This window comes from Periplaneta americana, chromosome 7 (assembly GCF_040183065.1).
Source record: "Periplaneta americana isolate PAMFEO1 chromosome 7, P.americana_PAMFEO1_priV1, whole genome shotgun sequence".
Classification (NCBI taxonomy): Eukaryota; Metazoa; Arthropoda; class Insecta; order Blattodea; family Blattidae; genus Periplaneta; species Periplaneta americana.
The window spans coordinates 115172817-115244905 of NC_091123.1; the positions used below are offsets into that span (position 1 = coordinate 115172817).

General features: G+C 35.2%; 4 non-coding genes across 4 annotated transcripts; 3 read left to right on the forward strand and 1 right to left on the reverse strand.

Moving 5' to 3' along the window:
• Positions 1-14345: 14345 nt before the first annotated feature.
• On the reverse strand, positions 14346-14417 carry TRNAS-GGA (transfer RNA serine (anticodon GGA)). Its single transcript has one exon. It is a non-coding gene; the product is annotated as a tRNA-Ser (tRNA).
• A 26-nt stretch (positions 14418-14443) lies between these two features.
• On the forward strand, positions 14444-14515 carry TRNAS-GGA (transfer RNA serine (anticodon GGA)). Its single transcript has one exon. It is a non-coding gene; the product is annotated as a tRNA-Ser (tRNA).
• A 310-nt stretch (positions 14516-14825) lies between these two features.
• Positions 14826-14897, forward strand: TRNAS-GGA (transfer RNA serine (anticodon GGA)). Its single transcript has one exon. It is a non-coding gene; the product is annotated as a tRNA-Ser (tRNA).
• A 45610-nt stretch (positions 14898-60507) lies between these two features.
• Positions 60508-60583, forward strand: TRNAC-GCA (transfer RNA cysteine (anticodon GCA)). The gene has a single exon. It is a non-coding gene; the product is annotated as a tRNA-Cys (tRNA).
• Positions 60584-72089: the final 11506 nt, after the last annotated feature.

Sequence of the window (72089 nt, forward strand, 5' to 3'; positions counted from 1 at the left end):
TGTTATACAAAGGAACTTCACACAAGCATATAGAGACTAGTGACAGTTGTATCAAAGCCTTGAGCATTAGATTAATAATTAATGAAGTCGATAAAATAATTATCGTAACAGGAATATACAAAATCAGTAATACTACAGACGTAATAAATATATCAAGAGCACCAAGCACTATTTCTTTTGCACTCCGTGGCTTAAAAGCATAATATTGAAATTTGATATTTGTTCTTTAATGTTAATCCCTGACACTTTTACCAGCTACTAAACACATCCTTTAAATTATAAAAATGTGTAAATAAATCCTATGGGACTGTTTGTTTACAATTATCATATTTTTTAATTATAAAATGCACAAAAAATAAAAGAAAAATGTTTAAACATATAATAATAATAATAATAATAGTAATAATAATAATAATAATAATACAGTAGAACCTCTATTTAGACCTATCCGTGGTAATGAAGGGAATTGACTGAACGGTTAATCGAAAAAATCGGATAATCTGTACCATAAACGATTTTCATAAATTAAGTGCATAATACTTAGGCCTACTGTTTCGTACTTTTCTCCTTGATGTTGTGTTTAACGTGCTAGTTACTAGACCAGAAGTTCACTAATTTATTCAAGTCCGGTTGTCAATGACGGTTTTTAAGGGCCAAAGCCTTGTGATGGTTGTCTGAGGAAAGGTAGGCGTAGAGATCTCGTGTTGCGGATTTACATACTCGTAATTTATACAGGCCTAAACGTTACCCTTGTATTTTTATTAAATCGCACACAGTTGTAATGTTAATCTCTTATTCTAATTCGACATGAGATACAGTTTCTGCTTTCGCAAATCTCCCAATTATTTGCGCTTTTTTTTTCGATACTTAGCATAACACATTTTATTTTGACAGCGGTGGAAAACATTTTACACATATAGTTTGGCCACTCCAACAGTAGGACAAGGACTGAATGATACTCGGGTTTTGCAATGTGTGAAAGTTCTTGGGGTCATTTTATAAAGCAGGCAGTGACTGTTTTACAAATTGGGAAAAACATCCTTCCCACAAATAAATGTATACTTACTTACAAATGGCTTTTAAGGAACCCGCAGGTTCATTGCCGCCCTCACATAAGCCCGCCATCCTGTGCAAGATTAATCCAGTCTCTATCATCATATCCCACCTCCCTCAAATCTATTTTAATATTATCCTCCCATCTACGTCTCGGCCTCCCCATAGATCTTAGAAGTAACTGTATAGGATTTCGTATTTTGTTTTGCAGAAAAAAAGGAGAGAATGACAGTCGGATAATCCTCCGATCGGTTGATAGGGTGACGGATAATGGGGGTTCTACTGTGGTTTATTTATTTAATCTAGCAGAGCTAAGGCCAGCAGGCCTTCTCTACCGCCCAGCCAGATTTTACTTATAGTTATCTCAGAAACCACTATTCAAATGAGATTCTGCATTTTATATGTTATTGGCATCATCTTATTTGATACAGCCTGTGAAGCCTTTTGTTACTCTTTAATCAGATTAAATATAACAAATATTCTAATTTACATATCAATTTTTATGCTAATTTTCTCGTTCAGTATATTTTTAATTCAGTAATTTTTCAAAATATTGTAACAAGTCTTCATCGGCTGTATAGAGCTCCATAAATTCTAAACGCATGCAGAAATTCATCAGTCTATTTTTTAATGGTTTCAGAGATAATGATATTTATGTATGTTGATTTTTGTGCACTTCATAATTAAAAAAATCTGGCAATCGTGAACACACCAGAGTATTCATTCCCAAATTTTAATATTCATAAAGATCTGTTTAGTAAATGGAAAACGTTTTGGTGGTCTATCTTTAATAGAAGTGGGGATATTACATTTAAAAAATGATACACTTTCAGGCACAGAGCACAATAGAATTACTACTGGTACCTAGTGCCCTTATGTTGTGATTAAGAAATACACAAATCTATATTGCCACGGTCTATTTTGACCGGTGAACTATTGTAATATGTACCGACATATAGGCTAACTGAGAAGCTTTGTTTCTTACAATAGTAATTTATTTACTTATTTTAATTACTTTTATTAATATATATATATATATATATATATATATATATATATATATGCTGTACAACAGCCAGAATCCAATTAAAGTTCAGCACAATATAAAACAGTATAATAGACAAGAATACAATAAGACGAAATATTAAAATGATTATAAAAACAATGGAATATAAATGATAACGAGAGTAAATAAATAAATTCAATACTAACAAAATACATAATTAGATTAATGAGAACAAACTGACATACAATATCAATAAAATAAATACTATACATTAAATGGATATAAATTATTTTCATGCAAATTGGCTATCTTTATGCATCTGCAGACAGGAGAAAGAGATTTTGAATTTCTAGTATACAAAATTTGTAGGAATTCGAAGACTATATTATTTAAGGAGGATTCACAATCAATTTCATCCTTTAAGACCTTACAAAAATAAATAATCAAGATCTTGACGTCTACCATATAGACTACAAACTAAAAATATTTGTAGTTACTCTCATAATTATTATAAACACAGGAATTGGGTAAAAATCTAAAAATACATAAGGAAATAAATTTTCTTTGAATATTTTTCAATTTAACAGAGTCGGTGGAAGTTATGGAATTCCATACAACAGATGCATATTCAAGTTTAGATCTAACCAATATATAGTATAAATTTAATAGAGACATAAGACTAGAAAAAGAATAATCAAGACCTAATTAGACCGAGCATTCTCATTGAATGGTTATAAATACTATATATTTGAACATGATCATGAAAATACAATTTAGAATCAAGTAGGATACCAAGATCTCTAAGGCAATCTTTCCTAAAAATTACGACATTATTAAGAGAATAATTATATATTTTAAGGAAGTAGTTTTACGTGAAAAGGAAATTATAAAACTTTCGGATTCATTATTTTTCATTCAGTTTCCATCAGAACATAGTGCAATTGAATTAATATCATTTTGAAGAATGTAAGAATCAGCAAAGCTATTAATTTTTCCAAAGATTTTAGGTCATCGGCAAATAATAGGCAGCTAGAACTTATTATTTTACTTAAATCATCACTAAATAATATAAATAGGAGAGGCCCCAACGTAGATTTTTGGGGAACTTCACATAAACTGTTATAAGGTAACGAGAGGGAATTACCTAGTCGAACACAAGCTTGTATATCTGTTAAATAATTTTCAAACGAATATACATAGTTAGTGGAGAGACCAAAATTATTTAATTTATTTAATAATATTTTATGAGGAATCACATCAAATGCTTTACTGAAGTCAAAATAAATTGAGTCACATTGACCTTGAGTTTCAACTACTGGCATACCAAAATCAAGGTAGGATACTAAATTTGTAATGGTAAATTTTCCTTTAGAAAATCCATGTTGGACTGAATTGATTTCATTTGTAACATAAAATGAAATGTGTTTATGAATAACTTTTTCGAAAATCTTTGAGAAATTGTTTAAAATAGAAATGGATCCATAATTACTAGCAACATTTTTATTACCAATCTTAAAAACAGGAATAATGGGTTGCTTCTTTCCAAAATGAAGAATGTATTCCTGTTTTAAACTCAAGTTAAATATAAATGTTAAAACATGTATAAGAATATTATAGCGGCCTTTAATTATAAAATTAGGAATGCCGTCAACGCCTTTGGATTTATTAGGCTTGAGCTTTTGAATGGCATTATTAACATCTTCAATTGTAATTTTTGGTATAGGTAAGAAGTCAGTAACATAGTCATTTATAAAGAAATTAGAGTTAAGCTTATTTTGAACAGATTTAAATTGACTAATAATAATAATAATAATAATAATAATAATAATAATAATAATAATAGCAGAAGCAGCAGCAGCAAGTCTAATAGTTACAGTATAAGGGAAATTCTATAGAGTATTCCTAAGGAATAATGAGTTTAAATGGATTGAAGACCCTGAAGATCGACCTTGTTAAACGCTGAGGTTGCAGCTCTTTGTTATACGTACACCAGTAATGGAACAGTTTCTTGTGGAAGTAGCAGAGCATGTCGTCAATATTTCTTCTAAATCACCTCTTTGTTCTCTGAAGTTATGCATTCTGCTCTCAGCTTAATAAACTTGCCTTTTATGTATGCCTTTGCACTCTTACAGCTTACAATTTAATGACCTTTAAGATAGATTATCCCTTGAAAGCTCAGCTGCTGAGTCATAGAATGTGTACTATTTCTGGATTACTGTGCATTACGCCAGTATGATGTAGAACAAACAATTGGCCATCCTTATCTTGAATAGAGACATTTAGGAAAGTAAAGTAGTGATAGATGTCTTTTTAGAAGGAAGTCTTTGGAGTGGGTGACGCCACTTTGTGTACATTGTGCATCTTACGTAACAGCTGTAGTAATACATCAAACGAAGGACTTCATATCTGCTTAAGCTCGTAGATAAATCAGTACATTTTAAAGCTATGGAACACACACGTTCCATAACACAGAGTAGCCTGACAGCGGTGGAAAAATATCTAAGAACTTGAAACAATATTTTTTGCAGCTGTCTAACACAATATACGATTCAAAAACTACGTTGTCATAATACAATTTTACTTATGATATAAATAACCCAGAAAATTGATTAGAAGTATTGTGTAACTTTTTCACCTATAGTTTTCAGTTTGTTAGAGTTGTGAAATAACTCCATGTACAGTACACAGGGAAGTCATTTATAAATTTAAAATCGAACTAGCGGTTTGTATTTTTGAATGAGGAGGCTGAAGGTATCGCCGTTAGGCGGCAGTATTATCTAGGTTTCAAGATAATCGACGTATGCACAAGCGAAACAAAAAAGTATCAGTTGTAAGATGGCGACGATAGACGATGAAAGGGAGGCAAGGGGCAATGGAAAAGAGTCGAGGAACGATGGAAGAGAGTCAAGGGACAATGGAAGAGTTTAGGGACAATTAAAGAATGGTGGGGGGTGATGGAAGAAAGGCGAGAACGATGATTGAGAGGCGAGGGACGGCGGAAGAGAGGTGACGGACGATGGAAAAGAGGAGAGAAACGATGGAACGAGGAGAGGGACGATGGAAGAGAGACGAGGAACGACGGAAGAGAGGTGAGAGACGACGAAAGAGAGGCGAGGACGACGGAAGAAAGGTGAGAGATGACGAAAGAAAGGCGAGGGACGACTGAAGAGAGACAAGGGATGACGGAAGAGAGGTGACGGACGATGGAAGAGAGGAGAGAAACGATGGAAACGAGGAGAGGGACGATGGAAGAGAGACGAGGAACGACGGAAGAAAGGCGAGAGACGACGAAAGAGAGGCGAGGGACGACGAAGAGAGACAAGGGATGACGGAAGAGAGGTGACGGACGATGGAAAAGAGGAGAGAGACGATGAAAAACAGGAGAGGAACGATGGAAGAGAGACGAGGAAGCGGAAGAAAGGTGAGAGACGACGAAAGAAAGGCTAGGGACGACGGAAGAGAGACAAGGGATGACGGAAGATAGGTGACGGACGATGGAAAAGAGGAGAGGGACGATGGAAGAAAGGCGAGAGACGGCTATTATAGGCGGTAGTTTTCTTAGTTGAATTATTTTTCCTGCTCCTTTATTAAGTTGTTTACTTTTTTATTTAAAGACGAAAGAGAGGCGAGGGACGACGGAAGAGAGGCGAGGGACGACGGAAGAGAGGCAAGGGACGACGAAAGAGAGGCGAGGGACAATGGAAGAGTTGAGGGATGATCAAAGAATGGCGAGGGATGATGGAAGAAAGGCGAGAGATGATGGTTGAGAGGCGAGGGACGACTGAAGAGAGGTGACGAACGATGGAAAAGAGGAGAGGAACGACGGAAGAAAGGCGAAGGACGGCGGAAGAGAGGCGAGGGACAATGGAAGAGTTGAGGGATGATCAAATAATGGCGAGGGATGATGGAAGAAAGGAGAAAGACGATGGTTGAGAGGCGAGGGACGACTGAAGAGAGGTGACGAACGATGTAAAAGAGGAGAGGGACGACGGAAGAAAGGCGAGGGACGACGGAAGAGAGGCGAGGTACAATGGAGGAGTTGAGGATGATCAAATAATGGCGAGGGATGATGGAAGAAAGGCGAGAGACGATGGTTGAGAGGCGAGGGACGACTGTAGAGAGGTGACGAACGATGGAAAGGAGAGGGATGACGGAAGAAAGGCGAGGGACGGCGGAAGAGAGGCGAGGGACAATGGAGGAGTTGAGGGATGATCAAAGAATGGCTAGGGATGATGGAAGAAAGGCGAGAGACGATGGTTGAGAGGCGAGGGACCACTGAAGAGAGGTGACGAACGATGGAAAGGAGGAGAGGGACGACGGAAGAAAGGCGAGGGACGGCGGAAGAGAGGCGAGGGACACTGGAGGAGTTGAGGTATGATCAAAGCATGGCTAGGGATGATGGAAGAAAGGCGAGAGACGATGGTTGAGAGGCGAGGGACGACTGAAGAGAGGTGACGAACGATGGAAAAGAGGAGAGAGACGACGGAAAAGAGGCAAGGGACGACGGAAGAGAGGCGAGGGACAATGGATGAGAGGAGAGGGACGATGGAAGACAGAAGAAGAAACGGTATAATTGAAGAGAAATTTGAAAAGTTAGAAGAATAAGGGTCCGGAAAGATTAGGAATAAGGGAAAAATAGATAAAAGAAGGAGACTATGGAGAGAAATGGAGAAGAATGAGAGGGTGGGAAGGGAAAGGGCAGTAGGAATTGGTGAAGAATGACGAGGAGGGATAAATGAGAGAAGCCTGCGTTGATTTATGTTCAGAGTAGCCCAATAATTAGCCTACACATAAATCTCGATTCTGTTGTGTTCTCTCCTCTGCTACTGTAGGGTCTGAATAAAATTGAAGATGAATCACAGTGAAATGAGGTAGAAATAGTTAATATTCGCATCACAGCCTTGCTAACGCGTAGCAGTGGAATGATGTACAACTGCTGGCAGACATAATGTGAGAACGTGAGTTGATGCTCATCTCCCACTGCACATAATGTCCCGCGTTCAAAGCCCGGCGTGACCTAGGACAATAGCATGGGAACAAGAGAGGCGTGCAAGCAGCCGGGCCGACCTTTCCCTTTCCTTGACAAGGTCGTGCTGTGAACTGGACCTGCTCGCCTGCCCCTAATTGTTTGCATAAAGTAACCTTCAGTCCACTGATTGCTGATTAAGTCACAGGAAAAGTTTGACTAACCTTTAATAATTGGTGTAACACTTCGATGCACCTAGTTTAGTATGAATTTTTATAACTGATCAAATGAAGGTTAAATACATTCTAATGCAATCTCTGTTATGAGTTTTAATTAACTGTAGGAACTCTTCCAACTGTTTACTTTGTGGAAATGTCAAAGTTTATTTTAGAATTGAGTAGAGAATTATGAATATAATCGAACCAGAATGCATTATAAAAATACAAATTAATAGCACTTGAATGAGTTGGAGAAATTAGGTATTGTGTTATTAGCTATGATCGTCGTCATCCTCAACGACAGAAACCACAACAGCAAAACCTAAAAATTGACCAACGTTTATCTGTTCACTTATCTTCAGTAAATTATGTCTCTTTTCTATCCATGTGACAACCTGATTCATACTAAAATTGTTTAATTATAGTACTTTTTTAACTTAGAATAAGTCTTTCCCCACACCGAAAATGAACTCCCTTTCCGAGATCCGTAGTGAAACGAAGAATGACAGGATTTTAAATCTTTTTTTAACAACACTATGAGCCCAGCCGAAAGCTAATGTTGTTGTTGTTATTATTATTATTATTATTATTATTATTATTATTATTATTATTATTTAGGCCAAGAACTAATGTAAGTTGTGTGACCACGCCCAATGACGCAATCTCACCCTACTACGGGCATGAGAACGCCAAAGTTGCGTAAAAAATTAGCGGACTGCCTCAGTAATATCTCAGCATCGAAAACAGCTACAGATCTTTTTACTAAACGTTTGATTTGTATTTGCGAGTTCTGCATTATTAAAGTGATAGACCTCATTGACACGTATGATACATTTTTGTACCATCGTGTTTTTTGTATTTACAGCTATTGTTGTTAGGCCTTGAAAGTTAGAATTCCCACACAGAAATTTGTTGCTAGGGAAACCATTCTTCATAAGCATAAAACTATACTGAAATAGACTCATACAGTGCACTTATTGTTACTTAGTTACCATTACAGTGCAGTTTTGTGAAGGCTTTGGAATAATATTTCTCTAAATTTTCAATTCAAAATATATTGTATTTGCAGTAATTTTAAAAATATGATCCTGCAAAAAATGTTGTACAATACATGTTTGTGAAGTGCATTACACAATTTCAGAAATTGAAAAAGTTCCTCTGCTCGTTTTTTTTTAACTTTTCCTCGATTTCGTAAAAAACACTTCCCAACCTTGTATCGTGATATAGGCTATTTGAGTGAATCATAGTGAAAAATTTGTTGTGAGCTGGACTATTTTCGGAATGTAGTTTCATGTGAAGTGAAAATATGTTCCATACTCTTCATTAATTCAAGAACTCCCTGGAAAATGGATGTAACAGCAGATTATTGAAATAGAATTGAGGCGTTCAGAGCTAAAGTGGATCAAGTCCCTGAGACGTAGTTTTGAGATAATAGGTCTTAAAGTTAACTTGCTCTAGTGGATTATCTAATTTCACTAGCAATAATTTTATTGCTCCATTCTCAAATTCTACATTTATAAAATATAAACAATTGTGATATTAATTGATGCAACGCTTTAGTGATTTGATCCACTATGGCTCAGAACTTCGTGAATAAATAATCTGAGCCAAAAGTAACTAATGTCACCTACCGGCGAATGCTTGGAATTAAACTTGATCCATTACTGCTTGGAAAAAATCCAACTTCAGATAATCGAAAAATGAATTAAATTCAATTTATGTAAATTTGTGACTTGATCCACTTTAACTCTGAACGCCTCGTATACTGTAGATGGGAATAGTATATTACGATACAAGGTTGGGAAGTGCTTTTTACAAAATCGAGCAAAGCGAATTCCAAAAATGAAATTTTGAGTTGCAGGCAGTTTCATAATCTCTATTTAATCCGCTATCAAACTGTCGTGTCTCTAAGTTCAAAGTCAAAGTCTCATACAACAGTTCTCACTTTTTATAATGCTTAACATTACGAGTACAAAGATTGTCATGTGTCAGTTACTATAGTCTTACTATTTGTAAATTATGCGAAAATATTTGCATCTGTTGTATGTAGTAATCGGCGTCACTACATGTTTATTAAATAATGAATTAATGTGTCTTTTACAGTTGTTTCTCATTTTCTTCCCAATTAAGACTAAGGTTTTCCATTCTGTGCATTGTTCAATGTTGTGTGTATCGTGACAAAACAATAAAGTGTCTTGCAGAACTTATCTTCCAAAGTAGAGGATTACTTATAAATCATTTTGGCTCCTGGAGAATGTTCTCTTAATACAATATGTCGAAGTAAGGATGATAAACTAAAGACAACTTCCAAGTGCTAACTTAAGAGACCAATGATGGAAATAATAAAGATTTGCTGTCACTTCAAAGCGATGATAATGAGGTATGGGATTATATTTTCAATAATTATGACATTACACAAAAATATTTTCGGAATATGTATGATAATACTTTCTTGTGTTAAATTCTAACGTACCTTGTTTACATGTTTCGACATATTTATGGGTCATCCTCAGAACTGGTCGTTGTTGGTTTTGGCGCTTCTTGTTTTGTTTCCTATGAGGGTGTGTTCGTGTGGTATAGTGTAGTGTCAAAAAGTGTGTGTGTTCTGGAATTGAGTTATGTGTTGAGAATTTCGTTGGGGTGTGTTTTCGTGTGTCTGTATATTCCATATTGTTCTAGTATGTTTAGTTTCTGGCTTTTTGGTTGGTTGGATATGTAGTATTTCAATGTCTGTGTTGATGTCTCAGTGGATGTGGTTAGCATTTGTGATGTGTTCTGCATATGTGGAGGTGTTTTGTAATTTTTTTATGGCTGTGATGTGTTCTTTGTAACATGCTTGAAATAATCTTCCTGTCTGTCCTATGTAGAAGTTGTTGCAGGTGTTACATTTGAGTTTGTATACGCTTGTGTGGTGGTATTTGTTTATTTGTGTTGTTTGTGTGTTGAGATGTTTTTGTAGAGTATTATTTGTTCTGTATGCGATGTTGTAATTTAATTTCTTGAATGAGGTTGCATTTCTGTGCGTGTTTTTGTTTTCATATGTTAGTGTGATGTATTTTTTATGTTCTTGTGTTTGTGTTGTATTCTTATGTTTTTTGTGATTATGTTTTGTCTTATGTATTATGTTGTCTATTATGTTAGGGTTGTATCCGTTTTCTTGTGCTATGTATTTGATTGTGTTTAGGTCTTCATTGTAATCCTGTAAGTTCATTGGTAGTCTGTGTACCATTGTTCGGAATGCAGCTTGTTTGTATTGTGTTGGGTGATTGGATGTGTTGTATATGTGTGTTGTTGTTCTTGTGGGTTTTCTGTATACTTTGAATGTGTGTTTGTTGTCTACTTTTGTTATTTTGTGTAATCAAGATGAGTAAAAATATTTTATTGTTGGACACACACAAAATGCTGGAAATTCTGTAATAGGTATATTCGTACATAGAAAAACAAATAAAGATAGTCTTAAAATCGATCCCGTATGCACCATCACTATGGTGCAAAGTGCAAAGAATGTGGAACAACATATAAAACAAAATTATTAAATTATAATGATTCCAAGATTTAAAACAATGTTCTGTGGAAATTGGAAGAAATTTCACTGTTTATTAAATCGAAGACTCATTCTCAGCACCACTTCTTTGTACATAAATTCTACTTTAAATAGAAGATTTATTAACATTAAAATGATTACGGTCCACACCTGTGGAGTAACGGTCAGCGCTTTGGCCGCGAAACCAGGTGGCCCGGGTTCGATTCCCGGTCGGGGCAAGTTACCTGGTTGAGGTTTTTTCCGGGGTTTTCCCTCAACCCAATACGAGCAAATGCTGGGTAACTTTCGGTGCTGGACCCCGGACTCATTTCACCGGCATTATCACCTTCATCTCATTCAGACGCTAAATAACCGAAGATGTTGATAAAGCGTCGTAAAATAACCTACTAAAAAAATGATTACGTGTTATTTTTATATAACTCTCAAAGTCCTAAATTTCTTTTTTTTAGCACCTAGAAATTCGTTCCCTAATTATAACCACTATTATCGTCCTATACCTTCAACGATTGAATCTTTTGTTTTGTTTTCCTGTCACTCTTATAATGATTACGAAATTTCTCTAGAGTTCTAAACACTTACACGTGATCAGTCTACATGCCCTTGTGGTTATCATGGCAAGACTACACAAGACAAACTCAGAATAAGGGATACACTTCCAGTTCCTATGCAATGGAGATAAATCTCCAATTCCATACCGGAAATCGAACTCATGCTTGCTTCTTTCGCAGCAGGATCAAGTTATACTCGAGTCATTGCGCAGAACGTGTGGCTTTCAGAGCTGAAGAATCTAGATGCTTGTAAGCGCATCTTCCCAGAATTTATTGAGGTCAAAAGGAAAATGTTAAGGATTGTATTCGAACGATTTATTAGTAAGAAAGGAAAGATGACTGAAGAAAATAATTCAGAAGATACGAAACCATGTCGCACGATGGGGAATAAGAAGGAAACAAACGACCGAGTGAAAGTGGTGTGTATGTGGGTGTGTGGGTGTGAAATAATTTTAAATAAATGTCAAATATTTTCCACGATGTTCGGTTTCTTAAAAGAGGAACATTACAACAGGAAGGTAATAGCATTCATCATGTCGTATAGTCTTTAATATGTTCTAAGCTGGAGTTTTCAATTTCTTGTTCAAATACATCTTGTAAGGGAAGCATCGGATAGCTATACATATCTACATTTCAACACGAGAGGAAATACTGTGCGAGACTAGTCGCATACTGATTCTCAACAAGTATCTAGGTCTGAAATAGTATTATACTTTTTTAATTTTCTTTTTCTTTTTCTCCTGTGATACCCTTATAGTGACTTGAAAATAGACTAGTAAGCTACCAAAGACAATGAAAAAAAAATTACAATACAGTAGAACATCGATTATCCGAATACCGATCAACCGAAACATCGGTTAACCGAAAGCGTTCCAGTCGGCAAATTTGAATTTCCGCGCTCGCCATGTAGAAGTTTCGCTAGCGCTGTTTGCGACATTTAGCGGCAAAAAAAAAAAAAAAAAAAAAAAAAAAAAAAAAAAAAAAAAAAAAAAACGAGTGTCAGCTCTGAAGCAAAAAAAAAACTGTAGGCCTACTTTAATGGCCGTTTTGAACTTGTCAAACTAGGCTAGTCAGTTTTGTGTGTTAGTTGTAAGACGTGTGATACAAAATATATACTGTATGTACAGTTTTGTGTTTAATATCAGTATTTCTTTGTTTCATACTGTTCCTATGACACGGTACAATTTGTTTTCGTAAATGATCGGTTTTCCGAAAAATCAGTTGCGGGCAGAATAGTGGTACTTAAGCATGAGGCCGCGGAGATAATAAGAAAATATATAGGCTATGATTTATTTGTTATAGGTAGGGAAAGGGATTTGGAGTATTATAAAGAATGGTGAAACGTAGTATAGATATTCGTAGATCAGTGACTGTCAAGCGAGCTGCGTCACAGAGCATGGACGAGTACAGTTCACTTCATACAAACTTACACACAACGTGCTGTAAACGTATTTCAGAATAAACATATGGAATAAAAACGTAAAATTTACACTGTCACACGTTAAAAGTGTTAAAATTGTTTAAAAAGGTATTTACCTTCGACAGACGGCCCGTTTCGACGCTATTTGTCGTCGTCTTCAGTGTCTCTTGAACCAAGTGGTTCAAGAGACACTGAAGACGACGACAAATAGCTTCGAAACGGGCCGTCTGTCGAAGGTAAATACCTTTTTAAACAATTTTAACACTTTTAACGTGTGACAGTGTAAATTTTACGTTTTTAACAAAGTGTTAACGAGAACTTTAATCAATGATATGGAATAGTTTAATGACATATAGTGGCCTACATACATAATCTGTATTTCACTTTGAACTATATGTGTTTTTCTTGGCAACGCACAAAACACCAATAAACAACATTACAAATATGCATAATTAAATATCAATATCTGCGTCCTCGCGTGTCAGGGGAAACATTGATGGCTGATAGACAGTTGTCTTCTGTATGGAACTCGACTCTGAATATGTGTGTTTTCCTGTCAGGAGCGTGCTAAATTAAAACCTTTATTTACAATATCATGAAATATGATAATATGTACACAACGTACACTACAGTATTTAGAATATATAATACTACAATATTTACAACATAGCCTAATAGAGTATCATTAAATGTTGAACAAAATGTAGAGCCAAACGAAATGGCATTTTCAATGAATGCTATGTTTTGGTGATGAAATAATTATTCCTGCTGTGCCTTGTTATAATAAATTGTAAATATCATTTTCAAATTTTCTAAACACAACTTTGCTCTTTTGCAGGAAATTTTTTAACATGGAAAAACTCCGCTCTACATCTGCAGAGACAATTTGAGAGTAAGAGTACTTGAAACAAAATACGTCAATTAAATTCACATGTTGAATGACGTCATTGGGACACGTGTTTGTTAGTGCATCTGAAATCCGACTGAGAATACTGTACCTATCATTTTTAATCAAAACTCTGTTCATTTTTTCACCAACACGTTTTCCTACTTCACCTTCTACTGCACTCAGTTTATTTACAATAGTACTCATAATATTTATTTGCTTAACTAGTTCTACTCCTGACTGTACTAATCGAATAATGGCATCCGGTAAATATAAAAAATTTGACTTAATATCCATGATTTATTTTTTTATTATTCTATCATTTAGCATTCCTGGCATATTTGAATCGCAGTCGAAAGACTGGACCACCTTCTTCACAGATTGGAGGTGATGTGCGTAATAATAATTATTGCAAGCTTCTAACCATGACCCCCATCTCTTAAGAACTGGACATGGGGGAAGCGATAATTTAGGGAATTGTTTCCTGAATTTTGATACTCGATCTTAGCTTTTACAAATATATTCTTTCAATTTTGTATTGTTAGTTGGTTTCACTTTCGGCATTGTACATGCACTTCACTACGCTGAACTGCAAACCTGCATGTTGAATATTTATTTTGATGTACCGAAGTACATATGATATTTCCATGCAGATATTCTGCTTTCTCAGATGATGAGAGAGAGATGGAACGGAGAAAAATTCTCTCCGGCGCCGGGATTTGAACCCGGGTTTTCAGCTCTCCGTGCTGATGCTTTAACCACTAAGCCACGCCGGATACAATCCCGACACCGTTGAGAATCGTCCGGCGTGGCTTAGTGGTTAAAGCATCAGCACGGAGAGCTGAAAACCCGGGTTCAAATCCCGGCGCCGGAGAGAATTTTTCTCCGTTCCATCTCTCTCTCATCATCTGAGAAAGCAGAATATCTGCATGGAAATATCATATGTACTTCGGTACATCAAAATAAATATGATATGCGTAATAAATCACTTAGTGATTTAAAGACGGCGCCCATACCGTCGGACCCCGGCCAACCAGTCACTCATCTGAGTGCACCTCTACACATGTATGGACTTCGGTCCTGCGTGCATAGACATCTATGACGTAGTGCAGAGGGCGGCCACTAGAGGGAACCCAAGAGATGGAGCTTAATCTGAGACGATTCTCAACGGTGTCGGGATTGTATCCGGCGTGGCTTAGTGGTTAAAGCATCAGCACGGAGAGCTGAAAACCCGGGTTCAAATCCCGGCGCCGGAGAGAATTTTTCTCCGTTCCATCTCTCTCTCATCATCTGCATGTTGAAGTTCTTATGCGACAACTGTCCCGTTCACCTGTTGTTGACGTGCAGAGATCTGCGAGTATGTCATGGAGCGGAGGACTTGGTATAGGCTAAAGGGTTGTAAACAAATGACTGTGTAGATGCCAATACTAGCTTTTACTACTCCAAATTCCGTTCCCTAGTTATAGGTTATACTATTATGAAAATTGTGAAATTCACAAATTTACGATGTTGACTGTATAGAAGAATAAAACAATATTATATTATGACTCAAATAACTATACTTTTTTTTTTCATATTTAGAAAATGGGTCTGAGAGGCGCAACCCGTGCACTTACGTATTCATGACCCGTTCACTGGCGGGTTAATAATAGTAATATGAATAATAACACTAATAATAATAGTAATAATAATAATAATAATAATAATAATAATAATAATAGGCTAACAAGAATGACAAATGTTATTAGTGAAAATAAACATGGATCGTAAGTGGAACGTTTAAGTGACGTACTCTAGTAGATGTTGCAACGCTGTTTCCTTAGTCGCATGTCGAGTTGTATAAAAACAACCACTGTTTCGGAAGCTTAGTCACTTGTTGCATCCCTTCTGGTTTTTCTCCGAGCGAACGTATAATAATAGTACGTGAGCCGGGGGCGTTCTGTTGCCAAACTACGCAGACGTTCAGCCTAATTTTCTAATGAACCATGCACTTAATACTCTGAGTAAGGCTCTGACTGGTATGTACATTTATTATTTATCAAGCAGTGCATCTCACTTGACGATATTGTGTCAAAGGAAGAACAATAATTGTTCGTGTGCATCTGAAGTCAGATTAGTATAACATGTAGCTAGTCAGCGATATATGCAATGGAGGGGGAAAGGAACTGGCCATACTACACCATTATCTCCTGGCTTAATTGCCTCATGAATTATGCCTTGTTGATGTCACTTGTGGAGTCCTGATCAGTCTTCAGACAGTTGACTGAAATATAAAATAAATAAATAATGCATAAATAAAAAGTCAATAACTAAATAAATAATGAATAAGTAAATAAAAATAACAAATAAATAAGTAAATAAATTAATAAATTCATACTCATTAATTTTCAAGAAGAACACATTGAAGAAATAAATCATAAACGAAAATAATATTTGCAACAAAATAAAAGGAAAGAAGTGTCGCTTAAAATGTATAACGAAAGAAAATGTGTCCTTCCGTGATAGCGATATTTAGTATTTATTTCATTAAATATTTTTGTCACAATTGGGGTTTCTTCTTAATCTTCTGATAAGATAGGAGCAATGCCCTAAATCAGCGTCTTGTCAAAATTGTTCCACTACGGAACGCCGTTTAACCAACAGTGCAGCCGCGGAAACTTGTAATACATTTTCTCTGTTTTGCTGTAATTATTATTATTATTATTATTATTATTATTATTATTATTATTATTATCATTATCATTATCATTATCATTATCATTATCATTATCATTATCATCATCATCAGTTACTAAGAAGTCAGTACTTATTGTAATAAGTTGACAAGCGGATGTATGTGAAAGTAAACAAAATAAATATGACGTCTGAGTTTATACTTACAATACCGTCATCTCCCATAACTATGGTCCTGGAATACAACTATGGTTCATTCAAACTTTGTACTCCATAACGTAGTACCTCGTTTATCTATTTTTTTTTGCTGTACTGTAGTTTGAAGTCAAGTCACTGCAGCTATCTACGAACGAGCTATGTTACTTCTACAATGTTCTTTGAATATTTGTATCGTGGACCATAGTTGTGTTCCAGGACCATAGTTATGGGAAATGACGGTAGAGTATGTTTATGTTACAGGTAGACAGAAAACAGAAGCAATCAGTCTTCTGTGTTTGCAGTATGTTTATGTTTGCTAAAGGTAGACGAAAAGAATCCAAGATACAATCTTTCAAAGTATAACCGTGCAATAATGCCTTTCGATTTTAGTTCAATGTTTTATAAAAATAAGGGCTTAAAAATACGTGTGACGAAAGTTGTTTATTTATTGCATAAAATCAGTATCTGATAAAAGACGTTTGAGTTTTCGTTTCATGAAAACCAAGTCGACCTTCAAATGAGCTCGATAATTTACACTAAATCAAAAATAACTAGGGGAATCCAATTCAATCGAAGAAGCGTTTGAAAACTGTACTGTCGCAAACGTGTTGTTTTCGAGATAAGCAGCTGGAAATTAAAATCAACACCCTGTAAATAATTTTAAGGTGGAAAATTGTATCGTCATTTCTGCCTCTGCATTTACTCTGTTTAGAATTTTGTATCTTGTGGACACATATGCCGAAAACCCAATGATGAAAGTTGTATATTATTAATATTACAGTATTTTCCGTTTCAGAAGTTCAATAATAATAATAATAATAATAATAATAATAATAATAATAATAATAATAATAATAATGATAATGATAATGATAATAATCCGTGATGCTACAGCTCACGAAGGGCCAAGACCGACCAGCCGGCTGCTGGCCTCACGGCCACATGTCGAACCAGAGGTGGACGATCATCCAACCAGAATGGAAGTATCGTGTGGTTAGTACGATGAGCCCCCCAGCCTTTATAGCTGGTTTGCGTAACCGGATTTCGGTACCTATCGTAGCTCCCCAAGTGCATCACGATGCTTTGTGGGCACTGGTCCCATACACTGGCCGAAATTTCATGAGAAAATTTCTTCCCCAGTGAGGACTCGAACCAGCGCGCATTCCGTAACGCGAGTCATAGGCAGGATGTCTTAGACCACGACGCCACGGGGCAGGACAATAATAATAATAATAATAATAATAATAATAATAATAATAATAATAATAATAATACCAACAATTATGTATGTTGTAATATTCGAATAGCCTGTAGTTAAATATGACAAAAATCAATTTTGATTACTTCTTCCACCGGATTCATTGTTAACGAATTCGAAGTTCAAACCCGACTTGTCCCTGAATAAGTGGACCCCAGGCAAATTTTACTGGTCATTTTTTTTTTCCATTTATAAAATTACGAGTAGCACAGTGGGCTTATATGGAGGAATTGGCAAATAGCTTCGTCCCACCCTCCACCAGAAGTCATCCATCAATCCATCCACAACGACTCCAACGTATTCCAGTATGATTTCCGCCAGAACAATTTTATGATTTATCCATTTCCTATAGGAACAAGAAATGTCTCTTCAATTTGACTGCTATGCATTGTCTTAGGCGTTAACCTTGCGCCATGCTTACTATATTGTCAAGAAGTACAATTGTGAACAACTCGTGAAAGCTCGTGGTTCTCAAGAATTCTAGTCGAGAGCGTTTGTACAGCCTTTGAAGATTTCTGTGATAGGAGTACACTACAGGTTCTTAGAATGCCACTGTCTGCCTTTGGATGTGCTTGGCAGAAGCATGCAGTGATGTAATGATAAGGGTTGCCGGAAGAAGAAGTGACAAGGCATGCAGGCGTTCAATGCAGTGGGAGAGACACTGTACTAGCTTACCCATTGTTTTTATTAATCCGGATCGCTTCATCTGATGTTGTTGAAAGAATAGCTTATGTAGTGAGTAATCGCGTATTTATTTCCAAAACGAAATAGCGAGGCATGATCGCGAAACTATCAAATTCTCTCTTGTTTCTTCGCCTAAGAATTACTTCATAGTCTGTTCTAAACCACCTGACTATTGTTTTCTGGGCTGTCTCATATAGACTGCCTCCTACTTTCAGGCCTATACATATAAAGAAAATTTATTCCTTGACAAAACGCAAGGAGATAACACGACGATAAAGTCAGGCAACATAGTTTACATTTCAATGTGCGCAGAAAACAAATAATCCTACCGATCAGGCTGGAGTTGGCTTAAGTCTAAGGCAGATTTGCGGTCATTAGCACAATGCACCCTCGGGCTAGCGTCTCTTACCTGCAGATATGACATTGCACTAACGTGCACCCGTGGCTGGTGGCGGGTATGCTATCTCCCTATCCCTTCTGCACGATGGAGCATACTTCGTTGCACTCCTTGCATTTTACCCATTTCAGGGAGTGCTAATGACCACTGGTCTAGTCCACACCTGTGGAGTAACGGTTAGCACGTCTAGCCGCCAAACGAGGTGGCCCGGGTTCGATTCCCGGTCGGGGCAAGTTACCTGGTTGAGGTTTTTCCCGGGGTTTTCCCTCAACTCTATATGAGCAAATGCTGGGTAACTTTCGGTGTTGGACCCCGGACTCATTTCACCGGAATTATCACCTTCATCTCATTCAGACGCTAAATAATCTAGATGTTGATAAAGCGTCGTAAAATAACCTACTAAAAAGAACCACTGGTCTAGGAAGTGTAATATAGCATTGTTTTATTCCTACCACTTTAGCGTATTTCAGATCATTCTTAAACTGTTAAATGACCTCTATCATGTTATGAGTTGCTGGTTGTGGAAGAATAACATCATGCGCGATGCAAGAACGGAAGTGCTGTGCTCTGTATATTGTCACATTATACTCTGCATTGTTTTATTTCTCAGAGCTCTTCGAATAGTGCCACAAATTCTTGGATATCCGTTCTGTTTAATATTGACTTCTTTTTGGCAATATGATACATAACTTCCAAGTACAATGGAAGCTCTTAAGTTCGACAGAAAACAAGTTCGACATCGTATGGTTCGACTGCTTACGTAGGAGAATTAGACACACCCCTATATGGGCACTAAGAAATAGGTTTGCCATTTGAATGGGAATTGGTTCTGTATCTTGTAGTGATACTTTTGTTAAAGGAAAACAGAATATTTTATTGATTAGGACATCCATATTTAATCACTGATTTTAAATTAATGAACTCTTCTTCCTCTATTTGAGAATTTTGCCGTTTGTGAGACGGAACTGTCGAAACCCGCTGTGGTACTAGAAGCGCATACACAAGTCTCGGGGTGGGCAGGAAATGCAAGTACAGTACTGTATTCGTTGATGGATAACCAATAAGAATTTGTATTAATTTCACCTGCCACACCCACTACCCTTATTGCACTGAACTTTCAATTCTGTTCAGTCGAACTTAGGAGAGTCCACTGTAGTTAAAATTTTTAACTTGTTCAATAGTTTATTAATAGTTTGTATCTTATGTGGTTTTTATCTCACATCGCCATTATTTTAGGCATTGTATCTGAAATTATTTATTTTTCCTGCTTTCTCAAGGTTATATGCAACTATTTGAAGCTCATTCTCGGAGTCGCAATATCCAGTCTGATCACCTGCAAATATAACTGTAAGCCTATAGGCCTATTATATTTTGTCATATAGACCTACCAATTTTTGGACAAACAACGAGGAACACCCACCACTGCGGACGGTGGATTTTATGCTGGCAAACACCAGAGAGATCATAATGAAAGGGAAATAGTTGAGAGTATTTTTGGAAAGAAGAGGAAAAGCAGGAGATCCTAGAGGAAAATCCTCAAAAACTTAGGTTTGTCCAAAACAAATACAACTTTTCCATCGATGAGATTTAAACTCGGTGCCATATGATGTTAAATGGACACGATTGAAATTGTCACGTCAAGGGGTCAGCATGATTGTGGGATATCACCCAACGAAACACAAGAAGCACATTATACTGCACCACGTTCCATGCGGGATTCTAATCCAGTATTATTCAATCTGCAAAGCAGCGTGCCGTAGAAATTTAGTTTTTTTCTTTCGTCACAACCTTTAGACATAAATCCTTACCACTTTCTGTTCTTTTGATATTGTGAGAAATAGTTTTTAGGATCATAGTACAATTATACCAATAATCCTGATTTATGGAGTATTGTGCTGCGAGTCCTTTTGTCGCAGAGTACGGTTCCTTATTTAAAAGCATTCCGTTGTCTGCAGGTCTGCTTTGTCATATCGGTTCTGCTTTGTTCAGAACGCAGACGAAGTGTTTTATGAGCCATTATCCCTAATCTTCAGCGGCTGTGTGTCACAACTTAAGCGTTGAAACGTCGCATTTAATGCACGTTAATAAGAAATTACTGAGCTAGGAAATACACTCAAGGACGTATGAATCTAGTACTTAGTTGTAGATATGGTATGTGTCATCCTTTATTCCCTGATGAATATTATGGCAACATTTATGTAATGTTTTATATACGGCTCGTAGAATGTTACATTACGTAATATTATAACAACAGTACCTTATATCTCATAATGACAGCAATCAGATCAAATTTTTATGAAATTTAAAATAATTTATATTATATTATATTATATTATATTATATTATATTATATTATATTATATTATATTATATTATATTATATTATACAGGATGCTTCAAAAACACGGGGCATAATTTCAGGTATGTATTTCCCACATGTAGACAATCAAAATAGTTCATTACAACATGTGTCCGGAAATGCTTTATTTCCGAGTTATGGCCTTCACAACATTGAAATTCACCGGAACGTTTTTCTTTCCGCAGGTCGTTGCCGTCAAAAGGAGACATTAAGAGGGCACTCTGACAGTTCATTCCGAGGCGAAGGTTACATTCAGTGTTGTGTAGGCGTTAGACTGTGCGACATGTATTCAAATCAAGAGCTGGCAGAGATACACTTCATGTACGGTAAGGCGGACGGCAATGCTGCGCTGGCTCGTCGTTTGTACCAGGAGAGGTACCCACAGCGACAATGTCCAGATCGGAAGACATTTGTACGTCTCCATTACCGTCTGTGCGAGTATGGAAAATTTAACTCTCCTGGTTTGGGAAGGGGACGACCAAGATCTACAACTCCAGAAGTACAAGAGGAGATTCTGGAGGCTGTGAACATGACTCCTTCTATCAGCACACGAATGGTAGCGTTGCAAGTCAATGTTCCTCATACAACTGTCTGGAGACTGTTGAAAGAGTATCAATTGTATCCTTATCATTTGCAACGTGTATAGGCCCTGTCACCAGCAGATTACCCTGCACGAGTTAGTTTCTGTCAGTGGTTCTTGCAGCAGTGTGGTGTAAATCCGAACTTTCCTGCCTTAGTATTATTTATAGATGAAGCACAGTTCACACGAGATGGCATAACAAATTTCCACAATCAGCGTGTATGGGCGTATAAAACCCACGTGCAACTGTTCCATCTCATGACACCATCAACTTGTGGGCCGGTATCATTGGTGATCGATTAGTTGGACCCCATGTACTTGTAAACAGACTTACGGGGCAGGCGTACACAAACTTCCTGGAAAACACCATACCTCATGTTTTAGAAGACACTCCACTGATCAATCGTCAACACATTCACTTATTGCATGATGGCGCTCCTGCACATAATAATAATAATAATAATAATAATAATAATAATAATAATAATAATAATAATAATGATTTATTTAACCTGGCAGAGTTAAGGCCATACGGCCTTCTCTAACACTCAACCAGGAGGTAGATAGATAGGTAGAGGTGGCCCAATTGCTTGGCCTCCACGCTCACCTGATCTGAACCCTCTCGATTTCTACTTTTGGGGCCATTTAAAATCATTGGTTTATTCGTCTCCGGTGCCTGATTTGGAATCCCTTCGGAATCGAATTGTGGCATGTTCTGAGGACATACGCAATACTCCTGGAGTTTGGGATCGTGTTCGCAGGTCAATGAGACATCGATGTGAGGTCTGTATTCAAGCAGGAGGTGGACATTTTGAACATCTTCTGTAATGACAACGACCTGCGGAAAGAAAAACGTTCCGGTGAATTTCAATGTTGTGAAGGCCATAACTCGGAAATGAAGCATTTCCGGACACATGTTGTAATGAACTATTTTGATTGTCTACATGTGGGAAATACATACCTGAAATTATGCCCCGTATTTTTTAAACACCCTGTATTATAGGGTGATCCATTTGAGTATGGATAAAATAAAAACACCGTAAAACATTTACTAGTGAATTTCATTCGTCGAAACTTTGTGCATACAACACTGAAAGATGGGAGATTGCTCAGACCTCAACATGACCCCCATTGCGCACTCTGCACAGCTCATAACTGTGATTCAATTCAGGACATGTCCGTTATAACATAAGAGGGGGTGATTTGTTGAAAAGCATGAGTAATTTTTACTCTCAGATCATGAATGTTTCTGGGTTTCTGTGAATAGACAATGTCTTTAACAAAACCCTACACGAAGAAGTCAGGAGGGGTTAGAACTGGGGAGTTCGGAGACCAAGCCAAGAGATAGCTGCTTCTCATACTGGATCTCCTGCATGTTGAATAATTTCAAGGGAAAAATTGTTCCGGGGCCGGGTATCGATCCCGGGACCTCTGGTTGAACGTACCAGCGCTCTTCCCAACTGAGCTACCCGGGAACTCCAACCGACACCGTCTCAACTTTTCCCTTTATATCCACACAACTCGCGTGGGCTGACGAAACGCCAGAGACCCACATCAAGTGCACACAATCTCTGTGTGACTTGGAATTGTGGTTTTCTGTTAACGTACACAGTGACGTATATATTATGCAAATCTAGTCTTTCAGGTAAGGCTCCCAGAACGCTGGTACGTTTCAACCAGAGGTCCCGGGATCGATACCCGGCCCCGGAACAATCTTTCCCTTGAAATAATTCAAATCTGCTTTACAGGGAGCCTTACCTGAAAGACTAGATTTGCTCCTGCGTGTTTTTTTTTAACACAGAACCTGTTCCTACAAATGTTCGATACCACAACATCATGGAATCATATTTATGTACATTACGCACACCATATTTACTCGAAATTCCCTTTGATCTCTTTTAATACTCTCAAATTTAGCATATATCAAAGAACACATCGTGCCCGCTGTTGATTTGTAGTAGCCATTTTAATCATCTATTCAGATTATGCATTGTTGATTGCCATATATGGAAATTCTAATCTTTTAATCATAATATAACCACAGTCTAGTATATACAGTCACGAAGCTTGAGTTGTGAGGGTGCTAGGAACAATAGACTGTGCAGGTATTATTTCGTATTGTCTGTAATTAGGCGATAGTAGTGGTTAGCAACTATCTATGGATGCATGTTTTCTACGTATTGAGCTTCGTGACTGTATATACTAGACTGTAATATAACCAGCAAGACATGTTTCCTACTATCAATGAAACATACTCCACGAAAGATGTGACATTGTAAGCAATATAATAACTGAATAAAGTGTAATTTTGTCAAAAATTTATCTTTTCAAAAACTTACCTCTGAATGGATTTTATGCCAAATGCTTTTTCTTGGTTATATTCATATTTTTTTTCTTTGATTTTCAATGTAAAAACGCAAGTAACAATCTCAAGACAATCTGCTGTTTATTTCATATGGGAGTAAAGTCGTAGCTATTTCAGGTCATTGCGGATTGTTGGCAAAAATATGACATTTTGGAGTGTATTAGATATCAGTAAATGCTGGACATCATTTTGACCAAGTTAAAACGTTAGCATAATAATTATGTTTAATCAATTACTTATTTATTGGCCATAAGTTCGTAATGAGTTTTATTGTTACTCGCTAAAGATCAAATATGTAAGTTATTTATTGTCCCACTTATTTTCAACAATAGAGACTGTTGTGGGGAATCCATTGTTGAGATGCTGAAAATGAGGCGAGTGCTATATCAGGGTTGTAGAATCGTATAAAACACATCCTATGTAAAATTATTTACCGAAAATCATTAGCTGTTTCAGAGTTTTATTCGTTGCTGGTTGCGGGAAATAAACTAACTCATCATGTCAGCGAGAAATGAAATGGCCTGCTATTCTTCGTTGGTACAGTAAAATCACAGTCTAGTATATATACAGTCACGAAGCTCAATACGTGGTAAATTTGCATCCATAGATAGTTGCTGACCACTAGGATCACTACTATCGCCTGATTGCAGAGATTGCAAAATAGTACCGTCACAGTCTATTGTTCCTAGCGCCCTCACAACTCAAGCTTCGTCACTGTATGTACTGTGGTAAAATGATGTACATACTTGGCAGCGCTTACGAATCTGATCGATTAAACGAAAGGAATATGAAATGAATTCTGATGTAGTTTAAAAACGCCTCTTTCTTAGTACTACCTAGGATAATTAGAGAATCACACATAAATATCTACACCGCATCGTCATTAATATCCGAAAAAGACTCGCACCACTTGATTTATAAAATTATCTAGTTTTATTCTTCGTAATCTTTTTATATATCTCTCTCTCTTTCTTTTCTTATCTTACTGAGTTTTCTCCCTTTCTTGCTGATTTCTTTTATATTCCTTTTGTTTCCCTTGTTTATTTACTTAGGGTTTGTTATGTATTTATTTTATTTTTTATTTACTTAACCCTCCTTATCTTCTTAATCCTTCATTAATTTGTGTTTCCTTCCTCTCTTAAATTCTTCATTATCGTTCATTTATGCATTTGTTTCTGGTCTATTTATCCATAACGAAAAGAAAATTAATTATAAACACGTGATTTCCATAGAATGAAATCTTGGCACAACTACTGATAGGTTAACTCATATTTTGACACACACAAAATGTTAAGTGACTACTTTTTAGCGGTAAAAATAGCATAGCCCCACAAAATGATCAGCTGTTATTACGCTGAGCTCCGCTTGGTGTTCGGACAAGCTGCAAGCAATAAATTGTCACTAAATGGCGGGCGGGGGCGTAGAGCTCTGCGATCTTTGCGCTTCTTGACTACACAATAGTGGGAATTTCATAACAGCGTATTAGCGGTGATTAAGCTGGGAACCGCACTACCGCTAATAAATCATGAGGGACGCGCAGGGCTGAGATTCATCTGCGGCTAGCGTGCTGCACGGACCTCGGTGAGTAGTGATTCGGCTCAATGTCTGCTGGTATCAGCGCGGCCTTTCACGCTGCTGCGATCGGAGTGATAGTGTCTGGGGCGTTGCGTACCTCGCCGTGAGCTGCATTTCTCATAGCACGGAGACATTCTCTGGCAAAGTGGTACAGTGACTGCTTAAATTAGTCATTTTCTTCTCTCGCTTTACTTTCCTCTTCTTTTTCTCCTTTTCCTTTTCTTCTCCTTTGTCCTTTCTCGTCTTCTCTTCTTTATATACCTATACCCCAGGGTGTAGCCGTAAATAAAATAGTACCACCGCGCTTCGCGAAAAGTTTAATAATAACAATAATAATAATAATAATAATAATAATAATAATAATAATAATACTTACAAATGGCTTTTAAGGAACCCGAAGGTTCATTGCCGCCCTCACATAAGCCCGCCATCGGTCTCTATCCTGTGCAAGATTAATCCAGTCTCTATCATCATATCCCACCTCCCTCATATCCATTTTAATATTATCCTCCCATCTACGTCTCGACCTCCCCAAAGGTCTTTTTCCCTCCGGTCTCCCAACTAACACTCTATATGCATTTTTGGATTCCCCCATACGTGCTACATGCCCTACCCATCTCAAACGTCTGGATTTAATGTTCCTAATTATGTCAGGTGAAGAATACAATGCGTGCAGTTCTGCGTTGTGTAACTTTCTCCATTCTCCTGTAACTTCATCCCGCTTACCCCCAAATATTTTCCTAAGCACCTTATTCTCAAACACCCTTAACCTATGTACCTCTCTCAGAGTGAGAGTCCAAGTTTCACAACCATACAGAACAACCGGTAATATAACTGTTTTATAAATTCTAACTTTAAGATTTTTTGACAGCAGACTACATGATAAAAGCTTCTCAACCGAATAATAACACGCATTTCCCATATTTATTCTGCGTTTAATTTCCTCCCGAGTGTCATTTATATTTGTTACTGTTGCTCCAAGATGTTATAACTTCTCCACCTCTTCAAAAGATAAATTTACAATTTTTATATTTCCATTTCGTACAATATTCTCGTCACGAGACATAATCATATACTTTGTCTTTTCGGGATTTACTTCCAAACCTATCACTTTACTTGCTTCAAGTAAAATTGCCGTGTTTTCCCGAATCGTTTGTGGGTTTTCTCCTAACATATTCACGTCATCCGCATAGACAAGCAGCTGATGTAACCCGTTCAATTCCAAACCATCTCTGTTATCCTGAACTTTCCTAATGGCATACTCTAGAGCAAAGTTAAAAAATAAAGGTGATAGTGCTTGTCCTTGCTTTAACCCACAGTGAATTGGAAACAGATCTGACAGAAACTGACCTATACGGAGCCTGCTGTATGTTTCACTGAGACACATTTTAATTAATCGAACTAGTTTCTTGGGAATACCAAATTCAATAAGAATACCATATAATACTTCCCTCTTAACCGAGTCATATGCCTTTTAGAAATCTATGAATAACTGATGTACTGTACCCTTATACTCCCATTTTTTCTTCATTATCTGTCGAATACAAAAAATCTGATCAATAGTCTTTCTATTACTCCTAAAACCGCACTGATGATCCCCAATAATTTCATCTACGTAAGGAGTTAATCTTCTCAAAAGATTATTGGACAAAATTTTGTACGTCAACAAAAGTGATATTCCTCGAAAGTTACCGCAGTTGGTTTTGTCCCCCTTCTTAAAAATAGGCACAATTATGGACTCCTTCCATTGTTCTGGTACAATTTCCTTTTCCCAAATAGCAACTATAAGTTTATAAATTTCGCTATATAATGCACTTCCACCCTCTTGTACTTGTACTTTTTCAGATTTTCTATCGCAATTTCGACTTCTGAAAGCGTGGGTTCGGGTATAAATGGCTCAGCAGTTTGTATTTAAATTTCGTCCCGATCATTTCTATTTGGCCTATGTACATTTAGTAGTTGCGCAAAATAGTTTTTCCATCTGTTTAGGACTGATGGAGAGTCTGCAAGCAAGTCACCATTCTCATCCTTGATCACGTTTATCCTTGGCTGATATCCGTTCTTAAATTCCTTTATACCCTTGTATAAATCTCTAATGTTTTTATTCTTACTATTTGTTTCTACCTCATTCAGTTTTTCCTTCAAGTAACCTCTCTTTTTATTCCTCTCTACGACTTGCTTCCCGTCTTTCATTGAAATAATTATCTCTACTCTCCACAATTGGATTCTGTAAGAATTTCAATTTTGCCTGTTTCCTTCTTTCTACTACCATGCAACAATCTTCACCACACCACGGTTTCTTTTTCTTAGTTTCATAATAACCTATGCTCTGCTCAGCTACAATTTTGATACTATCTCTGATATTTTCCCACACGCTGTTAACATCTAATTCTTTCTCAACTTCGTCGGAATTTTCTAAAGTGGCAAATCTATTCGAAATTTCGACCTGATAATTTTGCTTAGTTTCCTCGTCCTTTAATTTCAAAATATTGAATTTAGTAATATTAACTTGTTGCTCTACTCGCTTGGCTACTGATAGTCTTTCTCTTAATTCTCCAATTACCAAATAATGCTCAGAATTACAGTCTGCACCCCTGAAAGTTCGAATGTCTACTATACTAGTATGTCTCCGTTTATCTATCAAGATGTGATCTATTTGGTTGTGTGTCAATCCATCTGGAGAAGTCCAAGTATATTTATGTATATTGTTATGAGGGAATGTTGTACTTTTGACAATTAAATTTTTCGATGTGGCAAAGTTGACTAATCTAACTCCATTGTCACTACTAGTTACGTGTAGGCTCTCTTTTCCAATTGTTGGTTTAAAAATATCCTCCCGTCCTACTTTAGCGTTGAAATCCCCCAATAAAATTTTCATGTGATATCTAGGTAATTGATCAAAAGTACTGTATGTTCCAATTCCACATAGAAGCTATCCTTTATATGGTCGTCTTTCTCTTCTGTAGGGGTGTGAGCATTTATAACTATGATGTCGCACCATCTACCCTTAAGTACTAAATATGATAACCTGTCACTGATAAAAATAAAATAATAATAATAATAATAATAATAATAATAATAATAATAATAATAATAATAATAATGGTTTATTTAACCTGGCAGAGTTAAGGCCATACGGCCTTGTCTAACATTCAACCAGGAGTCAAACTGCGATACAAAAGAAAAACACTTCAAATTTACAAAATAGAGCACACAAAAAACTAAAGTAGATAATCATAATACAATGTGAACAATAAGTCAGTAAATACGTAACATATAGAAAAAAAAAAAGGAAAAGTTATAATAAAATGTGAACAGTAAGTCAAAATATATGTGACGTACAAAGTATAAAAATGGGACAGTAATAATAATAATAATAATAATAATAATAATAATAATAATAATAATAATAATAATAATGGTTTATTTAACCTGGCAGAGTTAAGGCCATAATAATAATAATAATAATAATAATAATAATAATAATAATAATAATAATGTTTTATTTTCGCTGGCAGAGTTAAGGCCATAAGGCCTTCTCTTCCACTCAACCAGCCTTAATCAATACAATACATAAATTTAAATTACAAATATTTTCACTACACTTAAAAGGTTCTCCAGCAATAATCTTCACTACACATTTATTTAAATTTAGATAAATCTATAAGGTAAAGTAGTAACTTAATTTATGAGCTAATTTAATTCAATGAATTATAATGAATTTAATATTTGAGATAGCTAGTAAAATGATGAAAATTAATTTAATATAAGCTTACTAGGACTATGTTACAGGGAGAATATATATATATATTTCTATTTCTATAATGAGAATATTAATATAATGAGAATATTAATACGGCCTTGTCTAACACTCAACTAGGAGTAAAACTGGGAAACAAAAAACATTTCAAGTCACAAAAAAAATGAAGTAGATAATCATAATACAATGTGAACAATAAGTCAGTAAATACGTAGCATATAGAAAGAAACGGAAAATGTATAATAAAATGTGAACAGTAAGTCAATATAAATGAGACGTACAAAGTATAAAAATATGAGACAATAATAATAATAATAATATTAATAATAATAGTAATAACAACAAAATAGTAAAGTACAAATCATGCAATGAATACAATATTTAATAGATATACAGATTAAGGAAAATTATGATATAAGTAGCTCAAGTTATCACATGATAGACATACTATTACCGGGAAATATGAAACAAAAACAGATAAAAGAAAATAAATGTCACTAGAATATCAAAAAAAAAAAAAGTAGTGAATACGTGGAAAGAGTAGGGGAGACTGTTGTAGCTTTAAACACTTTTTATTTTTATTTTTTCTTTAATTTTGGGAAATAATTTTTTTTAAATAAAAAATGCTTGATTGAAATAATCATTGAATATTCCTTTACAAGTTCCTGTATGCATTTTCCTGTTTTACAGATCTATTAAGAATGGAAAAAATAAAATAAAAAGATATGTAATGTGTTCAAAAGCACAACAGGTTCATGTCCTTGGAACATACCCTCTTGTAAGTTGGAATATATAGAATATAGGTGAGATCATAGCTGTAAAAACTGACAATCATATTTAAAATGTATTTACAATTATAAACCAGAGCTGTCTTCTCTGATTGAAATTTTATTTCCTGGAGGAGCAATAACTGCTTCAACAGCTTTCTTCAAGGCATCCGGATCAATTGGGGGCCTCTTAATTCCAAACTTACTTCATGACATGATCTGAAAATAAAAGAAAAACAAAAACCGATGGTATCGTGTACTTTGGAACATGTTCCATGGTACAAGATGTTTTGTGTTCAAAGGTACAAGAGGGTGCATTTTTAAACAAATATGGCTCCCAAAACTAGAGATTCGAATAAATCTTCACCTATATAATTTTAACTTCCTTCTCTTCATCGTTTCCTTTCACGATCTCTATTTTTTCACTTTTATTTCTTATTCAATCATTCCTCCTTTTCCTTCACTTATTTTTCCTCTTTCAAGTATTTTCTCTCCTGCTTTATTGTACCTTCTTTTTCTACGCCTATTCTTCTTCTTCTTCTCCTTCTTCTTCTTCTTCTTCTTCTTCATCTATGCCTTTTTATTCCTCTATCACTCCGTCGCTTATTTCTTCATGTCTGTCTCTTTTTAACTTATTTTTCTTCTGCTTTACCTAATCTTTCCTTTGTTGACCTACTATAAGTCTTCTTTTTCATCTACATCTTTTTCTTCCCCTCTCTCCCCTTCACCTCCTTCTTGTTTGAATTTCTGTTCTCTTTCATCATCACCATCTATCTGTTTTTCTTCCCTTAACGCCTAATGGCCTTGACTCCACCAGAATGAATAAATAAATAAATAAATAAATAAATAAATAAATAAATAAATAAATAAATAAATAAATAAATAAATAAATAAATAAATAGGTAGGTAGGTAAACAGACAGACAGATAGATCTAGCTCGTCTTTCTCTTCTTCAGTTATCACTTTGTCACTTATCTCACTTCCTTCACTGTATTCCTGCATCTCATTTTTTCACGCACTTGATTTATCTCTTTGTCTTCTTCAATAATCGTTCCGTTTCATTCATCTATTTCCGTTTCAATTTGAAGCCAATGATTCTACCGACTGAGCTCAAAAGGGTTGTGGAGAACTCGGATTTTAATTATAATAACCCTTGTAGGCGTAAAGCACACACAAATGAACTTATTAGTAGTATTATTACGCTGTATATTGTAATTGAAGTACGATACTAAGTCTATAATTCTCAATTGTCTACCCATTACAAAAACACAACTTTAAGATTCACCTTCTAAAGGTTACAGTCGTAAAAGTGTACCAGCAACATGCACGATGCGAACAGGGTGTAACTCTTACTTAGGCCCAATGCCCATCACCTTAACCCAGATTTCAATACAGTTAACCGCCTTGCCCAGGTAAATTGTTCTGGGATATCTCTACCAAACGCAAACCGCAATATCCTTCAGGAATGAGGCGACGTTTTGTAATACACGAAAAAGAAATTATGGCACTCAAACACGAAAATTACAATTTTGCTACGTGGGCGAATGCATGAATGTTAGTATTTGTAATATTGATATTGCTTTAAGATCGATATTGTCCCTTGTTATGAACTACATTCTAATTCTCTTCTCAAACTCACCATTCACTTTGAAGCATTCTTGCTGTTTAAATAGCCTCAATGAAATCAGAAATGAAATTGAATAGGTTCAAAAGATGTCTATCGCTTATTTATGGATTATAGCAATTTAGTCTTTCCAGTGCATTGTAGCCCACCCAAGGCTTTTCTGTTATTATGTCCGTGCACTTGGATACAATTTACTTTCTACATTTTCAATATTCTGTAAGTACTTGATATTAAAAATTTCCAATTTTCTTCTATCGCAGTGCATGTAATTATAGTAGATGTATGTGTATGTATTTATTCACACTGCAAATGGGTATATACCCGGTGGCAGTGGGAACTAATTACACTCAATAATGACAATTAATAATAAACACAATTAATAAAAATACAATTAATAATAAATTAATAAGAATACTAATAATAATAATTAATACTAACAATAATTAATAATAATAATAATAATAATAATAACAATAACAATAACAAGGAGCATCCTAAATTAAATGAAGCACGATCACTTAAAATAACATTTAAAGTAAATCTAATTTGTATCTTAACCCTAAGTTCGAACTAAAACCCACGAGTGTAATATGTTCATACATGCCTTTCAGCACTACACTCATTTCACTGTCAACTCATTCACTGCACTGGAACTACGACACATTTCACTGATACTATTCTGATTTCACTAAAACTTCAAAAACATTTCACTGTTCAAATATTTTGCACTGCCATTATAAACTATGAAACTTCACTAACAGAAACACACTTCACTTACACAACACACTTCTTCACTGGTACAACATTTCAAATAACAAAATATCAATTACGCCCTTTAAATAATGTGTATAATATACTAGTGTGTATAATATACTGTTCATAATCAGGAAGAAAATTAGATTTATTTTATAGAACGAGATTGCTAAAATTAAGTTGATATGAACTATCTTAGTTCCTTCATCCTTGTTTAAATTTCGTGATTTCATTTTTGGATGAAATACATTTAAGACGAGGAAAGAATTTAATGTTCGCAAACTGTCACTTGCGAATTCTAATTAAGGCAGTAGAGCAAGTGGACAGCTTCAAATACTTGGGTAGTAGTAGGGCTATATGCAGTAACACACGCTGCTTTCAGGAAGTCAAAAGGAGGATAACAATGGGAAAGCAAGCTTTTAATAGAAAAAGGAGCATCTTGTGAGAATAGAATAGAATAGAATCGAATAGAATAGAATGTTTTATTTTCGCTGGCAGAGTTAAGGCCATAAGGCCTTCGCTTCCACTCAACCAGCCTTAATCAATACAATACATATTTAAATTACGAATATTTATAATATACTTAAAAGATTCTCCAGCAATATTCTTCAGTTCAGTTTTAACGACTGGTACATGTTAATTTAAATTTAGATAAACCTATAAGATAAAGTAATAACTTAATTTATGAGCTAATTTAATTAAATCCAGTCTATATGCAATATGTAAAGAATTATAATTAAGTTGGCATAGATAGTTGGTTAAAATGATGAGAATTCATTTAATATAAGTTTACTAGAACTATGTTATAGGGAGTAAAATGCAGTATAAATCTAAAATATATTGATATAATGAGAATATTAATGTAATGAAATTTTTCCATTAGAGGTTTTGCATTCTATTTAGAGAAATTAATGGTAATAATAAGAATAGACAGATGTTAGTTTCATTATAAGTAACAAATATTAATCAATAATTAATCTGTTAATTAAGAATTTATGTAATTGTGACCTAAATGAAGTTCTTGTCCAACAACCTCTTACATCACTCGGAAACGAGTTCCAATTTCTAGCAATTGAAACTGTATAGGATGAAGAATATAAAGATGTCTTGTGGTAGGGTATAACGAGTAAATTGTTACGATGAGATCTGGTACTTAGTTGATGATATGCGGATAAATTTTGAAAACGAGAAGCTAAATAGATTGGGGTAGCGGTGCGCAGAATTTAAAATAAGAGATTAAGAGAATAAGAGAATGCAGGGCTCTTGAGGGCCTCTGGAAAAAGAACTAAGGAAGAGACTAGTGAAGTGCTTCATGTGGAGTGTGGCATTGTATAGGGCAGAAATATGGACATTACGACGAAGTGAAGAGAAACGACTAGAAGCATCTGAAATCTGGAGATGGAGAAGAATGGGGCGTGTGAAATGGACAGAGAGAATAAGAAAGGGAACTGTGCTGGGAAAAATGTGTGAAGAAAGAATGATACTGAAACTGATAAGGAAGAGAAAAAGGAATTAGTTGGGGTCACTGGCTGAGAATAAACTGCCTACTGAAAGATGGACTGGAAGGAATGGTGAACGGGAGAAGACTTCGGGCCAAAAGAAGATATCAGATGATAGACGACAGTAAGCTATATGGATCATATGAGGAAACTAAGAGGAAGGTATAAAATAGGAAAGATTGGAGAATACTGGGTTTGCTGTGAAAGACCTGCCCTTGGGCAGAACACTATGAATGAAATGAATGACTGTAAAATCATAATGCAGAACAATGAGGAAAAATTACAAATAGCCATATTTAAATTGTAGCAGATATATCAGAGAATTAAGCTAAAATTATGAAGGAAACGACACAATCATATAGAAAATTGATAGTACTTCATGTGGACCTTTGCTGCAACATTTCTTACAAATATGAAAAGGATATAATAGAAAAAACTACAAAGTTCCAAAACATATGTGAAAGAATACAGAGAATATTACAAAATAAAGCAAGAAGAGGAACTAAATTGAAATTTGATAAGCCCATACTTACTTACTGGCTTTTAAAGAACCCGGAGGTTCATTGCCGCCATCACATAAGCCCGCCATTGGTCCCTATCCTGAGTAAGATTAATCCAGTCTCTACCATCCTATTCCACCTCCCTCATATCCATTTTAATATTATCTTCCCATCTACGTCTCGGCTTCCACAAAGGTCTTTTTCCCTCCGGCCTCCCAACTAACACTCAATATGCATTTCTGGATTCGCCCATACGTGCTACATACCCTGCCCATCTCAAACGTCTGGATTTAATGTTCCTAATTATGTCAGGTGAAAAATACAATGTGTGCAGTTCTGTGTTGTGTAACTTTCTCCACTCTCCTGTAACTTCATCCCTCTTAGCCCCAAATATTTTCCTAAGCATCTTATTCTCAAACACCCTTAGCCTATTATCCAAATCTGGCTTTCAGGTAGTAGCTCCCTGTAAAGCAGGTTTGAATAATTTCACACGGAGCTTCTACCTGAAAGCCAGATTTGCATAATACATTCGTTACTGTAGGTACGTTAACAGAAAGCCACAATTTAAATCACACAGAATTTGTGTGCACTCAAAGTTGGGTTTCTGGCGTCTTGTCAGCTCATTTGTGTTGTGTGGATACAAAGGAAAAATTATGACGGTGTCGTGTATTGTTCCTGGGGTAGCTCAGTCGGTAGAGCATTAGAGCGCTAAGCGAAGGGTCCCGGGATCGATACCTCGCCTCGGAACAATTTTTCCTTGAAATTATTCACCCTTAACCTATGTTCCTCTCTCAAAGTGAGAGTCCAAGTTTCACAACCATAAAGAACAACCGCTAATATAACTGTTTTATAAATTGTAACTTTCAGATTTTTTGAGAGCAAACTGGATGACAAAAGCTCCTCAACCATAATAGGCACTTCCCATATTTATTCTGTGTTTAATTTTCTCCCGAGTATCATTTATATTTGTTACTGTTGCTCCCAGGTATTTGAATTCTTCCACCTCTTCAAAGGATAAATTTTCCATTTCGTATAATATTCTGATCACAAGACTTAATCAATTGATAAAGCCATGGTTATACAATTCCTAACATACAGTAAATATGACAGTGAAAATTGGATTACAACAATAATATGTACAAACTACATAGGATAAAGAATGAAGAAATAAGAACAGAACTCAACGTATATTACGAAATTAAAAAGAAAAAATGGAGAAAGAGTACAGTATTAGATGTCTTATCTACTGTAGAATGAACTTATGGAGAAAGGTAGATTCTCTAAGATTTCTCAGAAATATAAACCTTGTGGCACACGAAACCAAGGTAGACCAAGGAAAGTTCATGCTCTACAAACTCTTGTAATATACGTATAACTATGCCCTAAAGTGTGCGAAATAAGCACAAAGGTTTACAGTGAAAAGGTCTATACATTCCGATATATCCACGCAAACTTGCATTAATTCTTCACATCCAAAATAAGGGGTGAATTACTATTTACCACCATTGTGTGACGGGTATTTACCATGTAAAATCTTCGCTTGTTGTCTCTTAAGAACTGCTATACTAATAGCCTTTGGACCCTTCACTTCTGTCACACTTTTTGCTAGCAGTTCGTTATGTTTCGCAGTATTAATATGTTGAATCTTTTTTTCTTTCCCAATATTTTTTTCGCATGTCTTTCAATAAGCCTACAGAACTCTGCCATATGATCACTAGAAAATTCACTTTGTATTTAGTCATACTGATGTCATGATGTGGCATTTTATTTTCATTATTTGCTTCAGTTGAGAGTTAAAAAATAACAATGATAATAATCCGTGGCGCTACAGCCATTTAAGGGCTCGGACCGACAAGCCGGCTCCTTACCTCACGTCCACATGCCGAAGCAGAGGAGGACGATCATCCAACCAGAATAGAGATATAGTTTAGTTAGCATGATGATCCCCCAGTCGTTGTAGCTAAATTTTGTAACCAGATTTGATCACCTATCATAGCTTTCCAAGCGCAACACGATGCTGGGTCGGCACCGGTTCCATACCAATAACTTTATTTAAGTCAAAATTACATAAATTCTTATTTAACACATTAATTACTGATTAATAATTGTTACTTATAATGAAATTAACATTTGCCCATTCTTATTATTACCATTAATTTCTCTAAATTTAACACAAAACCTCTAATGGCTAAATTTCATTACATTATTTTTCTCATTATATAAAAAAATTTAGATTTATATTTTTCTCCCTGTAACATAGTTCTAGTAAACTTATATTAAATTAGGCTAATTCTCATTATTTTAACCAATTAGCTATCTCAACTTAATTATAATTCTTTACATATTCGATATGGACTGAATTGAATTACATTATCTCATAAATTAAGTTATTATGTTTTCTTATAGGTTTTATCTCAGTTTAAATAAGCATGTACTAGTCGTTAAATCTTAACTGAAGAATATTGATGGAGAATCTTTTATGTGTATTGTAAATATTCATAATTTAAATATGTATGTAACTTGTATTGATTAAGGCTAGTTGAGTGGAAGAGAAGGTTTTATGGCCTTAACACTGCCAGCAAAAATAAAACATTCTTTTCTGTTCTACCCTGGCCGAAATTTCATAAGAAAAGTTATTTTCTTATGAGGACTCGAACCAAAGCGTATTCCGTAACACGAATCTTAGGCAGAAGGCCACGGCACGAGAAAAAATTATAATTCACTGAAATAATCCATTTTAAAGCCGTTTTGAAGATTATTTTTCGGCTTTGAGTGTTAAAATATGCCAATCAAGCATAATATTTACTTAAATATAACGCAGTAATTTAAAAAGAGCATAAATATGCATTTACATACACAAAAAATCCAATCAGGACATTAGAAAATTCGTAATTGGTACAAATAATTTAACGGCATATCAATAACAATGTTAAAATATATGTAAATGCATGAAATTCGTAACTATATGTCAACCATTCATCAATAGAATTTCTCCTATATTCATAATGTTGGCGGTACGTACTGGAACAACAATAACGTGACAATATATGACAAATAGAAGATTAATGTTCACGTTAGTCTCCCGCCCTTACTACAGCAAGTCGTGAAGAGAAGCGACTAGAAGCATTCGAAATGTGGATATGGATAAGGATGGGGCGTGTGAATGGACAGCCAGAATAAGAAATGACGGTGTGTTGGAAAGAGTGGATAAAGAACGAATGATGCTGAAACTAATCAAAAAGAGGAAAAGAAATTGGTTGGATCACTAGTTGAGAAGAAACTGCCTTCTGGAGGATGCACTGGAAGAAATGGTGAACGGGAAAAGAATTCGGGGCAGAAGAAGATATCAGATAAAAGACGACATTAAGATATATGGATAATATGAGAAGAGAAAGAGGAAAGCAGAAAATAGGAAAGACTGGAGAAAGCTGAGTTTGCAGTGAAAGACCTGCCCTTGTACAGAACACTATGAATGAATGAATGAATGGAACTTTCGTTCCTACCCTAAAATAGTTTATCTAACTTCACCGTATTAATATGATATATTTATTTTCTATTTAACATATCCTGCTTCTAATTTGACCGATGATGCAGTTCGATTCTATCGTCGTATTCCTTCTCAGCAACACGTAGTCTACAGAGAATGTCGGCAAAGAAATAAAAACATACTGTGGAGTGCATAATGGACTGATTGACTAACTCAATAGCTAATCAAGACCAGCTCATAATACGTGCGGGGGCGAAGTGTGCAGCTTAGCGCTGTTCCGTGCACGGAGATTTTAAATGAACCACCGATTGCCCTTTAATTTGTAGGGTGCTAAGTGTGAAACAGGTACAACGAGCTGCGTATGATAATGACCCGGCAGAATACATCTGTATGTGCAGACCGGCTTCTTCGTGAGTGCGATGAATCCGTTAATTACGAGTCACGCCGCACGAAGTTTCCAGGCCTCAGATAAAATGTGATTGGCTGCTCGTATACTCTTGATTGCGTGGACGAGAACTGAATTGAGTACTCGTCCTTGCCAAATCGCTATAAGATTCCGACACGATCTGTCCTGACCTAACAGAATTATTATCAATACAAATACACATAATTATCTAATAGAAATGTTCTTTCTCTTTGCCTTAGTAACAAACATATTTCACTCTACTAGTACGTTATTTTTCATGTAAAAATTATTTTGTATGACTGTATTGTATCAGTACAGGTCAGTTTCTGTCGGATGATTTCCGATTCACTGCGGGCTAAAGCAAGAAGATGCACTTTGCTCTAGAGTATGTCATTAGGAAAGCCTAGGATAACAGAGAAGGTTTGGAATTGAACGGGTTACATCAGCTGCTTGTCTCTGCGGATGACGTGAATATGTTAGGAGAAAAACCACAAACTATTTGGGAAAACACGACAATTTACTTGAAGTAAATAAGGAGATAGGTTTGGAAGTAAATCCCGAAAAGATGAAGTACACGATTATGTCTCGTGACCAGAATATTGTACGAAATGGTAATATAAAAATTGTAAATTTATCCTTTGAAGATGTGGAAAGGTTCAAATATGTTGGAGCAACAGTAACAAATATAAATAACACTCGGGAAGGAATTAAATGGAGATTAAATTTGGGAAATGCCTGTCATTACTCGGTTGAGAAGCTTTTATCATCCATTCTGCTCTCAGAAAAGCAGAAAGTTACAGTTTATAAAGCAATTAGGCCTATATTACCAGTTGTTCTTTATGATTGTGAAACTTGAACTCTCACTTTGAGAGAGGAAATAGGTTAAGAGTATTTGAGAATTAGTGCTTAGGAAAATATTTGAGGCTAAGTGGGGTGGAGTTACAGGAGAATGGAGTAAGTTACACAACGCATGCATTGTATTCTTCACCTGACATAATTAGGAACATTAAATCCAGACGTTTGAGATGGGCAGGGCATGTAGCATGTATGGGCGAATCCATAAATGCTTATAGAGTGTTAGTTTGGAGGCCGGAGGAAAAAAGACCTTTGGGGAGGCCGACACGTAGATGAGAGGATAATATTAAAATAGATTTGAGGGAGGTGGGGTATGATGCTGGAGAGTGGATTAATCTTTCACAGGATAGGGACCGATGGCGGGCTTATGTGAGGACGGCAATGACCCTCCCGATTCCTTAAAAGCCATTTGTAAGTAAGTAAGTAAGAAACGAAATTTTGTATCGATATATTCGTTCCAAAGGCTATTTGGGATTTCCCGGTCTCTGGGTGAAAAACCCTGATAGAACTGCCTTGCGGTGCATTTTAGTGACGTCCGAAGGGCCTAATTAGTCAAATCCACTATTCTCACCTCCACGCTGGGGTGTGGTGTGCGGGAAGCAGCGGGAAGCTACAGCATTTAGCTTTCCCAAGAAAAACTGCATACATGGGTACGGGGCAGAAGAAGATATCAGATGAGAGATGACATTAAGATATACGGATCATATGAGGAGAAAAAGAGGAAGGCAGAAAATAGGTAAGACTGAAGAATGCTCGGTTTACAGTGAAAGACCTGCCCTTGGGCAGAACACTATGAATGAATGAATATTAGTTCAAAATTGTCATAAGATTAAAGTTCGGAAGAGACGAGGAGTAAAAGAGAAGAAGAAATTAAATTGCGTCAGAAAGGATATTCTGGATATAAGTTACTAATGATTCAAATCCTCACAAAATTAAAGATGAAAAATATGAACCGAATATTTTGAAGAATAGGAGAAGAATAAATTGAGAATTCTAACTATGTTATGAAAAAAGCTTTGAATTTAAATTTAAGTCCAAAGTCGCTACATAAATAAAATGAGAGAAGAAAGAGTAAAAAAACCAAGAAAATAAATAATTTATAACTGAATCCGAAGAAAATTAAAAATTGTAAAGCCTGATACAACATAAAACCTTGTCATGTTCCCTTGATCGATAATTAGCACAAACGTATCTACGTATACTTCCAGGAAATATCTTACACTAGTGCAGTGATGTCAAAGCAAGCGCATTTTTCTGACCTTGACGTCGAGTGCGGGCATCAAGCGCTAAGTATGGAAAGAGGAAGGATTGGGTATATGAATAAGCAGCCTGTTGGATTAAGAAAACAGTAGTGCACAAACTTCAAACGGAACGTGAAATTTTATGTAGGCCTAGTTATTTTTATATGGGTTCTTTCTGTTTAATATTATCTATATTGTCTGTAAAACAAAAGTACTAATACCAATTTCTTAATATTGTAGTTATGTTTTAAATGTCAATAACATAATAAAGAGTTAAGAAGGAATATTCACAAAAATTCCTTGGTAGTACAAGTATACTGTACTAAATGGATGAAAAACATCATTCATAAAGAAAGTGATATCCCCCAAAAACAAAAGAAATTGAATATGACATGATAAGTTGGAATTGATCTTGATGGTACCTTTAGCCTTACAAAAGTAATCAATAAATCACTGAAAACAGTATTACAGTACAAAGCAAAGTTACCTAGGTTCTGTATATGTTTTAAGTGCAAATAATATATTCCATAACAAAACTCTTATCGCATTATGCTTTTAAGGTGATACTGGTGCGCAATTTCCTACCATCAGAATATTATATTATTTTCTCGAAATCTGCTCAAGTATAGAGCTGACATTTTTGCAACACATGAGCGCGTATCTTTTGCTTATGATGTAACAGTAGTTGCTTTGTTAATTAATTTCCTTACAAACACTTTCGATGCGAATATTTTCGAAATTTTCAATACACTATCTTCAATAATACGCATTTACGGTATATTAGATTTACAAAAACATTCTTTCAGTATCTGCAAGGCTACTAAATAAATAGGCCTATATCTGAAAATATCACTTTTCTGTTAAATAAATTTCAGAAAATATTTATTTTGAATAAAAAAAACAAACTTGTGGAAAATGAGCATTAAAATTAAAACTTACATTCTTATAATGCACTTACACTTCTCAGACAAATAAAAAAAATAACATGGATATAGTTTTAATAAGTTCTCTTCCCTTCATCTATTGAATCAGTGCTGGCCATCCCTGTATATACTGTAGCTCGATCAAGCGGCATATACTGTCCGTTACTCAGGAGAAGACGAGGGGCAAGAATGTGACCTTCTTGACTATCGCTGTTGATTATTATAAACATCGCTCAGATAAGCATCCCAGTAGCCAGGTTATTACTCGTGCAGGAAACATGAGTAACAGTGTGTATGGAAATTAAAGCTAAGTTGAACAGAAGGAGACCTAATCTTTCCGCTTACTACATTACAAATATTGACGTGTTGTCTTACGTTATCTGTTCACATCCCTTCCCCCTCAGTCCGCTTTCGTCTTCTCCTGAGTCACCGACAGTACTACCTCTTTCGTCTGTCTCTTTCCTTTCCGCTGTAAAGCGCTTAGGCTCTCCTGAGAGCGCGCCCTTGCTCCTATGGGCATCAATTAACATGACTGCACTAGTGGAACAAAATTATGCTATCGTGTACTTATCGTTATGCAACCCAAACAACGCCGAAGATATTTGAGTTGCCTATAAGGTAGGCTTATTGATAGAACTAAAGTTTCACTTGCTACATACTAGTATACGATGTGATGGACTTGCTTTCACCTGTCAAGTAAGATATATTCATTTGTTTGCTTGATAAGTAGAGTAGTTTATAGATCAAGTTCACATGCGTGGTTCTTGAGTCACGTGTTTATTCTGTTGCGGAAAGAGCCCATTTCAAATACATGCGGCATGCAGTCAGCATGCAGTGTGTTAATGCGCAGAGTGATTTCAGTAGCTTGACTCGCCTTTCAGCAATTTTCTTTTGAGCAATTTGTTAATGTGAAAATATTTCGAATAGCGACTAATAATTGTGTTATAAAAACTTAATTTTAATAGGGCCTATAACAATTATTAAGTGAACTAGCGTTATAAAATCCCAGAGGAAAGGTTCACAGGAAAATGATTTAAGAAAGAAATTATTTTTTTCTATTCCTAAAAATTTTACCCCACAGAACTCAAAACATTATCATTTAATGATTATAATATTATTATTTATCTTCAGTATTTTGGCAATAATTTCCTTTTGTTAGATTAGGCCTAATCCTTTCTCTTGTCTTTGTGCCAGGATACTAGAACAGCTTATTGTCCCTTAGTAAATAACAGTGATGTTGAGTGTCACTGTTATTTTGTGTCTGAATTTGTTGTATATATTTTCACATTTTGTTTGTTCTTTTTTTGCATCATCTGGTATGTTAGACTAATTTTTATTATTTTCATTTCCTATTTGTATGTTCAGTTGCTTTTTTATGTCATATTCATTTTGTCACTCGTTATTACTGTAGATTAATTGCATCGTTATATAATTTTTCTTGTAGTTTTAAGGTCTTACTAATAAAACCTCTATATACAAACATTTAACTGTGTTATACTGATGCAATGAATAGCTCGTTTATAAGTCGTGTGTAAATTCCTTACTAATAATCACTACATACGTCGTGTATTACAGTGTAACTGTTACACAACTACATCATAGTTTCGTCATTACTTCATTACGAAAGGTAATAGAATATCTGAGGTTTTCTATTGAATCCGGTAGAGCGCTCTAGTGTGCCATGTTAAGTATCGATAGTACAATTGGCTCTGATCGATTACCACACTATATTTTGGTCAAAGAGTACAAACTACAGCAATATTAATCTAATTATTCTGTGCTCTTTGGTTTGTTCTTCTGTGGTTACGAGGCAACAATCATCATAAAATGACAGTCGTTAGAAATAGCTGTTAGAGGAGCTGCCATTTTTTCTCTATATACAACACTTAAACAAGGGGTTTCGTGTATATAATTACTGCAAAGCAATTCCCATTGTATAGTTACGGACTGTTTATACAGCCATCGCTTATGCATGGTTTATTAGTAACGTCTTCTGTCTCAACTCTGCAAAAGTCTCGTATAAAAACTATACACGGTTTATTAGTAAGGCCGTTATTATATTTCTGGTGGTGTGGAAGAGAAGGCCTGATGCCCTTAACTCCACCAGAGTAAATGAATGAATGAAATTTTTACGCGAAACATTTCCGTCAAAGTCTGAAGACTTCATTTCGCCGCACAAATGTAAATTTCGCGGTCTAAACAGTCCACTATCATGTCTATAAAGAATTTAAGGTTCATTTTTTCATTCTATTTTATTAGTCCCCCTTGAGGGGAAGGACACGGGCAGAAGACTTCCCTCGCTCGTAGGTCATTTGATGGGCCTATTGTACTACGCGGTATGGAGTGATGAGCATGCCCTAAAATCTCGCGCGCTACAGATTCCCTGTGGACCACCTAAGAATTCTCTATAGCATACAGAGTCGCATTACATTTTCGCGTAGGCATCACCTCGGTCCCTCAAACCCAGGTCCCACGAGCACTATGAACCCAGGGTAGATTCCATAGAACATAGAACTACCACCAGCAACTAATGACCAGATGCCACGAGGTCGTAAATGTGCCTTTATAAATAACGTAATATTTTTAAGCAGTTTTCAGAAAAGAATCATCATCATAATCATTATCATCATCATCATCATCATCATCATCATGGTAGGCTTTAGAGACGTCTTCCGTTCAGAAGAAATTCCTCCATCTGATTTTAGAACCGACCAGCATTTTTATATTCCTGTTTCGTTATTCTATTAAGATTAATTCATAATAATCATTGTACCAGGTACTTTTATTTGTATTATGCTTTCCATTTATGTTACATATTTTAAATCTGCCTCTAATTTCTTCAGTGCTACTCGATCGAAGAGAGTAAGACCAGAAACTCTTCTTGGAAATTTTATTTCAGTTGTTTCTATCTTCTTTGTATCAGATATATTTAAGGTCCAATTTTCCGAACCATACATTAGCACTAGAACTATTATTACTTAATAAAACTTCAGCTGTGTGTCGGTTATAGTTTTATTATTCAATTCCATGTATTGTACAAATGAATTATACAGGGTTAATCGTAAGTAATGTTGTCAATCTCAGAAGATTATTATTTGAGATATTAAAAAAATAATACAATTTTGCTCATTTCTACTTCCTTTTCGAGAAAAAATTGTTTTATATCAAACATTTCATAGACTATTTTGGGAAAGCTACTGAATGAATTCCCAATATCCTCAGTCAATTTAAGAGAACAGTGTATTATGACAGTAAATGATTGAAATAATTTTAGTTCTGTCCCCTAATGTGCAGAAATTTGGTCTGAACAAATGTAACTTTCGTTCTGAAAAGGAATTTTAAAATGTTAGGCCTACATTCGTTCAGATTAGAATTCTGTACATTTAAAGGCTAAATTCTTTCAATCATTTGTTATCATATCGTCGTTGTTCCTGCAATAACTCCTATGTGACATATTTATCGATTTGAAGGTTTTTGCTCTATTAAATAATTTAAATAGCGATACAGGAAACAATAAAATCTCCTACATGTAATTATAATTCTTTGTTTCGAAAATGTAAGAATTCACAGTCTCCTATGTACGGCTGCCATAGGATGAATAAATGTGTTTTTTCTTCCTACTGAAAAATTGTATATTTTGCACATACGAGTTATTGCAGGAACAACGACGATATTACACTTCACTCTTAAATTCACTAAGCGTACTGAAAATTAAATCAATGACTTTTCCAAAACACGCTGTGAAATTGTGGTATAAAACAATTTTAATGTCGAGAATGAAACAAAAACGACCAATATTATATTAAATTTTGTCTGAAATATTTCGAATAATATCCCCTTGAAATTAATGATACTGACATTACTTACGTTTCACTCTGTTAATAAAGTAAATATGAAATTACGAGTTGCTGAACTATAATGAAAAAACACATAGTATATTTAGGGGAAAATATTTGTTACGGTGAATAAAATATTAAAAAACAATGCCTGAAATCAGATTGCCGTGGATTTGGTCGTAAGAAATATAGATAGTTAAATTTGTTTTTTAATGAATAAGAGAATATTTATGTACTTCATAGGTAATGTAGGTAAATCATAATTTTGCGGTTTTGAGATTATAGCCTTACTGAATTGCATAGGGTGATATCTATCTGAGGGTATAATTTACTCTATTAATTCTTGGAACGACTGATTTTAGATTTAATGATAAGAAATGAAAATATACTTGGGATATATTAGGATAACTTTCACATAAGTCTGTTTATTCCTATGTGTGTTTTATAATTTTCAAGCTGTACTGTGGTTCCACTACATAAAAGAATTAAGGGAGTAAGTTTGTAACTTTACCAGGAATGAAAGGGAAAAGAAGGAGGTGATTTTTTGTTCTTTGCCCTTATCCTAAAGTTGATGAAATGGGCGTGTTATACAATACCTTTGAGATACAGATTTCACTGTTGCATTAGCTTAGCATAGTTGCTATCTATTGAATTGTAAACTATAAATTAATTGTTTAATTACAGAGTTAACGTTTAGATCATTGTACACTAGTGTTCATTCTCTGATAGTAATTAAATTTTAACCGAGGGCATTAAAGTAAAACCATACACTATCTTTTAATATGTGAATTAATTTTTTGCTTGGACTCAAATGAATATTCGTCATTCAAAAAATTATATTTTTATATTTATAAAATTATAATCCGTGGCTCTACAGCCCACGAAGTGCCAAGACCGACCAGTCGACTGCTCGCCTCGCGGTCACATGCCGAAGGAGAGGTGGACGATCATCCAATCAGAATGGAGATATCGTGTGGTTAGCACGATGAGCCCCCCAGCCGTTATAGCTGGTTTGCGTAACCGGATTTCGGTACCTATCGTAGCTCCCCAAGTGCATCACGATGCTGGGTGGGTACCGGTCCCATACACTGGCCGAAATTTCATGAGAAAATTTCTTCCCCCTTGGGGACTCGAACCAGCGCGCATTCCGTAACGCGAGTCCCTGGCAGGATGCCTTAGACCATGACGCCACGACGCGGGACTTATATTTATAAAAACGAGGATAAATCAGAAACATTTTGAGATATTTCAAAATAGTTGTAGAATGTCATTAAGATTATTAGCATATATGTATTAATATGTGCTGAAAATTTTATAGCATTAAGTTATATAGTTTCCAAAAAAAAAAAAAAAAGTGTTCCACACACACTTGCATAACTTTGGCCGCCCTACATAATATGAAGGGTTCAGAGCCATAGTGGGCCAAGCGCCATTTATTAAAAACTGAAAAAACAAGGTTAAAGTTAAGTGAAAACCATAGTTTAATGAAGATTGACATATCATTTAGTTTGAATGTGTATATGTTATATTACTTGCTATATGTTCCCATTTAATTATGGTAATAACTTCATTTTAACCCTTGTTTTCTACGGTTTTAGTAAATGGCGCTTGGCCCACTATGGTTCTGAACCCTTCATATGTCCTTCCCAAGTTACTTCTGTCTTCTGCTTGTCTTCTTCATCTCTTTATTCCCATCATTTCCAGATCACTCTCCGTCCCATTAATCCATCTTACATGCGATCTTTTCTTGTATTCTTTCATCAGACATTCAGTATACATGTCCCAACCTCCTTAACCTCTACACCTTGATTGATGTTACTAAGTCCATTTCGTTGTAGAGTTCGTAAATTTCTTTATTTATTCTTGACCTCCACTTCTTAAAAATTCTCCTTAGCATTTTTCTTTCCCATGTATTTATTTTTCTCTCATCCGTCTTTGTAAGCGTCCAAGTTTTGCTTCCACACATCTCACTAGGTCTTATTATAGTTTTGCATACCAACATTTTTTTTTCAACTTTTCTTTGATAGATTTTTGCTTTTGAGGATATTTTTTGTGAAGAATAATAACTATTATTCCCAGATAGTAGCCTCGCTTGTATTTCTATACTTGTATCATTTTCTCTGGAATTTGGGAACTTAATTATTTATGGGATGAGGCGAAAATACAAGAGATTTGGTTTTGCAAGATGGAATAGGCATCATCAAAGGCTGCAATGAATTTGAAATTTAGGAGTCAAAATTAATAGAAATGCTACACAGGATGATGATATTAAACATAGGGTAAATAAAGGAAGATGAACAGCAACGTTAAATGGAATATTATAGAACAAGAATATTTTTAAAGAAACAAAAATAAATATTTATCTGTCTACAGTCCAAAGTTCGACAATATATGGAGCGGAAACATTGGAGTTAAATAAAATTTTGCGGTCAAAATTATTAGCATTAGAAATTGATTTTTTTTACGATGTTCAGTCAGACATTCTAAACTTAAAGAATAAGAAATGAAGTAATCAGACAACATATGAATAAAGAAAATTCAATTTTAGATTTCGTAAAATGTAGACAGAATAGTAGATATATAAAGTGAATGGATGATGGAAGGCTACCAAGAAGATTTTTAGATTGGATTCCAGAGGGAAGGAGAGGCAGAGGTAGACCGCAAAACACCTGGTTGCAAGACATAAATAAAGCGTTGGCAGAGAAAGAACTGCAGTAATGGGATTGGGAGGATAGAGAGAATTGGAGGAAAAGAATAAGAACCTAGGACATTGGTCACAGGATGTGATATTACATTGTAAACCTACAGTATTTGTAATAATAATAATAATAATAATAATAATAATAATAATAATAATAAAAAAAAAAAATAATAATAATAATAATAATAATAATAATAATAATAATAAACATTTAAAAGTTTCTGTCTTCTAAAATTTGTAATTCCTATCTGTAATTGAGTTTCTTTGCTTTTAACTTCGGTCTTACACTTGACAAATTTTGTTTTGCTTTCATTTGTCCATAAGCCAATATCTCTTGCTGCTTCTTCAAACGAAGAAGTGTACCAATAGAATGAAAAATGTAACTTTTGGGGAGAAAGAAACTAGGATTAATTTCTTTATTACTATGTATTAGATAAAAAGCATTCCAGGGTAATTCTGTAGTAATAAATCAAAAGCAATGATCATTAGGACTAAATATATGGCAATCTGATTTCAAGCAATTCTTTCCTGATTTTCTCCTTAAGGTATCATTAATGGGTTTTCGGCTTCGTTGTAGCGGAGTTGTTTGTTGAAGTGACGTCACTAAGCACCATGTGGCTGCATACCTGCGTGCCTGCTGGGAGACTCATACGTGACTTCCATGAGGAACTGATAGCGACCAGCAACTGACTTTTATGAAGATGACGCTGCGGGACGTGCTATGAGGCAGCGGTTCTGGTCCCCTCCTGTCCGTACCAACATTGACCCAGTAGGTGAGAGCAAATCACCTGTAGCGTGCTAAATGACTTCACAATCACAACTCTTGTTTTCATTTATTACCGCTCCTAAGATAGCCCTCGTTGTCATAGTGACAGGTAAGCCTCTAATTTCTAGGATAAAAATGGTTTAGGAATGCATAATTCATGTTCCTCTTATTCGATCAAGATACATTCGACATTAAGGCGCAGCTTTGACAGTGAGTAAGATCCACTGTCTTCAGCCGAAAAAGAATTAAGATAGTATGGGTGGTAGTGCATTACAACAGAATCGAGGAAACATCATAAAAAACAAGACAAAGTAGAGAATATGTTACCCACTTAACACATGACGTGTATTGCATACTACGAGTACTTTTACAGGCTCATATTTTTAGAATTATTGGAAATACAGTACTGTATGATTTTTAAGATGCACTGCCCCGCCTATTTAGTAGAATGTGTTTGAGTCTAAAGAAAGCAGAAAAACAGTACAACGTGGTCTGCTGTTGTGATGAGAATCCTGGTTAAGCTTTTTCCGAGGTTTTCCCCAATAGTAAGGCAAATGTCAGGTAATCTATGGCGAATCCTCGGCCTCATCTCGCCAAATACCATCTCGCTATCACCAATTCCATCAACGCTAAATAACCTCGTAGTTGATACAGCGTCGTTAAATAACCAAGTGAAAAAAAAAAAGATCGTAGGAAAAATTTCTTGCTGGTTATATTATGATTAAAAGATGGGAGTTTCCATATATGACAGTCAACAATGCATAATCTGAAAGGACAAATGAAAATCGTAGATGATTAAAATGGCTACTACAAATCAACAGCGGGCACAATGTGTTCTTTGGTTATGATAAATTTGAGAGTGTTAAAAGTGTTCGAAGGGAATTTCGACGTGAGTATGGTGTGCGTAATGTACCTAAATACGACTCCATAATTTTGTGGTATCGAACATTTATAGAAACAGGTTCTTTGTTAAAAAAAAAACACGCAGGAAGTCGCAAGCGAAACCCAGTACGAGAAGCAGCTATCTCTTGGCTTGGTCCATAAACTCCCCAGATCTAGCTCCTTCTGACTTCTTCGTGTAGGGTTTTGTTAAAGATATTGTATATTCACAGAAACTCAGGAACATTGATGATCTCAGATTAAAATTACTCAAGCTTTTCAACAAATCACCCCTCTTATGTTACAACGGACATGGACTGAATTCAGTCACCGTTATGAGTTGTGCAGGGTGCGCAATGGGAGACATGTTGAGTTCTGAGGAACCTTCCATCTTTCAGTGTTGTATGCATAAAGTTTCAACAAATAAAATTCAGTAGTAATTGTTTTACGGTGTTTTTATTTTATCCATTCCCAAACGGATCACCCTGTATTCTAAGAAATAAAATTAATTTGTATTAACATTGTATCAGATTCACTTTTTAAATGGATTAACAACTCTTAAACGCCCATTCCTATATGATCGATTTTTTTTGTCCACAGTATTCCATAACTTTGTATTGTATTGTATTGTATTGTATTTATTAACATTCCATGGTAATCATACATTGCTTCACAGCTAGAATATGGAACAAATGAAAAAATTTAATACTACTATAAAGTCTTAATTTATAGTCTCAATGTAGTTGAAATATATACAGAAGAGGTTGCTCTATCTAAACATGATGCTTGCCGATTGCAGGGGAGTTGCTCCGCCTGTTATATCTATGTAGATAAACATTAGCTTTCTCCTATATCGACGGAACAGTGTATATCTAATAGAGTAAATTTATTTTTCAACAGCTTTGCGTAATTTTTCATTGTAGGCCAATAGATAACCAAGTAGGCCTAACCCCAGGAATAGAGTTGGTTGATGTTCCGCCATTTTATTTAATCTATCATACATTCAAGGAAATATTATTTTGTTAAAAATATTAGTAAAAGTTGCTATTATAATATATATGATACATCATAGTAATTGAAGGGTTCAGAGCCATAGTGGGCCAAGCGTCATTTATTAGAAACTGAGAAAGCAAGGGTTAAAGTTAAGTTAATACCATAGTTTAATGAAGCTTGACATATCCATTTTTAATTAATAAGTTTATTATTGTCATTATTGAGTGTAATTAGTTACCACTGCCACCGGGTATATACCCATTGCAGTGTGAATAAATACATACATACATCATTTAGTTTATATTGTATACTTTATATTACTTGGTATATGTTTCCATTGAATTATGGTATTAACTTCATTTTAACCCTGTTTTCTACGGTTTTAGTAAGTAGCGCTTGCCCCACTATGGTTCTGAACCCTTCAATTAAGTTGATTGAAAGCGTGGTTCTGACATGCCTGTGGACATGAAGAGCTGTGGGAATTTGGCTGCAATTCATGGGTTTCTGAAAAATCTGCCATAGTGTACTTAATGTCCTTTAACAGCACTAGTGCTTTTATGAGTCGTAACAGTAATCTATTTCTCTAACTACCAGTTCTGGTGTTGTAAATATCAACTTGCAAGGCTGAATGTCTGACCACTCAGCTACCCCAAAGGTCATTTTGATTTATTAATTCAATGGGAAACTAAAGCTACTTCGCAAATTCAATACCACTACGCTCTTTTTATTACAGACAAATTATTCATTTGAGATTGTTGGTTTTGGGGTAATAGCGAATTATGGTAAAACTAGTGGCTTGTCTAGCAAATGCAGCAAACTAAGTTCATTAGACGTTCAAATAAAAATTTTCCAGATTTATTTTCATTGAAGAATACCAGACATTTTGAAAGTTATTTACTTCCATAATAATGAAACATACTCCCTCTGAATGCTTTTTTATGCCAAATACTTTTTCTTGAACCTACCCACATTCAGTTTTTGAGTTTCAACGCGAAAACGCAAGGAGAATCAGTGGGTTTTTCATGTGGGAGCTATTTTAGGTCTTTGTGGATTGTAGGTGGAAGTTCAAAAAAAAGTCAGGTTTGCTATGCTTTCGAACACTAAACATAGCCTCTTGGTATAGTTGCTGCATGTAGAGCTTGAAATGTAGAGAGTAAAATCATTTTATCCTACTAAGAGATCATGCTGAAAGATCGGGAGACTACAAAATTTTGTAGGCCCCTTATTTTATCAGTAAGTAATACCGTCTTTCCTTAGGAACTGTAATTTTTGCGCTCTCTCGAGCCAATACTGAAGAGAATCACACATATAAATATCTACACTACACCGCCATTAAATATATGCAAAAGACCCAACCCTACTTCATTAATAACTATAAAACTATTTGATTCTTAATAACAATAGTATTATTTTACGTAAGTTTTGTAGTTTTCAGTAACATATACTATATATGCCCTATACTATATAGCCGCCACTCAGAAAGTGAAGATCTAATTTAAGATATTCTCTACATCTACCTGTATAACCTCAAAACGTTTCAATTTCATATCATCAATATAGCATTAATATGTATAATTAATTAAAAATAGTCACATCATTGCATTAACTATAATATTTCATTTCTAATGGTAATAATATCATCAAACCACTTCAAGTTTTCTATATTTTAATATCCAATGCACAGCTGTACTCAGAAAATTACACACCGCAGAATCAGACCTATAAATTATTTTTAGTAGGCCTAAGTCTTTAAGTGTTTAATAACAAATTTAATTTGAACTCTAAATATGTCAGCAATCCTACAGGTCATGGCCTTCGTGTAATAATAGCAAATACCTTACTATAATAATACCGGACAGCTATCAATTCTGCGCGCGAACGACGCTGGTGCTGCTACCTAGGCGGCCGGTGTGGAGATACTCGCGAAGCAAACTGTAATCAACTGCAATGTATATTGTTGCTGGGCTAGTTAATAGTTTTATTAATTAGTGCTGTGTTAAAATGTCAGGGTGTATATGTGCTGTTCATAATTGCTACAATTAACGCATTACAAATTGCTCCAAATCGTACTTTCGATTTCCGAGAGTTCATAAAACGTGAATCAACAAAATTCTTTATTAGACCTAATGCCTTTGTCTCTTTGTTGGTAGAACAATAAAAATTAGCTTTTTTTTATTTAACCCTAATAAATGAATAGAAGTTTTAAGGTTTTAGCAAATCAAGTTTTATTGTTGTCCACATGCCTTTACTAATTATTACAAGCATCAGATTCTATCATTTATATCTTGTCAGTTGTCAGCAATGGGTATATAAAGCGTTATTATAAATTCATTCTCAATGTCAGAATCATTTTTGTCTCACTAAAGCAAAGAAAAAATATACAACAATTAATTACGGAAAATAATATGAAGCATGCAATATTTCTCATAATACGCAGCTTTGATAATAATGTAACATTAAATACGGTACTATTCAACATTTCTTAAGTGTCTCGTATATTATACGACATTAATACCTCGCGTTTTAAACAATAATCCGATTTCCGCTATGGTAATATTTGTATTTGCGGACGTAATTCTACGCCGCTCGCTAGATGTCAAGTCCGCTATATTTCAACACTCACGTCAATGCTGCTAGTATACATCTGTCCGGTATTATTATAGTAAGGTACATGATAATAGCCTATTGTTTATTGTAGTGTGTGTTTTATTCTGAAATGCAATTGGTTCTCAAAACTGACGAAAGATGGATTTTGGAAAATGGGAAAATTATGTAGGAAAACTAACGCTTCACATAAAATTACTATTTTTCTGAAAATCCTTGGATGCCAAGCTTCAAAATGGCGGGTCATTCATTAAAATTTGTTCAGCCGTTTTCCCGTAATTTCCATTACCAGTTCAAATTATATAATAACATGGAAAAAACAGCCCAGCTCAATCATCACTAATTTATCATAATGCCCATTTGGAAGTACCAAAGAATTCCCCCGATTCTAAAAGTGTGAATTATGGATACGATTATAGTGAAATTATGCGTAGTGTAGATTGAACGACACTATCCAGCAATTAGTAGCTTCATCGGCGTCTTTATTGCCAACTAACTCTACCTGAGCTCGCTAAAGATTTTTCCGGCCATGGTATAGTTAATTATTGAAGAAATGATCAGAAAGTAACAGGGGATAAGACAGTACCCCGGGAAAATGAACCACCTCATCGTCTTTTTCCGCCAAAACTTTCAGTTGGACCCGCCAGAATTTCAACTCTGTTTTCTAGCATGCAAATCCCTTCAACTAACACTCGTCTACTGGTCGCTGCAATAAGAAATCAGCTTCCAACTATTTATGTGGCACGCACTGATGCGCTTACGCAAGTTCTCGTCCTGGGTACGTGCAGTTAGTTTTACGTGCTTAGATACTTGTTGCGCAGTATTCAAATATCTTAAATCCTTCCTCAAGGTTCTATTTTACACGTTATCCACATACTTATGAGTCACCTTCTTTTGACCTTCTAATATGATGTATTTATTCTTGAAGTTTATAAAATCCAACTACATTTCATTCCATCCTGAGCAGTGATTGCATCGAAACATTATTTTCATTGTATTGTATGAAGGAAATATTGTCTTATGAATGTATTCATCCGACAAGAGATTTACCTCACACGTATTTGACGATATTGTGTTACTAGGACAAACCCATAAACATATCAATATTGTATTGTGGCACTCTGATGTAATCGTTGGTTCTGCTTTGAAAACTTATGAAGGGAATCATTGAAATTATTGCATACCATCTACATTACATATATTTATTACGATTACGAATGTCAAAAGCCGCGAACGAAGTTTGTTTGGAATGTCCTCAGATGTGACACATTTTAGAGTAACATAATAGTATTTTGCATTACATATATGTAATAAATAAATAAATAAATAAATAAATAACTAAATAAATAAATAAGTAAATGTAGTGTTCAATTTGAAATCAAGAATTTGTCTCCTTGCTGAAAGCAACGTAAGCACTACTGAAAACATTTGTTAAAAGTGTTTATTTTTGTATTTCTCCGGTTGAGAACGTCAAATTTAATGCCAAGTTTTTTTTTATTTCTATAGAAAGTGAATAAACCGTGTAACCTCATGTTTATTTTTTTCTATTAATGTTTCAAAAATATATCTCCTTTCGTTGAAGGATTGTATGTATTGATTTATTAAACACAAATGTGTAGATTTAAAACAATTTATTATTTTCCTTTATAGAATATAAATTCCATATTTTAAGTGGTGCTTCCAGGTACTTAGACCGAAGTTTAACAGTTATTTACGATATGACTATCGTAACGTTACAGAAGGGAATATCGTCTCGCATGGAAAGAGATAATGACAAACAGCAAGCAATTTCAGATCAAAATGTATTGGCCTTTAATTTTGATTTAGAATTCATCTTCAATATCCCCACAGGTTCATGTGGACAATTTTTTTTTTACTTAAGGAAACTTGTTCACACCTGTAGAGTAACGATTAGCGCGTCTAGCCGCGAAACCAGGTGTCCCGGGTTCGATTCCCGGTCGGGACGAGTTACCTGGTTGAGGTAATATGAGCAAATACTGGGTAACTATCGGTGTTGGACCCCGGATTCATTTCACCGGCATTATCACCTTCATCACATTCAGACGCTATATAATCTAAGCTGTTGACAAAGCATCGTAAAATAACCTACTAAAAAAAGGGAAACTTGCAGTATACAATTTAACAATTTACAATTTGGGAACAGGAGATTGTGAGTGTTATTTATGGGATGAGGCTCATTGTGAGGGTGAAAGGGGGAGTACTGAAATTTTTTCTTGTGTTTATGATTATGTCATTTCACTCCCAAACATTAATGAGGTCAAGATGATGTCTGATGGCTGTGAAGGACAGCAAAAGAATTCTATATTTGTTATAATGTGCATGATACTTTGTCAAAATCATCCCAATATTGTTTCTATTGACCACAAATTCTTCGAAACTGGTCACACAGAAATGGAATGTGATTCCGTGCATTCTAAAATATATATATAAGCTTGTTCCACTTTATGTACCCGAAGGTTGAGCGCAGATAACTAGACCTTGCAGAAGATCTCCCCTCACCCTTTCATTGCCCGTATCATGTTAATGACGATTTTTTAAACTTTAGCACTGAAAACCACAAATCACTAAAATTACCCTTTCACTCTATACGGTGGCTACACTATGAAAAAAATAATCCAATTTCTGTTTTCTACTAGCAGAACTTTTAAGACCCCTTCACTGAGGTATTACTGAAGAGAAATTTAGGTCGCCCACAGACAATTCATAATGTTTCAAAAGCTTACAGTGAAAAATTCCCTATTTCGGTTCAAAAGTTGAAAGATCTTCTCACAATGTGCGAGAAACTAATAATACCCAGGGAACATCATGGGTTTTAATTTGGTCTAAAAAGTGGAACTTGTGTCCGTGATGCACTTCCAGAACCAAATGAATCTGAGAATGAATCAGAATAAAATGATAAGTATATTTTCTATCTATTATTTCTTGTTCAGAAAGTATTATTTTTTTCATAAATGTTAATTTGCATTATGTTCTATGAGAAAGAATTAATTTGTACAAAGATTGTTGCAAAAAGATATACACTTTCTCAATATTGAAATACGTTTTCGTGATTTGTAAGGCAAATAATTTTGTATTACCTGAAATAATAAAATAAAAAAATTAGTAAGTTTCACGTTAACCTGAAAGTGATTTTAATGTGTGTGAACTGCATTCCAAAACAATGAATGTGCTCTAAAATTGATAGAAATTCAGTTATTGCATTTTACTATTTATGTCTAATGAAATCACATTAATCAATGGTGTCTTACATAGAAAGTTGGTTAAAATGAAGTTTTCCTGAATTTATATCGGCATTTGAAACTTTAAACTCGTTTTTCTCAAAACTAAGAAAATGCACATTCATTGTTTTGGCATGAGTGGGACGACATCATGTGTAGCGTGGCCCGCCAAAGTGGTGTGCAATTTGAAAATGGGTCACAGTACAGCCATCTATCCGCAATATGCGGAACCCTAATCACGCAAGTGAAGTGGGTAGGCATTAGATATACACACATGAACATATTTTTTTGTCAATATATAAATTAAAATATGAGTGATACAGGACACTCTGGTCGAAATCGTTCTGATATATTTCTATAGTATCTTCTTATTTTAGTACCTATTTCCTTCGATAGGGGAGACTCGGCTAATTCCGCAATATTAAGAAGTAAATCTGTCATATTTTTATCAAAATGTTTATTGAAAAATATTATCAAGATACGTAGACATGGACGAAACCTTTCAATACCAAATGAGATAAAGAGACCTATTAAAATGCAAATATATTTAGTTGTACATACATTACAGTTGAAAAAGAACAACTCGAGAAATTCCGCAACAGAAATCCGCAATAGGACTTGGCTAATTCCGCAGTCGTAAATGAAATACATTATGAAAGTAACATAAAAGGAACAATTTATATGTAACCATGTTCACTTTCTTCACAGCTGTGTAGCAAAACACAAAAAACAGCCAACTTTCCATGTTTCACTGTATTACCGACAGAGGTATCGACCAATATCCTTGATTTTTTTCTACAGCACTGCAGAGTACATGCCTCCTGTTGACAGCCTCTCAAAACTCACGTTCACGCTATTGTAAAGCCGCAGTAAAATCATATATGCACTACTGAGGAGTTATCCATACTGCGGAATTAACCGAGTTTCCCCTATAGCCTATGCGATATACAGAAAATTATTTGATAGAGAAAATTGATCAGGTTTCATTGTTGTTTATTTGCATAGTATAGGAAAGAAAATATTTAAGTAAGATATTCGGGGAAATTTGACCGAAGGACAAAGCTTTCTTCCAGCATAAAAGGAAGAAAGGTTTCTCCGGTAGCCAAGGTACCCGAGGAATTCGCTATTTGTATGATGAATGGAGGGAAAATTATGCTGTCAAGATTTTCATAATAATTTAAGTCATCACATGTGGGAGTGAAAATGCTTTCTAGCATGCGAGACTGATCCCGGTGATTTAGAATGAAGATGCTTAAAACAGAATATTAATTTTATCGGGCCGGGAGCTCGTTATAAGAAATTAAGTGGTCTTAGTGGCATCATACACTGGCATTACAAGTATGAGTTAATGTTTGAAAATATCCATCCAATTTAAATTCCACTGTTATTTGAGTGTAGGTATTGAACCAAAATGAGCCTGCAACGGATGTTCTTAATATCCGTGACGCAAAAAGGGATAATCACGATCTTATTATAAGACCAGTTTACCTCTGACTCATTCAGAACCGCTTCCTGATCTACGTTCGATCCTGTCGATTAAATATCAGGTACAGTATCATACAAAATTAAAGAACAGATCTGAGAATATTGAAGCTATATTCTGGATCCGACCATCAGATTCGAGACGCATCAGAATCAACCCGAGGAGGTCAATCTACAGAAGAGGCCAATTTATGAACCAACTATCCCTTATTACAAAACATCGTATAAACTCAGGAATGTAGAAGTCATCGGATTAATGGTGGGCGCTAGACGAACCATAACAAAAACAATTCATGTCATTCTGTCAGAAATTGGGACTCCACCCAACAACAACAATTAAGGAAATTTCTAAGATAGTTTTCAAGGGTTTTCTGCAAATTTTACGCCGACACTTGTACTTCAATTCAAATTACAGTTTAATTTTCTCAGTCTATTTTATTTATCTGTTTTTTTTTTATTTTACTGCAAATGTTCATTATTGTAAACATTATCAACTCTAAATTTTTCAGTTTATTTTAAACAAACTTCTCGTAAGACATTTTTATTGCCACATCTCAAATGTTACTGTTTAACATTCTCTGTCTTTGACAACCTCACCAAGTTGAGGAAGATCATTAATTAAAATTAAAATTAGCACCAAACTTAACATTTGAATAGATACTCTCAATTATCGTATATATATAAGCAAAAATGTACACAAGCCTACGTAAAAGATGAAAACAAGAGATGTACTTCATACGCATACATGGTTTCAGAAAAAACAAAATATCAAATAGTAACGTTTTCGTTGGCCATTAAGTTATTTGACGAGAAGAACACATACTACTAAGCAAATACTTAGGATTTATCTTGTATAATACATTAATAGCAAAGTTCTGTATAGGCCTATTCGCGGTATTCTTCCAGTAAAAGTAGTACAGTATGAGGCAAACCAGTCCTACGCCGTGGCGTCGTGGTCTAAGGCATCTTGCCTAGGACTCACGTTAAGAAATACGCTTTGATTCGAGAAATGTTCTCATGAAATTTCGGCCATTGTGTGGGACCGGTGCCCACCCAGCATCGCGTTGCACTTGGGGAGCTACGATAGGTAGCGAAATCCGGTTGCGAAAGCCAGTTATAACGGCTGGGGGATCATCGTGCTAACCACACGATACCTCCATTCTGGTTGGATGATCGTCCTCATCTGCTTCGGCATGTGAACGTGAGGCCAGCAGGCGGATGGTCGGTCATGATCCTTCATGGGTTGTCGTGCCTCGGATTATTATTATTACTATTATTATTATTATTAATATTATTATTATTATTATTATTATTATTATTATTATTATTATTATGCAGCAAAACAAACGACACAGGATTGGTATTTAATTGCGTTGGTATACAGTATGTGTTTAAAATTTATAGCAACACGAGCCACACATTGTTCATAACGTTTCTGAAGATTATTGAACATGTTGATGAACGAAGGTTGCTGTAAGGACACAAGAATTACGTTATCTTCTGGCGTAATTTGGGAATATTTGTAGGTGAGTCACCTGTCTTGAAAACTGATTCTTTCACCATGTCCCATAGGTAGGCCGTGAGATCCGAGGAGCAGGAAAGTTAGGGAGATGGAGTTCCACGAGAAATTAGGCGATCTCCAAAGTGCCGTTGAGAAAGTTCAAGTGAATCCCCCACGGTGTGGGCTGTAGCTTCATCTTGCTGCATCCATTGTCAAGTTTCTGGCGCGACAAACGGCGCAAATCCCGCACAAATGGTGTAATAATGAGGTCTGTATAGTATACTACCTGGTACACTGTTTTTGGATTCCGTGCAGCATCCTCGACGAAATAAGGGCCTAATATTCCATGACCGAACACGGCGCTCCTAATCGTAACCAGGCGCACAGTGCAGTGGTTTTTGTGTAACGACATCAGGCCGTTCAAACCCTAGATAAAGCTTTGTTTGTCTATTGAAGTAGCGATCAAGATGAATATGGCTTTCATCTGGAAGTCACAATTATAATGCAGAATAAATCTGTATCCTGATACGTCATGGACAACACTCGTCTGCAATACTCTAATCGGACTCGATCATCTCTTTCTGTTATACTCTGAGCAACCTGAATGAGGTATGCAAATCCATCCGCCTAACAGACCTATCCCTCCAACCAAGTTTCAGTGATGTTGGTCGTAGACTACGCTTTGGATATTGTAACACCTGTTCGAGAAGTCGTCCAGGACTTTCGTTTGTGGTAACGGTTCTTGGGCGCCTGTTCACCTCTTTCGTTGACATAAGACTGATACCGTAATACGGAACTTGTCAACTACAGCTAACATTGTTCTGTTTTTTAATTGTTGTTAACATTGATATATATGGTATATTCATACATATACACATGTATGAGGTTTCGTCGTCCTCATTGAATAATCAAGACTATATGTAATCTAACTGTAGATACCTATTATTGGAGAAAAATTCGTTCCGGCATAGCTCAGATGGAAAGAGCACTCAGCACGCAAAGCTGAGAGGTCCTGGGTTCGATTCCCGGTGCCGGAATGAATTTTTCTACAATAATAGGTACTTACATGTTGACTACATATAGTCTTGTTTATTCAATGAGGACGGTGAGGCCTCATATATGAACATACTGTATGCCTGAGCTATATGATAAAATACTCAAAGGTAGTTAGAACTTTGTATTTTGTTTTGCCTGCATGTTAATTATTGTGGGTGAAAAAAAAACAGAAGCAAAGACTTTTCGATTCACCCTCGTAAATAACCGCTTAACAAAATGTCAATTACCGTTCTTACTATTACTTCGGATATAGCCTAATGTTACAAATTGGAGTAACTTTCTGGACTACTGTTTATAACTTATCCAAGAACTGTTTTGACTTTTAGACGGCAGCAGATAGTACAAATAATTATTGTGCGATAAAATGTCAGCATAATGTTGAGTATATCTTCCAAATCAATCTTGTAACACGAGTATAACATAATTGAAGTGTTTTTATTTTAGTAGGTTATTTTACGACGCTTTATCAACAGCTTAGGTTATTTAGCGTCTGAATGATATGAAGGTGATAATGCCGGTGAAATGAGTCCGGGGTCCAACACCGAAAGTTACCCAGCATTTGCTCATATTGGGTCGAGGGAAAACCCCGGAAAAAACTTCAACCAGGTAACTTTCCCCGACCGGGAATCGAACCCGGGCCACCTGGTTTCGCGGCCAGATGCGCTAACCGTTACTCCACAGGTGTGGACTAATTGAAGTGTGTGGGCTGGCATGACTAATCTTACTTCACTTAAGGACTTTTTAGTTTTTGCTTTGTTGATTTTTGTGAGCGGATTCGATTCAGTCTCGTTGAATTTTTGTTTGATTCGATTTGGTTTGTATTATAATTTTTAGTTTCATTATTTGTTGGGTTCTAGTTTCAATTTTAATTTTGTTGGAATTGATTTGGATTTTGTTTTCGATCAAATTGCTTTTGACGTTTTATTTCCAATTCGTTGGGTTTTGGTTTATGACTAGTTCATATGGCATTTTATTTTTTTAGAATTGATTAGGATCTTCATTTTGTTCGAATTAGTTTAGTTTTTGTTCCAATTTTTGGGGATATGATTTCATTCAAATCGGTTAACATTCGATTTAGCTTAGATTTTTTCTGGTTCCAATTCGTTTGGATTTTGTTCTAGTTTAAATTAATTTGTTTTGTTGTTGTTGTTCTATTTCATTGGATTTTGTTGAAGTTCAGACATGTTCATGCAAGATATTTCATTTATCTACATGTATATACCAAAAAAGCAATAGTGACCGTGTTCTTAGGAGGCAGTTTTCTGTAACTCTGCCTTTAAGATGTCAGATATTAACTGGGATGATTTTTTATTGTCGGGTTATTTATAAGGAAAATATATTTTAAATATACGTATGTCACTTCATTATTTGAAGAAAACCATTACGCGAAATGTAGCAGTTACTCACTTATACATTTTCAGAGCTGCTATTTACAGAATTGATTTTACTAGAAGAATATGACAAATAATATGCAAAAAAAAAGCCACTATTAATGTCATATGCCAAATACATTTTCTCGATTACCTTAACACTTCATTTCTCACACTAGTTTATTAAACCGTGTCGGACTGTAAAGAAAACAACTATCGCAATGTCCATATTTTATATGCTGTAACCTACAGTATTATAATATTGTGAAATTTTGGTTAAATTTAATTTTTTTCTACCAATTTTTTCTATTGTTCTATTAAAATTATAGCATATTAAAGTCTATTAACCCGTTGTATTCTGGACGATGCTTTGTGAATTTAAGAGTTAATAGTCAACGAAAATGTTACTGATTTAATTGATTTTTCCCCTAAAACCAAATATGTGTATGAAGTAGGCAACATCTCTTCTCTTCATTTTTTACATATGAGTACATCATTCCTTATGTAGGTGTCTTAGGTTCCGACAACAAGCAGTAACCATTGAAGAGTATCTATTCAAATCTGTAGGCCTACTTTAGTGCTTTCCGTTCTGTTCTCTAATTCCGCATTGACTTTTTCTTCCGATTGCTTGAATTATGTAGTTAAGCTAACGATCTCAGACTTTCACCCCGAAGACAAATGACGTAACCCTTGTGACCCGCGAAGTCACCAACGTTTTATAGTTCCTAGGTTAATAAACTCGATATAAATACTGGCTACCTGTTACTTCCTCCCTGTTCATGATTATCCGCTTACTTCAGCCCGACTTGTTTCTTCGTACGAATATTATTTAAAGTACCTGTAGAGTATAATGTTTCTTACGTATTGTGCGTAAATGTAGCTATGAATTAGTTTTCCGATTGAAAAGTAAGACTAAAAAGATTATATTTCATACTAGTAAAACAAGATGAGATGTATTTGATGAATATGCGAAAATATTAACTTTACGTAGTTCCTTTTAAAATTTTAACAAAATTATTTAATAATAAATATTAATAATTTTGAAGTGTGCTGTCAGTAACATAATTTATTTACCTTAGGTTATGATTATATATATATATATATATATATATATATATATATATATATATATATAAGCTAGAAGTAGGATACACAGCGATTTATCCGGATAATTAACAATTATGCAAAACCTTCGGTAAAGCTAGAAGATTACCGGTACACTAAAATACAGTTTAATGCGGATAATCTGCGGTCTATCCAGTGACCCTTGGATAAAACATTTAAAGAGGTTAAAACATTATTTTGACAGTCTCAGAACTCAGAAAATATTTTATTAAATCAGATAAATGATGTTGTAAACCTAGATTAAGTTTATAAAAGGTGTAAAAATTGCATTAATTTACATGGAAAAAAATCACATTAAAGTAATTTAAACAAAAAAATGGTACACAATGTCACATTAACTAATTTATAAAATGAATCAAGTAAATAAATTATACAAAACAACAAGGAAAGCAAATGAAATCAATGTCAAATTCTAAACCCCCCTGTAAATACTGTATTGGCGACACAGTTCTTGTTCAAATTCCTCATGTTGATAGAGGTAGTAGTGATTTAAGAATTCTGGTGATGGAGGTTAACGAAATAAATGACAGAGTTATATAAACTAGAAAAATGATAATGGCACTGTGAAATAACTTTTTTCAAAGAATCAGTTTTCGCTTTGTCATAAAACATTGATTGAACATATATATATATATATATATATATATATATATATAACAATTTGTTTTATTAGATTTTCAGAAAAATATGCATTTGTCTTACTTCTTATTTTCAGTTGCATGCAATTTTTGTGTATACAGAGGGTATCAAAAGGTAAGTTCAATCATTATGAGGTGATAAAAGACCTGATTTGCTAGAAAATATGTTAATACAATTTTTCGAATTCGTCCCCGATTTCGAGTTGCACGATGATAAACTTTCCTATGAATGTGATACTCTATGGACTCATTTCGTGTTTAATTTCGCTAAATAATCACAGTAAGCACTTCGATAAGTATAACTACTCTGGTGTATCATTAAAGTCTTTCGAAGCAGATGTTGAAAATGTCTCACACATCTTAGAAAGGTAACTGTTATGTAAAATCATACATCTTATTTTGAAAATCATAACAACTATGAACTTAGAACATTCCACAAAGTTCCAAAATCTCCGACACTATATCTCCCTTTCATGAGAAATTGGAGCTTAAATGAATTGTGTAGGATAATAACAATAATAATGGTTATTTATTTCCAACGAAGAATTTAAGCCAAATATCTGTTTTCATATTTTGCTTGTACAGCCCAAATTTAATCTTGTATTTCTGTTTTATTTCAGTATTTTCCTAGTTATAATTGTTGATTACATCCTTTGGGCATGGTTAAACTAATCTACCTATATGTTTTTAAATACATTATTGAATCTATTTTCAGTTCTTATCGTATGTTTTAAATTCTTTGTTTATCAATTGAAATCTTGTCACTTGTTCTCTGTAAAATTTAATAATAATATAATTAACTGTTATGATAATAATATGTTGTACAAGTGAATTAATAACCTCTTTGCTAAATATTTCTTCATTCAGACGTAAAACATTACCTCTAAAATAACGCTGATATTATAATACAAATGGCTTTTAAGGAATCCGGAGGTTCATTCTCGCCCTCACATAAACCCGCCATCGGTCCCTAACCTTAGCAAGATTAATCCAGTCCCTACCATCATATCCCACCTCCCTCAAATCCAATTTAATATTATCCTCCCATCTACGTCTCGGCCTGCCCAAAGATCTTTTTCGCTCAGGTTTTCCAACTAACACTCTATATGCATTTCTGGATTCACCCATACGTGCTACATGGCTACCAATCTCAAACGTCTGAATTTAATGTTCCTAGTTATGTCACGTGAAGAATACAGTGAGTGCAGTTCTGCGTTGTGTAACTTTCTCCATTCTCCTCTAACTTCATTCCTTTTAGCCCCAAATATTTTCCTAAGAACCTTATTCTCAAACACCCTTAGCTTCCCTTCCTCTCTCAAAGTGAGAGACCAAGTTCCACAACCGTACAGAACAACCGGTAATATAACTTTTTATAAATTCCAACTCTTCCAGCTCTTTTGAGAGCAGAAAACAGTGTTGTTATTATTATTATTATTATTATCATTATTATTATTATCATTATTATTATTATTATTATTATTATTATTATTATTAGTTATATAATATGAAGAAACACTTGAACTTTATATCATTACATTCCTCGATCTCAACTTCCACAATAAATTACCTAGTATCTACAGTATTAATCAGGTCACAATTCAGTATCTACATAGATTCTATTGTAATTATTGTACTTGTAAGTTTAATATTGATTGTACGCTAATTCTGTGTCGTTTGGATAAAAGGAGATAAGTCATAGAAATGAGTTTGGATACAAATGAAAATTTAACGTGCAACCCTTATTGCAAATAATTTTCTGCACAAATAAAACACTTCAACTGCTAGTATTCTTTTGATTTTTGCACACTCACTTGTATAGTTTAACTTGTGTGTTCATCTAGGAAACAAAATTCCATCTGCACAAAAAAAAATCACTTACCCCCCTTTACCCGAATACCACAAAAGTATCCTTGATACTATAGTTGAAATCTCCTGGTGGAGGAGAAGAGAAAGTTGAAGGTTTTACCGCTACCAGGTTAAATAAATACTAATACATTACTAGTACATGATTGCAATCTCATATGCAGTAGAATCTAGAAAATTTACTAAAAAACATGATTCTGCCTTGTTTTGCAATTTGAATTAATCCATTCATTATCATAGTGAATACAAAATCGGTCGCAAATTGTTGTGATGAATATATCTGAAACAACAGATCTGACCTTTAAAAAATACATTAAAATTAAATATTAAAACACGAAGCTAACCTCAGTAAGGTCACCACCAAGTGCAGGGTTTCTCATAAGAAAACTTGTTCTCTGTTAGTAATGTATAAAATTAAAGTACCTGTAACACTAAAAGACTATAATATGAGAATTATAATCAAACTAGCTAAAAGCACTCGGCGTTGCCTGGGTTTTCCTTTTTGCTTCAGACTTAAGGAGATCTCAGAACCCAAGTATAGAAAAATTAAAAGAATTACTGCCTTTACTAAGCTTTCCTCGTCCCCAAAGATGAATCTTTACATAGCGTCACTTACATGAATTAATGACCTTAGCCAAAATACCTCCCAAAATTAACAGAATTTAAAACATCTGAAGATCAAGCACCGAAAAGAAAAGATGGTGTCATGTACCTTACTGTTTTTGTTTTTAATTATCTTTATATTGTAGTTTAGCTAAACAAAAACATCCCCTCTGTCCCTTTACATCCGTGTAGCATACTCAATGTTCTACATCAGCGATGGGGACTATAAGAAAAGTAGGGAGGGAGAGTTCCTACTCACCCCACATTCATTTGATTGACAGGCGAGGGGTAAGGCAGTGGTGGGTTCGACACAACTTGCGCATCGATAATTTCTCCGCTCTTATTTCTTGTTTCAAAATCTTTACAGTATTTTGTTTATGGGAAGTACACGTATCATACAATAATTATGACGGCCACCTACTGTCATTAGGCAAATTACATATTTTTCAATTGTATAACTATTCCTTTATCATGTGCACAAGAAATTCTTGAACTGCCTTGTGGTCGACATAATAAAGTATTCTTTTTTTAAAAACAATAAAGAAGAAAGCAAAGCTCCATTGTCATTTCACTGCACAATACTGTATATTAAAAGATACAATGCTCAACATAATAAATTGTTTCTTTTTAAAACTAATAAAGTAACTAATCTCCAATGTCATTTAACTTGAAAACATATTAAACACAATATAATGATCAACAAAATCAATAGTTTCTTTTTATAAATACTAAAGAAAGTAAAACTAAGCTCCACTGTCATTTAACTTTAAAACATATTAAACAAAATATATGAGATATGAATGAAACGAAATACTACTGTAGGCCTATACTTCTGTTTTTTTTTTTTTTTTTTTCCCCTCGAAATTTCTTGTTATTAACTAAAAAGGATATATATTTGGATATATATTTGGCTCTAAAATAGAACAACTCAACCGTAATACTGAAACTAAATGCATGTCTGTGATCCTAGCCCTGGAGATACTTTTGTTCATATTCATTTTGAAAAGAAAAACAGCTCACAACAGTAAGTTGAGACAAACATAGATACCATACCGTCCACACCTGTGGAGTAACGGTTAGCGCGTCTGGCTGCGGAACCAGGTGGCCCGGGTTCGATTCCCGGTCGGGGCAAGTTACCTGGTTGAGGTTTTTTCCGGGGTTTTCCCTCGACCCAATATGAGCAAATGCTGGGTAACTTTCGGTGTTGGACCCCGGACTCATTTCACCGGCATTATCATCTTCATCTCATTCAGACGCTAAATAACCTAAGCTGTTGATAAAGCGTCGTAAAATAACCCACTACAAAAAAAAATAAAAAAGAAAGATACCATACGCATTACAAATGTGCGCAGATTAGAGAATTGCTCCTCTGGTAGGTAATCCATTTTTTCCTAAACACTTTAGTGGCTCTGATGCTTGGGTAACATCAAATACAAATGGATTATTGAACAGACACATATCCATGTCCATTGCAGCCATTTCTGAAAATCTTTCTTGGAAAGAGAACGCATCAAGTAGGCCTAATATGCACTCAAAGTTTTAAAGAAATTCAGTTCCAGATACTTAATAAAATAACAAGTATCTAAATCCTGAAAATACCATAAACATATCATGTTTTGTATCTTTTCACAAATATTAGAAAATAGCTTCTAAAATTGTAAATAAATACTTGTAAGATCACCGAAGTCCGCTTTATGCTTCCGATTAAAGTGGCGTTTAATATTGAAGCGTTTTATATGCGCAATTTTAAACCCACATATTAAGCAACAGACTTTCTTCTTTTTGGAAGTAATAAAAAATTCTTCCTGCCACTCTTCCTGAAACTGGCGTCCCGAGATCGAAGCCATACCCGCCACTGAATGAAGCATGTCTAGAGAAGCACCAGGCGGAGGAGAGGGTCGGTGGAGTGAGGTAAGGCGGCTTTAAGTGCAGTGGCCCTTCGGAGCCATTTTTCCCCATGGTTGTTCTACATGGATCTAAAGCTGTACTGACACAAATTTAATGTATAAAATTCCCTGTCTATGTTTGGTTTCGCTTGATGTTTAAAGACAGTTGACAATAAACAGGGAATTCTCTTATAATAAAATAATGGAAAACAAAAGCTTTAGCATTTAAAGTAAGAGAACATTAAGAGCAAAACAGTTACAAGAAACAAACAACGGAGGTACCGGTAGTGAAATATTCCATCTGCTTCAGATTTTAAGTAGACTTGAGAAAAGATGGAAGTTTATACATAAGATAGAATGCATTCTAAATTACATGCAGCATAATAAAACGAGCCATAGTAACAATAGTAGTAAGAAATTTTACAAAGTGTAGGATTTTTTGGTTCAGAATGCTGAAGAAGAATATAAGACTTGATTAATGTCCGATGGTCTCCGACGTGTTGTGATAGAGGGTTCCAGAGATTAGCTACAGAAATTATAGAAGATGAAGAGTAGAGGGATGTTATACGTTTGAGAATGCAGAGTGTGACAATAACTGACCAAAGAATGTGGGTGGATCTCGAAGAAGATGAGCGGAAGCTACAGAACGTTGGACCTTGTTTATGAAGTTGACGTTTACAATTAGTGAAATGTCTCTCATGATAGATAGAGTTAAGAAAATGGGTTATTTTATTTAAATAATTAATTTATATATATATAACCTTATATTAATAAAAAATCGAATTACCAGCAATTAATAGGACATCCATTATAAATTATAAATACAGGACCAACAAAGAAAACATTCTCTTAAAAGTAACAAAAATAAAGTGCCTGATATAGTGCGATGGTTTTAATATTTAAATTATTATTATTATATCTAACAAATTCCAATTAAATTTACAACATCTATTATATCAGGCAGTACATCTCACTTGACGATATGTGTCAGAAGAAGAACAATTGTTTGTGTGCATCTGAAAACTCCAGTGTAATATGTAACTAGTGGGCGATGTATGCAATGGAGGAGGAAAGGAACTGACCACCCTACCCCATTATCTCCTGGCCTAGTTGCCTCATAAGTGGTGCCTTCTTAGTATCACTTGTGAGGTTCAGACCTGTCTTCGGACAGTTGACTAAACAACAAAACAACAGTACGAAACAAAATATTGTACGTCACTCCTTATGAAGTTCATTTTCTTCAATCCCTCATTCTTCGTTACAGACCGATTATTTATTTAGTCCTGACTTCTCAGCGACGCGAAAGAGGGGAAGTAATAGGAGTAGTGGGGAGAGTTCCGGAGGAGAGATAAGAGAGAGCGGTCTGTAAAGGAATGTAGTACAGCAGTACAGACTAACCTGAACATCCCTTGGCGTAACTAAATGGACTCGCCTGACCCAGGCGCACATTGCCGGCGACTGTCAGGACTAAATAATCGTACTGTACCTTGTGTTTGTCCGGGCAGGGCATAGTTGCGCCCCACGGTCAGGTAAGATGCAGCAGATAAAAAAGGGTCCCTGTTTTGTGGGCATAGTTGCGCCCCGTTCCCATCAGGTAGAGAAAAGGGGCATGGCATAGTTGCACCCCGATGAAATAGGTAGAGAAAAAGACACTACGGAAAGTCGAGTCTCATAATCAACCAACCTTATTGATGTCTTATTCGATTTAATATTTATTAAAATGAACACCATGAAGTTGGCAGTACTTTATTAACTGTTTTTAGTTCACACCTGTGGAGTAACGGTTAGTGCGTCTAGCCGCGAAACCAGGTGGCCCGGGTTCGATTCCCGGTCGGAGCAAGTTACCTGGTTGAGGTTTTTTCCGGGGTTTTCCCTGAACCCAATAAGAGCAAATGCTGGGTAACTTTCGGTGTTGGACCCCGGACTCATTTCACCGGCATTATCACCTTCATCTCATTCAGACGCTAAATAACCTAAGCTGTTGACAAAGCGTCGTAAAATAACCTACTAAAATAAATCTACTGTTTATGCAGTGATTATCAATAGTCTACTGTTAAAATGAATACCATGAAGTTGGCAGCACTTTATTAACTGTTTTTCTACTGTTTATGCAGTGATTATCAATAGCCTACTGTTAAAATGAACACCATGAAGTTGGCAGTACTTTATTAACTGTTTTTGTACTGTTTATGCAGTGATTATCAATAGCCTACTGTTAAAATGAACACCATGAAGTTGGTAGTACTTTATTAACTGTTTTTCTACTGTTTATGCAGCGATTATCGATAGCCTACCGTAAAAATGAACACCATGAAGTTGGCAGTACTTTATTAACTGACATATTCAAATGAATGAATCGTTGGAATATGGGACCTTAGCAGTCTTGACATTTTATTAGTGATTTTCACACCGTCTGTGGCGTATAGTGAGGTTAATTTAAAATGAATGTTAAGTTTAGTGAAAAGGGTAAATAGTTAATAATTCACAACGTTTCTAAGTTTCAATTTTCGAAACCCTGTACCGTAGGGTCAAGTATCGATGTAGAAACAAAAAATGCAGTTCATTTATTGTGTGTGATCGATAAAAAAAAGGGTTATTTTAAATTGCAAAATTGATCATATGCTAGGCCTACCTGATTTCCATGCAGCTATCACTGTAATATTTTTAAGTAATTTATTTATTTTATGGCAATCACTTTCGTGTGTACTATGCCCATCGGGGCGCAAATATGCCATATCTATTCTGCTACCTGATTTCTTCGGGGCGCAAATATGCCATGTCCCTTCTGCTACCTGATTTCTTCGGGACGCAATTATGCCATCCTAGGTCTCCCAATTGACCGCGGGGCGCAACTGTGCCATACCGGTTTGTCCTAACGAAACATGCACAGTCTACAAACTTCTTTAGTGCGAAGGTGTGAAGCCGCACGAAGGGATGCAAATCTTATCGTCACGAAGCCGCGGTGCGTTGGGATTCCTTGTAATTTGTTTCGTTGCAGGAATGATGCACAGTCTTTTACTAGAGATAATGATGTCTACTGTAATACATGAGTTAATGCGCGCTCTCTCATGCAAATCACCTTGTTTATATCTGCGTATAAATTTTATCTGTCATGAGCGGCCTGACGCTGCACGCTCAGTGGTATGCATACCTGAGTTTACACCGCAGGATATTAAAATTGCATTCTGTTCCCAGTCGGAAGCCGGATTATACGCATAGAATTGAAAAATTACACTCAACTGTACAATGTGCGAAAACACAAACATGATGAAGTTGTAAATTTAATTGCAATATGTTAGATATAATAATAATTTAAATAGTAAAACCATCGCAATATGGATTTTTACATCGTATTGCTTAACTCTATCTATCATTAGAGACATTTCACTAATTGTAAACGTCAACTTCATAAACAAGGTCCAACGTTCTGTATCTTCTAGTACTTACATTAAATTAATTCTCATCAAATAGTCATCACACGAACGCACCCACACAACAGGCAGCGAAGTTGAGATGGCGCCAAGATACAGAAGGCTCTGAGGATGGTGTCAAGTAGCACCGAAACAGCTGTAAGCCGCACATGCTTACATAATTAACACGAGTAAGATCGCCATTTAATCAATTATTTGTATTCATGTGTTAAAAGTAGTGTACGAAAGATTCAACATGGATTTCGATCTATCTCCGGTTCTTATTGTTCACATTATTTAGTCTTGAGATTAGATAAAAGGTAAAATTCTCAGTAAAATAATGAGATAGTCTACATATCAGGATTTGTGGCTTGTCCACTTCTTTCACTGGACCACTCAATAATTTCAGAATAGATCTATATTTTTAGGTTATTGACATTAAAAACGAACATGCTGAGTAGTTTTAGTTATATAAAATATGCTTATTTTAATGCATACTTGAACATTGTGTGAATCATTAAACCATTATTGCTGACGTAATTTCTGGCACAAACGAAAACCCGACACTGAAATACTGCATACACGTCACTGT